The sequence below is a fragment of the Aegilops tauschii genome, chromosome 4 (assembly GCF_002575655.3).
Source record: "Aegilops tauschii subsp. strangulata cultivar AL8/78 chromosome 4, Aet v6.0, whole genome shotgun sequence".
NCBI classification, from domain to species: Eukaryota; Viridiplantae; Streptophyta; class Magnoliopsida; order Poales; family Poaceae; genus Aegilops; species Aegilops tauschii.
In genome coordinates this window covers 521979856-522051944 of record NC_053038.3, presented here as the reverse complement: position 1 = coordinate 522051944, position 72089 = coordinate 521979856, and the positions used below count along the sequence as shown (strand labels likewise).

Genomic DNA, 72089 nt, shown 5'->3' with positions numbered 1-72089 from the left:
CGCTAGAGGTTGTCTTCGGATCTCCGGGCAACTTCCAAAGCAAAGAGTTAATCTTTGATATCGTCCCTTTTCGCAGCGGCTATCACGCACTGCTCGGACGAACCGCATTTGCTCGATTCAATGCGGTGCCTCATTATGCTTACCTCAAGCCCAAGATGCCCGGGCCACGCGGCGTCATAACAGTCAATGAAAACACGGAACATTCCCTCCGTACCGAAGAGCACACCGCTGCCTTAGCAGCAGAAGTACAGAACGGCCTTTTCAAGCAGAACCTTAATTCGGCTGTCGAGCTCCCGGACACTGTTAAGAGAGTCCGGATTATTCTGCAAAAGGATAGCTCGGCTCATAAAGAGCTCGAGTAGCAATTTGGCCTCCGTCTCAGTCCCGATCAGGTGGCGGCATTCGTACCGCGCATACATAACTATGCACTCAAAATTCCCTGGGCATTGACGGAGGCACAGCTAGCTTGTGATCCACAGTACGGCTCGACCGACCCCGGATACACACATACTTTCACTATTTCCTTTTCCTACTTTTTCAGGTTTCTCTTCCACAGGCCATCCCTGACGGCCTGATCACTTGTCCTGTCAAAGGATAAATATACCAAGACAGCAAGAAGCACAGACGTACATGGGAATTTTCAGAGGTTTCTTTAATGATCACTCTACATGTTGTCAGGACCTCCACACAGCTCTCCCTTGGTTGTGGCATGTTAAATAGCCGGTTGCTTATCGCACTATCTGTATCAATATGCTTTGACGCATTAATCAAATTACAATGGAAACAGTTTGTGGCTCAAGTTTCAGGGCCCCAGATATTACCTTTGCTCCTTTTCTGTTTTCCTTTTTTCTGTTGATAACCTTATCAGTTAGCACCCGTACACTTTGGTACGTCTCACATTTGCCAGGGGTTTAATAACGCCCCACAATACGGCAACAAAGCCCGAACACCTATTTACAGTATAGTTCGGCACCCCGAATTTAGCACTATATGCATTGGTTCCGAATCATGTCTTTGGTCAATAGTTGGGTTGCCCGGCTCCTGTGCTTGCTACCTTACGTTCCGCTATATCGGCTAAGGTAGTAAAGGGAGAACTACTGCAATTGTGCCCTGGTTTATCCGGATGAGCACCTCAGTAGAGAAAGCCGAAAAGTGACTGTCATGATGCGGCGAGAACGGGTCAGCTCTTCGGAGGTTCCAAATCGTTAGAGATTTTTTCCGCATCATGCGAAGGATCGGTACTTACCCGATCAAGCGCTTACAGCATCCTAGTTCGGATAAACTAGGGGCTACGCCTACCATTTCTATCGTCAAACTCCTATGGCTAAGTGAGGGTGCTAAAGCCGCATAGTCCGATTGCCTGGTTCGTTGCGCTAAACACCTCCTTCAAGGACCAAATAATTGGATCAAGAGTGTTTAGATTACATCCCAAACACCCCCGTACTACCTACATGGGGGCAGAAGCCGACGATTGGCCAACTCTTAGATTTTATGACATACAGCCACACGGGAGGTGAAACTTTTAATACCAAAAATTATATTACATAACAAACTTTGTTTCATCATACAAGGCAGAGACAACATGAATATATTCAATCCAAGATAATGTCTTGCGCACATTGCGTCGCCACAATGCGAGACCCCTCCAGGACGTCTCCAAAATATCGCTCGGGTGTGCGGTGCTCCTTGCCCTCAGGCGGCACCTCGGTCGCTAGCTTGACGGCGTCCATCTTCGCCCACCACACCTTGACATAGGCGAAGGCCAGGCGCGCGCCCTCGATGCAGACCGACCACTTGACGACGTCCAGCCGAGGATAGGCATTCACCAGCCGCTGCACGAGGCCGAAGTAGCTGCTGGGTATAGCTTCGGCAGGCCACAACCGGATTGTCAAGTCCTTCATGGCCAATTCGGCCACCCTATGCAGCTCGACCAACTGTTTGAGTTGATCGGTGAAGGGCACTGGATGTTCTCGCGCAAGGTACTGCGACCAGAACAGCTTCTCCATCGGGCTCCCTTCTTCGGCTCGGAAGAGCTCCCCAGCGTCTGACACGCTGCGCGGCAGGTCCGCAAACGCCCCTGGGGAACTCCGAATTCGGGTTAGTAAGAAATACTTCTTCTTCTTCACATACTTGCTTTGCATACTAAACGCCTTACCCGCCGCAATCTTCTTGGCCTCCTGGATCTCCTGGAGGGTGCCCTGGGCTTCCACCCGGGCCTCTTCCGCACTTTGGCGAGCCTTGGCAAGTTCGGTCTCTTGAGCCGATACATCGCCCTCCAAGGCATCGCACTTTTTCACCGCGTCCTGGAGCTCTTGCTGGACCTCGTTGAGCCTGGCCTTGAGCTTTTTGCGGGCGGATTGCTCCTTAGCAGCTTTCTCCTTGGCTTCGGCTAGGGCCTTTTTAAGGGCCTCGACCTCGGTCGTCGCTCCTACACAAATCGTGACATTATAGTCAATACACATCACTTATCCTTTCCGAATATATAGCGAGTCATTGCATACCTTGCTGCTCTTCCAGCTGCTTCCTCGCTTGGCCGAGCTCTCCCTCGGCCCGCTCCAGCCTCTGCTTTAGTCCGGAGACTTCGGCAGCGGAGGTCGCGGCCAGCAACAATGCCTGCTTATTCATATAAGACACATTTAGTTAGTTCCCTGCGAAAATTAATTGATCCCCTGTCCGGCTTTTCTTTCCAAACACCGGACAGTGTCTCAGGGGCTACTGTCTATATTGGGACTTTTCTCTTTTTGCGTCGCTTACCTCAAAACCTGTCAGCAGGCCGCTACAGGCTTCAGTCAGTCCGCTTTTGACGGACTGAACCTTCTCAATCACCGCACCCATAAGGATACGTTGTTCATCAACAATGGAAGCGCCTCGTAGCGCCTCCAGCAGATTGTCCGGTGCCGCTGGCTGGACAGAGGTCACCGGCGGGATGGGCACGCCTCCTTCTTTCGAGGGAGGCTGCTTGCCGGATTCCGGAGCCATGTGGGTCTCCGGAACCATATTCGGTTGGGGGCCGAATTGAACCTGGCCCCCATCATCAGTCCCCATGGGGATCTATTCCCCCATGTGTCCGGCGGCCGAGGTCTCACCCTCTGGCGCCGCCCTGGCGACCTCCTGAACCTCTCCCTGGCCAGGGAGGGTCCTTCGGGACGACACCTCGGTGTCGCCCTTGGCCGGGGGAGAGTGAGCAGCCGGCGGTGACTTGCTGGCCATCGCCTTTGAATCCAGCGAACCTCCCGATGAGGTTCGCAGGGAGCTGTCGTGGGCCGGACTACAATAGCATAACTAACCATGTTAATACAATGAAGAGGAGAGGCTGGATATACGAACATGAATTTATCAATACTTACAATGCGGCCAGGGGCTTGTCCCGCAGGCGTCGCTCCGGACTGCTGTCGACGTCCCACACGGTGTTACCCACAAGGGAGCCTTTTCCCTTCTTGGGTGCCTCTGCCTCCAGATTTGTGGAGGCCGCTCTCTTCTTCCTCCCCCCATCAGGGGGAGGGTTGCTTTCCTCCTCCTCCTCGTCATCTTCGGCGGCGGAGGAGTGAGTCTTGTGTTCGGACATCACGTCTGAAGCGCCCTTGCGGTGGGGGCCCCCCTTGGCCTTCTTCTCCGGCGGCTGATAGGGCGCCGGGACCAGCATCTTCGCCAGGAGCGGGATGACTGGTTCTTCGGGCAGCGGAGCCAAACTTCGAATCTGCTCCGCCCTCTCTGTCCATACCTGAAAGAACGAATCAGTAAAGTTTAGTTACCCTCCTTGAACAAGCATGTAGAGGGTACACTTTGAGACGTGGAGGACTTACCGCATTCGCGGGATGGGCAAGATCGTGCCCACGGTCCGAGTCTACTACCGACGGCTTCTCGTCAACCTTGAGGAGCAACTTCCAGGCATCTTCGTGAGTGGTTCCGAAGAGCCCCGCTAGGGTTGGGTGCTTCTCCGGATCGAATTCCCATAAAGGGGAAGTTCGGCTTTGGCATGGGAGGATCCGGCGAACTAACATCACCTGGATCACATCAACAAGCTTGATGTTTTTGACCACCATGCTTTGGATGCGCGTTTGCAGCGCAATCAGCTCGTCCGACGAAGACCAATTTGGGCCCTTCTCCATCCAGGAGGTCAGCCGCATTGGAGCTCCGGACTTGAATTCGGAAGCCGCGGCCCAGGTGGCGTCGCGGGGTTCTGTGATATAAAACCAGAGCTTCTGCCACTCCTTGACAGTCTCCACAAACATGCCCTTGGGCCATATGACGTTGGGCATCTTGCTCACCATGGCTCCTCCACACTTCGCGTGGTAGCCGTCCACCACCTTCGGCTTCACGTTGAAGATCTTGAGCCACAAGCCGAAGTGGGGCTGGATACGGAGGAAAGCCTCACACACGACAATGAACGCCGAGATGTTGAGGAAAGAGTTCGGGGCTAGATCATGGAAATCTAGCCCATATAGAACATAAGTCCGCGGACGAAAGGGCGGAGTGGAAACCCTAGCCCACGGATGAAATGAGGGAGGAACACCACCCTCTCGTTGGGTTTTGGTGTGGGGACGACTTGTCCATTGGCCGGAAGCCGGTGAGCGATCTCCTTCGCCAGATACCCGGCCTCCCGAAGCTCGGCGATGTCCTTCTCCTTGACAGAGGAGGCCATACACTTGCCTTGCCCTCCAGAGTTGGACATGGTTGAGAACTTGCTCGGGGTGAAGGAAACGAGAACTAGGGCGCTGGAGCTCAAGAATGGAAGGGCAGAGAGAGAGAAGGCGTGGGTGAAGAAAGGGAATCCTTATCTCTTTATAAAGGCATTGAATATCGAACGCCTCCCCACTTGCCTTAAAACTTGCCTGTTCCCAAGGGCTGTGTAATTGGCACGGTTGGGTTACCCACGTCCGTATTGATGAGGATCCCGCAATAAGGGGACACGATCTCTGCTTCGACAAGACGTGCCAATGGCAACCACGTCTCGAAACGTGGAGCGGCAGACGAAAAACGGTTCGAAATAATGACCGGGTGGACGTGATGTCATGTTGCAAAAAGTTGTCAGCGGATTGGACTCGTCGAATATTATACTCTCTGCGGTTGCGTGTGGTATGTGTGTTACAGGTCCGGACACGATCATTGCGTCCGAAGACTATTTTGGAGTTCGGAAGGAGGAACCCGCCTTGCAATGCCGAAGACAGATCTGTGCGCCGGATACCTTGTCATTGAAGCCAGGTTCAGGGTCTACTGAGGGAGTCCTGGGCTAAGGGGTCCTCGGGCGTCCGACCTGTTAGCCATGGGCCGGACTGACGGCCGTGAAGATACAAAGACCGAGGACTCTACCCGTGTCCGGATGGGACTCTACTTGGCGTGGAAGGCAAGCTTGGTGCTCAAATATGTAGATTCCTTTCTCTGTAACCGACCTTGTGTAACCCTAGATCCTCCCGGTGTCTATATAAACCGGAGGGCTTAGTCCGAAGAAAAGCACATATACTCATTACCGTAGTCATACAGGCTAGACTTTTAGGGTTTAGCCATTACGATCTCGTGGTAGATCAACTCTTGTAATACTCATATTCATCAAGATCAATCAAGCAGGAAGTAGGGAATTACCTCCATAGAGAGGGCCCGAACCTGGGTAAACATTGTGTCCCCCGTCTCATGTTACCATCGACCTCAGAGGCACAGTTCGGGACCCCCTACCCGAGATCCGCCGGTTTTGACGCCGACACCTACCACCCCTGAACCTAGGGCGAACGTGGCCACAGTACGGGTGTATTAAGCGGACAACCCTCGCCCGGTGCGGCATTGTTGAGACGCCGCCCATGACGCAACCTATGTCAGCAGGAGCCATGCTCCCACGATGAGCGATCGGTACGGCCCACAGGCGGCGGGCCCTACCTGCCCGCGAACCACCAGAAGACGGCGAACCCCGAGCAGGCGGCCTCGAGGGCGGGCCGAATTCTAGCAGGCGGCCCTCCCTCCCCTCGGAGTCTACGCAGCATTATTCTGATGAGGTGGAGCGTGGCTACAGTGAGCGCCCGCCAGGCGGCGGGACTATAGCCATGCGCCTCCCGACAAAGCCTCTGTCATCGAGGGCAGGGCTACAATAGAAAGCAGTCAGCCTGGCCTGCAAGCGGCGGGCCCTACCTGGTGGCCGACTTCACGGCAGACGGTAGGACCCACCAAGCGACGGGCCCCAGCTGCCGGCGGAGAAGCCGGCGCCCAGAGATACTGACGGTCGGGTCCTACACCGGCCGGATTACCATTGTACCCCTGGGGGGTAGGCCTATATAAACCCCCAGGCTCACCCATGCAAAGGGTTCAGAACCCCAGCCAACTTACTCCCACATAGAGAGAGGATATAGAGCTAGCCTTGCTCTTCTTCCTCCTCTAGCAAAAACAGCTCAAGGAGCACACTTGTAGCTACTCTATAGAAGATAGTCATCATGCGGAGACCCCGCAGAGCAGGACTAGGGGTGTTATCTCCTCGGAGAGCCCCGAACCTGGGTAAGACTAGTAGGCGTTCGAGATCTCGCTCACTCCCGCTTCTAGGACCCGACGACGTACTCCTGTCCCCATCCATTATAAGTCATCCCCTGGCATATGTTGCTAGATATCCCCATGACAGGCGGACAAACCCTAGGTCAATTTGTCTAGAGGCTGTCTTGATGATCAAGGAAGGTATTGGCAACAAGTCAAAGCATTCATTCATCATTAGAAAGATCATTGATCATATGCAGGAGAGGAATTTCTGTGTTACTCATACTCGCCGGAATTGTAATAGTGCTAGCCACTTCATGGCTACTTTTGGTAGGTTGCAATGTTGAACCATGGTTTGGCTAGGCTCTGGCCTAGGAGGGGAAATTGTTAAGTGAGATTGTATGACTGAACTTTGAGTAATACAAGCATTATTTTCGCAAAAACAAAACTAGCAATATATATAGCTGGACTAGGCGGCATGCATAGGATCAGAGTTAGACTTCATCGTTACATGATTTATGTTACTTTGTGATCACACTAAGATTTAAATCATTGTTAATTAAAATTAGCTTCAATATTCTTTGGGATCCTGATGTGTAATTAAGTGAGCACTTTTCAGCCTAGATATATGGCTTTAAAGAAGGACGACAATAACTGCCACACGTGTGGGCGTTAAGGGGTCTGCCCACACGTTTTGTATGGTGTCTAAAAGGATCAGCCCACACGCCTACATGTGGGCAAAACAACTAGCGCCCACACGCCTCTTTTTTCCCTTGCGGTCCCTCTCACATGCCTACGTGTGGGCAAAATGCATAACGCCCACACGACCTCTCTCAGCCACCTACCTCACAGTCCCGCACGCCCAGCGTGACAGTCACCACACGTCCCCGCAGTTGCCATGGTCCGGACCTTCTTCAATGTCCGTTTACCTGCAGTTGCCATGTCGCTGAATTACAGTTGCCATGTCGGACAACTACAGTTGCCATGGTTGCTCAACTACAGTTGCCATCTCAGGTCAAGTGCCAGATGTCATTTTGGACAACTGCAACTATTGCCATGTATGGTCTGGTTTACTATAGTTGTCATGATTTGAAAACTTTAGAGGTTGTCACCTATTAACACTTAGCAGTTGCCATGTATGGTCTGGTTTACTACAGTTGCCATGATTGAAAACCATAGGAGTTGCCACCTACTAACACTAGGCAGTTGCCGTGTAGCGCTACAAAGAGACATGGCAAAACAACATGTTCGGGTAAAAAGAGAGTTGTCATCTACTTACAAGCACACTAGGGCAGTTGCCGTGTACCCTGCAAAACATATGGCAACTGACATCTTCAGGTAAAAAAAGAGAGAGTTGCCATCTGCTTACAAGCACACTAGGGCAATTGCCATGTACAGTGCAAAAACGCATGGCAACTGGCAGCTTGGGTGTGGAGAGGAGACGAGCGTGTGGGCGAGATGGCAAATGCCCACACACCAGCCCTTGTGCATGAGTGAAAAGTGGCGTGTGGGCGAACTGCTAAACGCCCACACACCGGCCCCTCCGTGTGATAAAACAGACGTGTGGGCGACCGGGTGAATGCCCACACACCAGCCCAGTCCTACGTGACACCACAAACATGCCAAGATCCGTGCACCCACAAACGGACGCGGATCCACGCGTGTGGACGAGATGCAAACGCCCACACGTGTGGGCGTTAGTGTTTCCGTTAAAGAAAGCGCTGCTCGGCAGGAAACCCCAAAGTTTTTAGAGAACTTTTTCTTCTTTTGTGTTCTATAATAAATTTGTCAACAACAATAAAATAAAAGAAAGTGAAATCTTAAAACTTTTTCGAAAATAAAGGTGAACGTGAGCACTAGAAGGGAGGTGTCCTTGAAATTTGGTTCATGCCCATGAATAGAATTTGTGGAAGCTTTTCAACAAGAATCACGAGGACCAGGAGGTAGTGGAAGTCAACGGCGAATAAGCTATAGCCCACGGGGACCATGGAAACGAGGACGGCCGTGGGAACACTCTATCGCAAGAGAAGCTAATCAGGATGGGTCGGCACAGCAAACGCAAGAGAAGCCAATCAGCGGGATGAAACTAATCGTTTTCAGGCTGATAAGGGGGAATATATGAACATTAGAAGGGGGGTGCCATGGAACCAGAGCTCCACCACAACTACCCGGAGGAATATATGAGACAAAGCCTTTTGCCAGCAACTCAATCTCAAAAAGTACAAACTTGTAGCAACGTGCCATAATTAATGTGTTCACAAGTCAGGAAAGAAATAGTACAGATGGGGAAAAATAACAGTCAAAGTACACTGCACGACACATTTGGAAGTAAAAACGACCACAAGTACCGCGATCATAACGGGTTTTAGAAAATAGTAAAAGGTAGTAGATTGATGATAGAAGCAATTCCGGGATAACGCGTGCACCATGCACAACTTAGCTAGCAGATTAGTAGCTCGGGAGGTTCTCGCACGCGGTCTTGCAGATGCTCACGCAGGCGCTGAACAACCTACCGGCACAGGTTTGATCCACCACCGGAAACGGCGAGGCCGTACAGACAACCTTGCAGATGTTCTGCGACATGCTCTCACAGCGTACTAAGCAATTCGCCCCGCACGTGGTCTGGGTATCAGGGCATGCCAAGCCACCGCCGGCAGGGGCCTGCGCCGTTAGGTACCCCACCCCCAAGGTGGTCTGGACCAGCAACATGGCGATGCAGATGGCAACGACGGCGGCCGTCTTGAGTGCGGAGGCGGCAGCCATTGAGGATGTGTGCCTTGACGAGGATGAGGCTAGCTACAAGGGTTAATAATGGAGACGTCTGATATGTAGTAGTGATGTCCGTATGAATGAACGAGATGAACTTTTATAGGCAGAAAATTCATCGCAAAGAACAATAACATTGCAACCGCTAGTTCGCCAGCTTGGCCAAGTACTAGCTGTCATCTAATCACCTATAATTATGGGGTGTCTAATTCGTGGTGATCATGCGCACCATGTATGTGATGGGTTGACTTCCAGAGATTGTACGAACTAACTGCTGATCTGCCATCTGATGATGATGATCATCATCATCATCATGATTATTATTGTTATTATTATTATTTTGCGAACATAAATTCTGATCTATTCGTCAACTGCCAAGGCAGTACAAAGAACGCAAGAAGTAAAAAAAACTAGGTCCGTAGACAAATTAACAACGACTAATAGCACTTGAGCAAGCCGAAGACGCGCCGCCGTCTTCCCCCCTCCCTCATCGGAACCGGGTAAACCTTGTTGTACTAGATAGTCGAGAAGTCGTCTTGCTAAGGCGACATAGGACTAGCACACCAGAACAGCAACCACTACCGATGAAGAGAAGCGTGGATCGAAAAGATCCAACCTGTAGACACACAAACACAGAAGAACGAAGATATGATCCACATGGATCCATCAAAGACAAACGCCGACCGAATCCCATGAGATCTGCCTGAGACATACCTCCACACGACTCCAACGATACTAGAAACACCACTGGGACGGGGACTAGGCAGGGAGAACCTTATTCCATCTTCAGAGAGGCACCGCCGCCTCATCTCTCTGAGCAGGACACAAACTCCAACAAAACTCAAAAGAGCATGAGAAAACGGAGCCCTCCCGCTGGCAAGGACCAGGATCCATCATGTCTCCATGGCCCTAAGACCACAGGAGGCCAGGTAGACTGGCGGTGGCACCGGTGGGAGGCACGAGAAACCCTAGCCAAAGAGTCATCTTTCTTCTACGGGAAGAAAATAATAATAATAATGATAATAATAATAATAATAATAATAATATATTATTATTATTATTATTATTACTCCTCCCTATGATCCGTACGTATTAATTGGCAATATTTTAGTACAACTTTAGAATTGTTATTCTTGTTGTTGCTACTGCTGCGTACTCCCTCCGTCCGGGTTTATTAGGCCCGCTCTTATTTTGGGCTAAAGTTTGATCTGCAAATTTAACTAATAAAATGTGAATTGTAAGCCACAAAAATTACACTGTTCGAAAGCTCTTTCAAATACAAATCCAGTGGTGTACTTTTTTATCATATATTCTATTTTTTTAGTAATATAGATGGTCAAAATCTGACACAAAATACAAACGGGCCTAATAAACCCGAATGGAGGTAGTACATACACACACATTTTCACTAGTAGAATTCAGGATTTCGCCAAGTTCAACACATCGGGAGCTCGGCAGAGTAATGTCTCCGCCGAGTTTGATAAAATGTGACGCCCCTGATTCGACCGTACACTAATCATACACGCAAATGTGTACGATCAAGATCAGTGACTCATAGGAAGATATCACAACACAACTATAGACACAAATAGAAATAATATAAGCTTCATATTACAAGCCAGGGGTCTCGAGGGCTCGAATACAGAAGCTCGAAAGCACAAGAGTCAGCGAAAGCAACAATATCTGAGTACAGACATAAGTTAGACAAGACTGCCTTAAGAAGGCAAACACAATACAACAACGATCGAAGAGGCAAGGCCTCCTGCCTGGGACCTCCTAACTACTCCTGGTCTTCGGCAGCATCCAAGTAGTAGTATCCGTCGGCGGTGGTATCTGGCTCCAGGGATCCACCATCTGGTTGCAACAACCGGAAAGAAGGAAGAAGGGGGAAAAGGGGGTAGCAAAGCAACCATGAGTACTCATTCAAAGTACTCGCAAGCATCAGATCTATACTAAGTATGCATTGGTATCAAATGGAAGGGATGTATCTGTGGACTGAACTGCACAATGCCAGAATCGAGGGGAAAGGCCTAGCCTATCGAAGACTAGCATCTTCAAGCAGCTCCAAGCATCTTGCAGCATGTAGAAGAGTAAAGAATAGCAGTTTATATTTAAAAAACATGTTGTAGCATTAACGCCCAGAGATCCTTCCTCGACTCCCTACGAGAAAGCAATCCCGGAGCCACATATCCATCACATATCTCAAATATCCATTTCTAGTTATATAAGATCTGGATACAAGTCTGAACGTCCATTACCGTGGACATGGTATTCGAATATATATCTTCCCTGCAGGGGTGCACCACGTTACCCAACATGCTCGATCACTCTAGCCGGACACACCTTTCTGGGGTCAATGCCCGGCCTTGGAAGATCAACACTTCGCAGCCCTACCTAGGCTCAGCAGAGAGGTCCCCGCCGGTCTACATCCTAAGCACTCCGGGGTCTGGGCCCATCGCCCGTTGCACTCCGGGTCGTTGTGTGCAGGGTGGATACCAGCACAACCCGTGTAGTGGATGGCACGATCCGACCGTGCCACAATGCTGAACTGGACATCTGACAAAGCTTGGGCTGATACCACGACGTCGAGGCCCATATCTATTCTCGCGTGGTGGTTAGTGTGTAAAGGCCAAAGGCCAACTCAGAACAAATACCCAAACCTGTTAGTGCATTGGGGGCTCACGGAGACGAGCAGAGACTCACGATAATGTGACCCCGTCGCCCCATGTCATGGACTTATGGCAAGGGCCCAGACTGCCCGGTCGTGCCATGTAGAAAACTCGCGGGTGCTCAACGGGCCCGCCCGACTTTCACATCAACTCGCGGGTACCCCTCAGGGCCGACGCGACTTCAACAAAGGTCTCAAGTAAAGTCAAGGTAACCGTGTGTCCAAACATCAAGGAAGAAAACCCGAGGAATCACCCCCGATGGATTCCACTCAATGTAATCATCAAGGTGAACGTAAGAGGGACCACCCTCGAGGTTCACACTTGAGGTGTTGCACGTCAGAGCCGTATCGGGAATGGTGAACGAGGAACCACCCTTGTTGACCACGACCGAATAGCTACACTACAGAATTATCATCAGGAGTGCGTTATGAGGGATCACCCTCGGCACTCGATAGTAGCTCACCATTGAGCGTGATATGATGTGAAGTGTCGGGATCTGGTCGTCGATCACATTGATCGAGGCGTCGATGATGAAGCAGGGGCAACAAGGACAAGTGGGGGTCACTGATGGATCACTAACCAACCTATACTAAGCAGTTTAGGATAAGCAGGTAGGTAACAATAGCAGGTACAAAAGCAGGCTATGCATCAGAATAGGAGCAATCAATAACAGTAGCAAAATCTAATGCAAGCATGAGAGAATGGAATGGTCGATATCGGGATGATCAAAGGGGGGGCTTGCCTGGAAGCTCCGCTGAAAGGGAAGAAGGGGTCGTCGTCGACGTAGTCGATCACAGCGGCATCGGCAGCGGTCTCGGGGTCTACCGGAGAGAAGAAGAGGGGGGAGAAATAGTAAATATAAGGCACACATATGCATGACAAGACAATAAGCAGCACTAGGCGTGTTCTAACGCGGCACTACACGCAACCGGCGAAGGGGGGAAAATCCAAGAATGTTTTATACATGAAAGTTGCTCAGAACGACGAGACAGTGGCCTCGGGCGTGGCCAGCGGGAAGGCGCAGCGAGGCCGGCGCCCACGACGCACGGCCAGCCGGCCAGAGCAGCGCACAGGAGGGGCGGTAGCGGCGCGGGTGGCGGAGCAGCGGCGGCGAGAGGGAGGTCACAGGGCGAGGCAGGGCGCGACGGGGCGTAGTGGGGAGGTTTCGCGGGCGGAGCAACAGGCGAGGGCGGGCGGCCGGAGTTGCACCGGCGAGGGGAAGCGGCAGCCAGGGGCACGACCCACACGCAGAGGCACAACCAGGCAGAGGGCATGGCCGGGCACGCACACACACACGGGGAAGCGCCGGCGGCAGGCGCGTGCGGGGGCGGATGGCGACGCGGGCGGCGGGGTTAGGCTGCGTCGGGCGAAGCCCGGGCGAGGCCGGAGCGAGCGGGCGAAGGGGTGGCGCGGGGCAGGGCGCAGTGGCGGCAGCAGCAGCTGGGCTAGCGGGGGGGCAGCATCGGCAGGTGGGTGCGCACATGGGCGAGGCGCGGCCCAGGCGCGTGCGTGTGCTGCGAGGCGCAGGGGCGTGACCAGGCTAGGCACGAGCGCTAGGAGGAGGAGGCGGGCAAGCGCGGGGGCATGGGTGGCTGCAGGTGAGTGCGTGCGTGGACGGTCGCAGCAGGCATTGAGGAACGGCAACGGGCGGGACGGGGTACGACGTGGACGCAGGTGGACGCAGGCGAGCACACGCGGAGCAAGGCTCCGGCCATGGCAGACTACGGAGTCGAAGCACGCGAGTAACGGTGCTATGGCACGAATCCGACGAGGAAACAGAGGGGAAAGCCGAGGGGTGCTCACCTAGTAGGCACAAGTTGGCCCTGTTGGAAATATGCCCTAGAGGCAATAATAAAAGGTTATTATTATATTTCTTTGTTCATAATAATCGTCTATTATTCATGCTATAATTGTATTGTCCGGAAATCGTAAATACATGTGTGAATACATAGACCACAACGTGTCCCTAGTAAGCCTCTAGTTGACTAGCTCGTTGATCAACAGATAGTCATGGTTTCCTGACTATGGACATTGGATGTCATTGATAGGGATCACATCATTAGGAGAATGATGTGATGGACAAGACCCAATCCTAAGCATAGCATAAAAGATCGTGTAGTTTCGTTTGCTAGAGCTTTTCCAATGTCAAGTATCTTTTCCTTAGACCATGAGATCGTGCAACTCCCGGATACCGTAGGAGTGCTTTGGGTGTGCCAAACGTCACAACGTAACTGGGTAACTATAAAGGTGCATTACGGGTATCTCCGAAAGTGTCTGTTGGGTTGGCACGGATCGAGACTGGGATTTGTCACTCCGTGTGACGGAGAGGTATCTCTGGGCCCACTCGGTAATGCATCATCATAATGAGCTCAATGTGACTAAGGCGTTAGTCACGGGATCATGCATTGCGGTACGAGTAAAGAGACTTGCCGGTAACGAGATTGAACAAGGTACTGGGATACCGACGATCGAATCTCGGGCAAGTAACATACCGATTGACAAAGGGAATTGCATACGGGATTGATTGAATCCTCGACACCGTGGTTCATCCGATGAGATCATCGTGGAGCATGTGGGAGCCAACATGGGTATCCAGATCCCGCTGTTGGTTATTCACCGGAGAGGCGTCTCGGTCATGTCTGCATGTCTCCCGAACCCGTAGGGTCTACACACTTAAGGTCCGGTGACGCTAGGGTTGTAGAGATATATGTATGCGGAAACCCGAAATTTGTTCGGAGTCCCGGATGAGATCCCGGACGTCACGAGAGGTTCCGTAATGGTCCGGAGGTGAAGAATTATATATAGGAAGTCCAGTTTCGGCCACCGGGAAAGTTTCGGGGGTTACCGGTATTGTACCGGGACCACTGGAAGGGTCCCGGGGGTCCACCGGGTGGGGCCACCTATCCCGGAGGGCCCCGTGGGCTGAAAGTGGAAGGGAACCAGCCCTTAGTGGGCTGGGGCGCCCCCCTTGGGCCTCCCCCCATGCGCCTAGGGTTGGGAACCCTAGGGGGGAGCTTCCCCCTTGCCTTGGGGGGCAAGGCACCCCTTCCCCCCCCCCCCCACTTGGCCGCCGCCCCCCCTTGGAGATCTGATCTCCCAAGGGCTGGCGCCCCCCCCCCCCCAGGGGTCCTATAAATAGTGGGGGGGAGGGAGGGCAGCAAACACAGCCTTGGGCGCCTCCCTCTCCCCCTGCAACACCTCTCTCTCTCGCAGAAGCTCGGCGAAGCCCTGCCGAAGACCCGCTACATCCACCACCACGCCGTCGTGCTGTTGGATCTGCATCAACCTCTCCTTCCCCCTTGCTGGATCAAGAAGGAGGAGACGTCGCTGCACCGTACGTGTGTTGAACGCGGAGGTGCCGTCCGTTCGGCACTCGGTCATCGGTGATTTGGATCACGGCGAGTACGACTCCGTCATCCACGTTCATTGGAACGCTTCCGCTCGCGATCTACAAGGGTATGTAGATGCACTCCTTTCCCCTCGTTGCTAGTACACTCCATAGATGCATCTTGGTGAGCGTAGGAAAATTTTAAATTATGCTACGATTCCCAACAGTGGCATCATGAGCCAGGCCTATGCGTAGTTACTATGCACGAGTAGAACACAAAGTTGTTGTGGGCGTTGAGTTTGCCAATTCTTCTTGCCGCTACTAGTCTTTTCTTGTTTCGGCGGCATTGTAGGATGAAGCGGCCCAGACCGACCTTACACGTACACTTACGTGAGACAGGTTCCACCGACTGACATGCACAAGTTGCATAAGGTGGCTAGCGGGTGTCTGTCTCTCCTACTTTAGTTGGAACGGATTCGATGAAAAGGGTCCTTATGAAGGGTAAATAGAAATTGGCAAATCACGTTGTGGTCATACGTAGGTAAGAAACGTTCTTGCTAGAAACCTACAAACCACGTAAAAACTTGCAACAACAATTAGAGGACGTCTAACTTGTTTTTGCAGCAAGTGCTATGTGATGTGATATGGCCAGAAGATGTGATGAATGATATATCTGATGTATGAGATTGATCATATTCTTGTAATAGGAATCACGACTTGCATGTCGATGAGTATGACAACCGGCAGGAGCCATAGGAGTTGTCTTTATTATTTTGTATGACCTGCGTGTCATTGAATAACGCCATGTAAATTACTTTACTTTATTGCTAAACGCGTTAGCCATAGAAGTAGAAGTAATCGTTGGCGTGACGACTTCATGAAGACACAATGATGGAGATCATGGTGTCATGCCGGTGACGAAGATGATCATGGTGCCCCGAAGATGGAGATCAAAGGAGCATAATGATATTGGCCATATCATGTCACTATTTGATTGCATGTGATGTTTATCATGTTTTTGCATCTTATTTGCTTAGAACGACGGTAGTAAGTAAGATGATCCCTTATAATAATTTCAAGAAAGTGTTCACCCTAACTGTGCACCGTTGCGAAGGTTCGTTGTTTCGAAGCACCATGTGATGATCGGGTGTGATAGATTCTAACGTTCGAATACAACGGGTGTTGACGAGCCTAGCATGTACAGACATGGCCTCGGAACACACGCAATACACTTAGGTTGACTTGACGAGCCTAGCATGTACAGACATGGCCTCGGAACACACGCAATACACTTAGGTTGACTTGACGAGCCTAGCATGTACAGACATGGCCTCGGAACACGGAGGACCGAAAGGTCGAGCATGAGTCGTATAGAAGATACGATCAACATAGAGATGTTCACCGATCTTGACTAGTCCGTCTCACGTGATGATCGGACACGGCCTAGTTAAACTCGGATCATGTTTCACTTAGATGACGAGAGGGATGTCTATCTAAGTGGGAGTTCATTAAATAATTTGATTAGATGAACTCAATTATCATGAACTTAGTCTAAAATCTTTACACTATGTCTTGTAGATCAAATGGCCAACGTTGTCCTCAATTTCAACGCGTTCCTAGAGAAAACCAAGCTGAAAGATGATGGCAGCAATTATACGGACTGGGTCCGGAACCTGAGGCTCATCCTCATAGTAGCCAAGAAAGATTATGTCTTAGAAGCACCGCTAGGTGAAGCAACAATCCCTGAGAACCAAGACGTTATGAACGCTTGGCAAACACGTGCTGATGATTACTCCCTCGTTCAGTGCGGCATGCTTTACAGCTTAGAACCGGGTCTCCAAAAGCGTTTTGAGAAACATGGAGCATATGAGATGTTCGAGGAGCTGAAAATGGTTTTCCAAGCTCATGCCCGGGTCGAGAGATATGATGTCTCCGACAAGTTCTTCAGCTGTAAAATGGAGGAGAACAGTTCTGTTAGTGAGCACATACTCAGAATGTCTGGGTTGCACAACCGCTTGACTCAGCTGGGAGTTAATCTCCCGGATGACGCGGTCATTGACAGAATCCTCCAGTCGCTTCCACCAAGCTACAAGAGCTTTGTGATGAACTTTAATATGCAGGGGATGGAAAAGACCATTCCTGAGGTATATTCAATGCTGAAATCAGCCGAGGTAGAGATCAGAAAAGAACATCAAGTGTTGATGGTGAATAAAACCACTAAGTTCAAGAAGGGCAAGGGTAAGAAGAACTTCAAGAAGGACGGCAAGGGAGTTGCCGCGCCTGGTAAGCCAGTTGCCAGGAAGAAGTCAAAGAATGGACCCAAGCCCGGGACTGAGTGCTTTTATTGCAAGGGAAGTGGTCACTGGAAGCGGAACTGCCCCAAATATTTAGCGGACAAGAAGAAGGCCGGCAACACCCAAGGTATATGTGATATACAAGTAATTGATGTGTACCTTACCAGTACTCGTAGTAGCTCCTGGGTATTTGATACCGGTGCGGTTGCTCATATTTGTAACTCAAAGCAGGAACTACGGAATAAACGGAGACTGGCAAAGGACGAGGTGACGATGCGCGTCGGGAATGGTTCCAAGGTCGATGTGATCGCCGTCGGCACGCTACCTCTGCATCTACCCACGGGATTAGTTTTAAACCTCAATAATTGTTATTTAGTGCCAGCTTTGAGCATGAACATTGTGTCTGGATCTCGTTTAATTCGAGATGGCTACTCATTTAAATCCAAGAATAATGGTTGTTCTATTTATTTGAGAGATATGTTTTATGGTCATGCCCCGCTGGTCAATGGTTTATTTTTGATGAATCTCGAACGTGATGTTACACATGTTCATAGTGTGAATACCAAAAGATGTAAAGTTGATAACGATAGTCCCACATACTTGTGGCACTGCCGCCTTGGTCACATTGGTGTCAAGCGCATGAAGAAGCTCCATGCAGATGGACTTTTGGAGTCTCTTGATTACGAATCATTTGACACGTGCGAACCATGCCTCATGGGTAAGATGACCAAGACTCCGTTCTCCGGAACAATGGAGCGAGCAACCAACTTATTGGAAATCATACATACCGATGTGTGTGGTCCAATGAGTGTTGAGGCTCGCGGAGGATATCGTTATGTTCTCACTCTCACTGATGATTTAAGTAGATATGGATATGTCTACCTGATGAAACACAAGTCTGAAACCTTTGAAAAGTTCAAAGAATTTCAGAGTGAGGTTGAGAATCAACGTGACAGGAGAATAAAATTCCTACGATCAGATCGTGGTGGAGAATATTTAAGTCACGAGTTTGGTGCACACTTAAGGAAATGTGGAATAGTTTCACAACTCACGCCGCCTGGAACGCCTCAGAGAAATGGTGTGTCCGAACGTCGTAATCGCACTCTATTGGATATCGTGCGATCTATGATGTCTCTTACCGATTTACCGCTCTCATTTTGGGGTTATGCTTTAGAGACTGCCTCATTCACTTTAAATAGGGCTCCGTCGAAATCCGTTGAGACGACACCGTATGAATTATGGTTTGGGAAGAAACCTAAGCTGTCGTTTCTAAAAGTTTGGGGATGCGATGCTTATGTCAAGAAACTTCAACCTGAAAAGCTCGAACCCAAATCGGAAAAATGCGTCTTCATAGGATACCCTAAGGAAACTATTGGGTATACCTTCTACCTCAGATCCGAAGGCAAGATCTTCGTTGCTAAGAACGGGTCCTTTCTAGAGAAGGAGTTTCTCTCGAAAGAATTGAGTGGGAGGAAAGTGGAACTTGATGAGGTGATAGTCACCCCTTCCGAACCGGAAAGTAGCGCAGCGTGGGAAAGTGTTCCTGTGGTGCCTACACCGACTGGGGAGGAAGTTAATGATGATGATCATGAAGCTTCGGATCAAGTTACTGAACTTCATAGGTCCACAAGGACACGTTCCGCACCAGAGTGGTACGGCAACCCTGTCCTGGAAATCATGTTGTTAGACAACGGTGAACCTTCGAACTATGAAGAAGCGATGGCGGGCCCGGATTCCGACAAATGGCTAGAAGCCATGAAATCCGAGATAGGATCCATGTATGAAAACAAAGTATGGACTTTGACTGACTTGCCCAATGATCGGTGAGCCATAGAAAATAAAGGGATCTTTAAGAAGAAGACGGACGCGGATGGTAATGTGACCATCTACAAAGCTCGACTTGTCGCTAAGGGTTATCGACAAGTTCAAGGGGTTGACTACGATGAGACTTTCTCACCCGTAGCGAAGCTGAAGTCCGTCCGAATCATGTTAGCAATTGCCGCATACTATGATTATGAGATATGGCAGATGGACGTCAAAACGGCATTCCTTAATGGCTTCCTTAAGGAAGAGTTGTATATGATGCAGCCGGAAGGTTTTGTCAATCCTAAGAATGCTAACAAAGTGTGCAAGCTCCAGCGCTCAATCTATGGGCTGGTGCAAGCATCTCGGAGTTGGAACATTCGCTTTGATGAGATGATCAAAGCGTTTGGGTTTACACAGACTTATGGAGAAGCATGTGTTTACAAGAAAGTGAGTGGGAGCTCTGTAGCATTTCTCATATTATATGTGGATGACATACTATTGATGGGAAATGATATAGAATTCTTGGAAAGTATAAAGGCCTATTTGAATAAGTGTTTTTCAATGAAGGACCTTGGAGAAGCTGCTTATATATTAGGCATCAAGATCTATAGAGATAGATCAAGACGCCTCATTGGTCTTTCACAGAGTACATACCTTGACAAGATATTGAAGAAGTTCAGTATGGATCAGTCCAAGAAGGGGTTCTTGCCTGTATTGCAAGGTGTGCAATTGAGCACGGCTCAATGCCCGACCACGGCAGAAGATATAGAAGAGATGAGTGTCATCCCCTATGCCTCAGCCATAGGGTCTATTATGTATGCCATGCTGTGTACCAGACCTGATGTAAACCTTGCCGTAAGTTTGGTAGGAAGGTACCAAAGTAATCCCGGCAAGGAACACTGGACAGCGGTCAAGAATATCCTGAAGTACCTGAAGAGGACTAAGGATATGTTTCTCGTTTATGGAGGTGACGAAGAGCTCGTCGTAAAGGGTTACGTCAACGCTAGCTTCGACACAGATCTGGATGACTCAAAGTCACAGACCGGATACGTGTATATTTTGAATGGAGGAGCAGTAAGCTGGTGCAGTTGCAAGCAAAGCGTCGTGGCGGGATCTACATGTGAAGCGGAGTACATGGCAGCCTCGGAGGCAGCACAGGAAGCAGTCCGGATGAAGGAGTTCATTACTGACCTAGGGGTGATTCCCAATGCGTCGGGCCCAATGACTCTATTCTGTGACAACACTGGAGCTATTGCCCTTGCGAAGGAGCCCAGTTTTCACAGGAAGACCAGGCATATCAAGCGTCGCTTCAACTCCATTCGTGAAAGTGTTCAAAATGGAGACATAGATATTTGTAAAGTACACACGGACCTGAATGTAGCAGATCCGTTGACTAAACCTCTCCCTAGCGCAAAACATGATCAACACCAGGACGCAATGGGTGTTCGATTCATCACAATGTAACTAGATTATTGACTCTAGTGCAAGTGGGAGACTGTTGGAAATATGCCCTAGAGGCAATAATAAAAGGTTATTATTATATTTCTTTGTTCATAATAATCGTCTACTATTCATGCTATAATTGTATTGTCCGGAAATCATAAATACATGTGTGAATACATAGACTAGCAGATCCGTTGACTAAACCTCTCCCTAGGGCAAAACATGATCAACACCAGGACGCAATGGGTGTTCGATTCATCACAATGTAACTAGATTATTGACTCTAGTGCAAGTGGGAGACTGTTGGAAATATGCCCTAGAGGCAATAATAAAAGGTTATTATTATATTTCTTTGTTCATAATAATCATCTACTATTCATGCTATAATTGTATTGTCCGGAAATCGTAAATACATGTGTGAATACATAGACCACAACGTGTCCCTAGTAAGCCTCTAGTTGACTAGCTCGTTGATCAACAGATAGTCATGGTTTCCTGACTATGGACATTGGATGTCATTGATAACAGGATCACATCATTAGGAGAATGATGTGATGGACAAGACCCAATCCTAAGCATAGCATAAAAGATCGTGTAGTTTCGTTTGCTAGAGCTTTTCCAATGTCAAGTATCTTTTCCTTAGACCATGAGATCGTGCAACTCCCGGATACCGTAGGAGTGCTTTGGGTGTGCCAAACGTCACAACGTAACTGGGTGACTATAAAGGTGCATTACGGGTATCTCCGAAAGTGTCTGTTGGGTTGGCACGGATCGAGACTGGGATTTGTCACTCCGTGTGACGGAGAGGTATCTCTAGGCCCACTCGGTAATGCATCATCATAATGAGCTCAATGTGACTAAGACGTTAGTCACGGGATCATGCATTGCGGTACGAGTAAAGAGACTTGCCGGTAACGAGATTGAACAAGGTATTGGGATACCGACGATCGAATCTCGGGCAAGTAACATACCGATTGACAAAGGGAATTGCATACGGGATTGATTGAATCCTCGACACCGTGGTTCATCCGATGAGATCATCATGGAGCATGTGGGAGCCAACATGGGTATCCAGATCCCGCTGTTGGTTATTGACCGGAGAGGTGTCTCGGTCATGTCTGCATGTCTCCCGAACCCGTAGGGTCTACACACTTAAGGTCCGGTGACGCTAGGGTTGTAGAGATATATGTATGCGGAAACCCTAAAGTTGTTCGGAGTCCCGGATGAGATCCCGGACGTCACGAGAGGTTCCGGAATGGTCCGGAGGTGAAGAATTATATATAGGAAGTCCAGTTTCGGCCACCGGGAAAGTTTCGGGGGTTACCGGTACCGGGACTACCGGAAGGGTCCCGGGGGTCCACCGGGTGGGGCCACCTATCCCGGAGGGCCCCGTGGGCTGAAAGTGGAAGGGAACCAGCCCTTAGTGGGCTGGGGCGCCCCCCTTGGGCCTCGCCCATGCGCCTAGGGTTGGGAACCCTAGGGGGGAGCTTCCCCCTTGCCTTGGGGGGCAAGGCACCCCTTCCCCCCCCCCCCCCACTTGGCCGCCGCCCCCCTTGGAGATCTGACCTCCCAAGGGCTGGCGCCCCCCCCCCCCCCGGGGGTCCTATAAATAGTGGGGGGAGGGAGGGCAGCAAACACAGCCTTGGGCGCCTCCCTCTCCCCCTGCAACACCTCTCTCTCTCTCTCGCAGAAGCTCGGCGAAGCCCTGCCGGAGACCCACTACATCCACCACCACGCCGTCGTGCTGTTGGATCTCCATCAACCTCTCCTTCCCCCTTGCTGGATCAAGAAGGAGGAGACGTCGCTGCACCATACGTGCGTTGAACGCGGAGGTGCCGTCCGTTCGGCACTCGGTCATCGGTGATTTGGATCACGGCGAGTACGACTCCGTCATCCACGTTCATTGGAACGCTTCCGCTCGCGATCTACAAGGGTATGTAGATGCACTCCTTTCCCCTCGTTGCTAGTACACTCCATAGATGCATCTTGGTGAGCGTAGGAAAATTTTAAATTATGCTACGATTCCCAACAGGCCCGGTGAAAGATTAGGAGCTGCAGCGGCGCCGGAATCGTCGCGGACGGCGGCGGGGATCCGAGGAAGAAGACGATGGCCTCGACATTGATGAACGGGCGGCGAGCTCGAACCGGTGGTCGGGGTCGACGAGGCCGACTACGGAGGGGCTCGTGGACACCTCCTCAGGGTGCGGGGTTGATGGCGTGCGCGAGGTCGAGAACGATCATGGCGAGGACGAACGGCGATGGGCCACCACGTCGGGCGCGAGGGGGATTCCCCGATCCAGAACGAGAAAAAGGGGGAAGTGATTTAGGGTAGCTAGGGTTCGGGGGCGCGAGGGAGAGGCGTCGGGCTCGCCTTATAGCCCCGGGGGACACGGCAGATGGCCGCCACGGCGATGGTCGGTGTCGTGGCGGGCATCGGTGCGGCCACGCCCTCCCGTGAACAGGGAAGCGAGGGAGCCAGGGCGAGGTGGGCCGGCCTAGCTCGGCCAGTGAGGCCAGCTGGGCCAAATGGCCCGGGGGGAGGGGGTTTCTTTTGCTTTTTTTCTATTTAAAAGGGTAGCTACTGTTTTGGATGAAATCAAGGCACCAAATGATTTTTTGTTGTATGTGAAACTTAGCAAATAATCAAGGTCAATTAATATGCTGCTGGACCACTAAATGCAATCCCAGGGGCACTTGGAAATCCAAAAGAGGTTGGTTCCAACTTGACAAATAACCAGAGATTATTTGCCACACTTTGAACGTTTTAGTTTTCATGTTTGGCCAATTTGAATTTTTGACTTTAATTGAATTTGAATTTGAATCATGATTTGGATCAACTAAGGATCAGCAACAGTAGGAGTGATGACCTGGCATCATTAGCAGGGGGTTACTGTAGCTTAATTATCCGGGCGTCACAATTCTCATCCACTACAAGAAATCTCGTCCCGAGATTTAGGAGGTAGACGGAAACAAAGAGGGGTATTCATCACGGAGACGATCCTCGAGTTCCCAAGTGGCTTCATCTTCAGAAGGATTTGACCACTGAATTTTAAGTAATTTGATAGCCCTCATACGGGTGCGATGTTCAGCTTGAACGAGAACGCGGGTCGGATGCTCTCGGTAAGTGAGATCATCTTGCAGAGGGTGAGCTTTATAAGCCGTGTGGTTGTTGCGATAAGACTTGCAACTCAGGGCATCGGCTATGTCACTAGCCTTGCCGGGGTATAAAAAATACCATAGTCATAGTCTGTGATTGTTTCCATGCATCGCTGCTAACGGAGATCCAGATCTAGCCGAGTAACTGATACTTCAAACTTTGATGATCGGTGAAGATCTCGCGATGATTATCAGGAAGATAATGCCGTCATAACTTTAGTGCAAATTTAATTGCAGCAAGATCAAAGGGCATGCACTGGGTAGTTCTTCTAGAAAGACATCTTGGAATTCACAAACGATGAGTGTTTCCAATTCTCACAAAAGAAGAAGCGTTTCACACATTTAAGGAAGAAATTTGTGCTTCAACATTTCGATCAAGATGAGCATGGTAGCATACTATCACACTTGAAGGATGTAGTAGATGGACGGTTTTACTGGTGCAAATGATAGAGGCGGTATGTGTTTTCCACCATTCCATGCCCAGAATGAGGTCAATATTGGAAGACTTCAAAACAATGAGGGAAACATGAAATTCCAAACCTTCAAGTTTAACGGGGACGTTGTGAGTAACCAGGGTGGTTCGACATTGGCCCGCGGAATGCAGCTTGGAATTTCGGCCAAGTGATGGCGGTTCCAACAGGTATGGAATGCATGTGGCTGTTCCACCATTGAGCAACGGGACCTTCAGGTAGTAAGCCGCGAAGGTGACATAGTTGGCAGGGGCTACATCAGTAGAGTTCAACTCGAAAGTGATGTCGCGGAGCCGGTCATCAGCATCAAGGGGCTGAGTTGGGCTGCAGTAGATGACAGGGTTGAGACGTGCAAAGTCTTGCAGGGTTACTGGGGCTGGTTGTTATTGGGCCGCGAAAACTGAGTCATGACTCCTACCATGAACTGGCGATTCAACATCAAACTATTGTATCATTTCGTCCATGTATTCGGGCGGTCACGACTAGCGGGTCTAACCATCCTGCCTAAAGCAACATGGGGTAGTTTAGCAAGGGGTGGAGCAAGTGCATGGAGTCATTCGAGATGTAACTTGAACAATGCGCCAAGGGGCAATATGTACAAAGCAGTAGTCATTGAAGACATACCGATACATATACATCGCCAGTTACACACCGTTAGTATGAGTTCGGACAAGAGAAGCATCCCAGATATACTAGGCGGCAGACATACTAGGCGGCACGCATGCACGCGATAGAGGGATATCACAACGGGACATAGCAAAGGCTACATTAACGTCGGAGAAAACCATTGGAGCGAGGGATTTGCAAGTGACGACGCAGGGTGCCCTTGATAAAAGGATCCTATGGTTAGTGAACATTGTGAAGCAGATCTTGGCTCCCAATTCAAGAAAGGCGTAATACAAATCTCCGGATGGATGTGATCACGAGAACCTAGGATAGATTTAGCAAAATCATTTAACCCAAATAGAAGAGAGATCAGAGTCCCAGAGTATGGACGAGGAATAAAAGATCCTAATACCACCCAATTGGCGACGTGGGCCCGTAAGCCTCACAGCCATGTTAGTAATCACTTTTTCAAATACTAGACTCAACTTCGGCCAAGGAGTTGGAAAGGGGGATTCCCACAGGCAGTCGGCTCTGATACCAACTTGTGACGCCCCCTATTCGACCGTACACTAATCATACACGCAAATGTGTACGATCAAGATCAGGGACTCACGGGAAGATATCACAACACAACTCTAGACACAAATAGAAATAATATAAGCTTCATATTACAAGCCAGGGGCCTCGAGGGCTCGAATACAGAAGCTCGAAAGCACAAGAGTCAGCGGAAGCAACAATATCTGAGTACAGACATAAGTTAGACAAGACTGCCTTAAGAAGGGAAACACAAAACAACAACGATCAAAGAGGCAAGGCCTCCTGCCTGGGACCTCCTAACTACTCCTGGTCTTCGGCAGCATCCAAGTAGTAGTATCCGTCAGCGGTGGTATCTGGCTCCAGGGATCCACCATCTGGTTGCAACAACCGGAAAGAAGGAAGAAGGGGGAACAGGGGGTAGCAAAGTACTCGCAAGCATCAGATCTATACTAAGTATGCATTGGTATCAAATGGAAGGGATGTATCTGTGGACTGAACTGCAGAATGCCAGAATAGAGGGGAAAGGCCTAGCCTATCAAAGACTAGCATCTTCAAGCAGCTCCAAGCATCTTGCAGCATGTAGAAGAGTAAAGAATAGCAGTTTATATTTAAAAAACATGTTGTAGCATTAACGCCCAGAGATCCTTCCTCGACTCCCTACGAGAAAGCAATCCCGGAGCCACATATCCATCACATATCTCAAATATCCATTTCTAGTTATATAAGATCTGGATACAAGTCTGAACGTCCATTACCGTGGACACGGTATTCGAATATATATCTTCCCTGCAGGGGTGCACCACGTTACCCAACATGCTCGATCCCTCTGGCCGGACACACCTTTCTGGGGTCAATGCCCGGCCTTGGAAGATCAACACTTCGCAGCCCTACCTAGTCTCAGCAGAGAGGTCCCCGCCGGTCTACATCCTAAGCACTCCGGGGTCTGGGCCCATCGCCCGTTGCACTCCGGGTCGTTGTGTGTAGGGTGGATACCAGCACAACCTGTGTAGTGGATGGCACGATCCGACCGTGCCACAATGCTGAACTGGACATCTGACAAAGCTTGGGCTGATACCACGACGTCGAGGCCCATATCTATTCTCGCATGGTGGTTAGTGCGTAAAGGCCAAAGGCCAACTCAGAACAAATACCCAAACCTGTTAGTGCATTGGGGGCTCACGGAGACGAGCAGAGACTCACGATAATGTGACCCCGTCGCCCCATCTCATGGACTTATGGCAAGGGCCCAGACTGCCCGGTCGTGCCATGTAGAAAACTCGCGGGTGCTCAACGGGCCCGCCCGACTTTCACATCAACTCGCGGGTACCCCTCAGGGCCGACGCGACTTCAACAAAGGTCTCAAGTAAAGTCAAGGTAACCGTGTGTCCAAACATCAAGGAAGAAAACCCGAGGAATCACCCCCGGTGGATTCCACTCAATGTAATCATCAAGGTGAACGTAAGAGGGACCACCCTCGAGGTTCACACTTGAGGTGTTGCACGTCAGAGCCGTATCGGGAATGGTGAACGAGGAACCACCCTTGTTGACCACGACCGAATAGCTACACTACAGAATTATCATCAGGAGTGCGTTATGAGGGATCACCCTCGGCACTCGATAGTAGCTCTGCAGAGTCGAGCAACTAAAGGGGCGTGATGTGATGTGAGGTGTCGGGCTCTGGTCGTCGATCACGTTGATCGAGGCATTGATGATGAAGCAGGGGCAACAAGGACAAGTGGGGTCACTGATGGATCACTAACCAACCTATACTAAGCAGTTTAGGATTAGCAGGTAGGTAACAATAGCAGGTACAAAAGCAGGCTATGCATCAGAATAGGAGCAATCAATAACAGTAGCAAAATCTAATGCAAGCATGAGAGAACGGAATGGGCGATATCGGGATGATCAAAGGGGGGCTTGCCTGGAAGCTCCGCTGAAAGGGAAGAAGGGGTCGTCATCGACGTAGTCGATCACAGCGGCATCGGCAGCGGTCTCAGGGTCTACCGGAGAGAAGAAGAGGGGGAAGAAACAGTAAATATAAGGCACACAGATGCATGACAAGACAATAAGCAGCACTAGGCGTGTTCTAACGCGGCACTACACGCAACCGGCGAAGGGGGGAAACATCCGGGAATGTTTTCCTGAAGTTTGGCGTTTTTGGACAGACGAAACGGAGGGGGGAGGTTGCATGTTTGCTATGTTAGAGGCATGTCACAGACGAACGGGCTGCGTATTCGGATTCGTCTCGTCGTTCTGAGCAACTTTCATGTATAAAACTTTTCATCCGAGTTACAGATTAATTTATATGAGTTTCAAAGATTTAAACAATATTCTAAAATTACGTTTAATTCGAAAGTACAGGTTAAACGCTAGCTGCACCCAGCTCTGCGTACATAGAAGTGTACAAGAGGCTGACAGGTGGGCCAGGGGGGTCCCATTTGACCAGTCAAAGTTTGACTAGTCAACAGGGCGTGGGGCCCCTATGTCATTGACTGTTTCATTAACTAACTAGTTAATTTAGTCTAATTAGGATATTAGGCTAATTAACTTTAATTATTTTAATTAAACCTAATTAACTAATTAATTAATTATATCTATTATTATTATTTTAAATCCTATTTTTAGTAAATGGGGCGTGGGACTCTTCGCCAGTGGCCCAGGCCAAACGCGCGGCTACCGGGCGCTGGGCGCTGCGGGCGCCCGACGGTGGCCTCGGGCGCGGCCAGCGGGAAGGCACAGCGAGGCCGGCACCCACGGCGCACGGCCGGCCGGCCGGAGCAGCGCACATGAGGGGCGGTAGCAGCGCGGGTGGCGGAGCAGCGGCGGCGAGAGGGAGGTCATAGGGCGAGGCAGGGTGCGACGGGGCGTAGTGGGGAGGTTTCGCGGGCGGAGCAGCGGGCGAGGTCGGGCGGCCGGAGTTGCGCCGGCAAGGGGAAGCGGAGGCCAGGGGCACAACCCACACGCAGAGGCACAACCAGGCAGAGGGGATGGCCGGGCACGAGCACACACACACGGGGAAGCGCCGGCGGCAGGCGTGTGCGGGGGCGGACGGTGACGCGGGCGGCGGGGTTAGGCTGCGTCGGGCGAAGCCCGGGCGAGGCCAGAGCGAGCGGGCGAAGGGGTGGCGCGGGGCAGGGCGCAGTGGCGGCACCAGCAGCTGGGCTAGCGGGGGGCAGCATCGGCAGGTGGGCATGCACACGGGCGAGGCGCAGGGGCGTGACCAGGCTGGGCGCGAGCGCTAGGAGGAGGAGGCGGGCAAGTGCGGGGGCATGGGTGGCTGCAGGTGAGTGCGTGCGTGGACGGTCGCAGCGGGCAGTGAGGAACGGCAGCGGGCGGGACGGGGTACGACGTGGACGCAGGTGGACGCAGGCGAGCACACGCGGAGCAAGGCTCCGGCCATGGCGGACTACGGAGTCGAAGCTCGCGGGTAACGGTGCTATGGCACGAATCCGACGAGGAAACAGAGGGGAAAGCCGAGGGGTGCTCACCTAGTAGGCACAAGGTGGCCCGGTGAAAGATTAGGAGCTGCAGCGGCGCCGGAATCGTCGTGGACGGCGGCGGGGATCTGAGGAAGAAGACGATGGCCTCGACGTTGATGAACGGGCAGCGAGCTCGAACCGGTGGACGGGGTCGACGAGCCGACTACGGAGGGGCTCGTGGACACCTCCTCAGGGCGCGGGGTTGATGGCGTGCGCGAGGTCGACGACGATCATGGCGAGGACGAACGGCGACGGGCCACGGCGTCGGGCGCGAGGTGGATTCCCCGATCCAGATCGAGAAAAGGGGGAAGTGATTTGGGGTAGCTAGGGTTCGGGGGCGCGAGGTAGAGGCGTCGGGGTTGTCTTATAGCCCTGGGGGAGACGGCAGATGGCCGCCACGGCGATGGTCGGTGCCGTGGCGGGCATCGGTGCGGCCACGCCCTCCCGTGAACAGGGAAGCGAGGGAGCCAGGGCGAGGTCGGCCGGCCTAGCTCGGCCAGTGAGGCCAGCTGAACCAAATGGCCCGGGGGGGAGGGGGTTTTCTTTTTTTTTTCTTTTTTTTTCTATTTAAAAGGATAGCTACTGTTTTGGATGAAATCAAAGCACCAAATGATTTTTTGTTGAATGTGAAACTTAGCAAATAATTCAGGCACAACATTGTGGGGTTGCCTAAAAAGTTTGAGGGCCAAAGGAATTGTTCAAGCATTTTTTTTAAATTGAAAAGGTCAATTAATATGCTGCTGGACCACTAAATACAATCTCAGGGGCACTTGGAAATCCAAAAGAGGTTGGTTCCAACTTGACAAATAACCAGAGATTATTTGCCACACTTTAAACATTTTAGTTTTCATGTTTGGCCAATTTGAATTTTTGACTTTAATAGAGTTTGAATTTGAATCATGATTTGGATCAAGTGAGGATCAGCAACAGTAGGAGTGATGACCTGGCATCATTAGCAGGGGATTACTATAGCTTAATTATTCGGGCGTCAAATAAAAAATGGAATTGCTAGTGACACACAACTCGGCAAGCTTCACCGTTTGTCTAGTACTCCGTCCATCCGGAATCACTTGTCATCAATGAATGAAAATGGATGTATCTATAACTAAAATACATCTAGATACATCTATTTCAATGACAAGTATTTCCGGACAGAGGGAATACAAGGGAAACGGGACTCGGTAAAAGAAAAAAAAAACTCGGCACTGTCTCACGTTCGCCGAGTTCTACGTTTATAAACTCCGCAATGCCTCATAGGTGGGCCCCATCGAAGATTAGGCGACGGAGCCATGACAGTGGTCTATATTTTTCGGGTTACGGAAACTCATCGATCTTTTTGCTCCATTATTTTTTTATTATGAAATTTCATGGGTAAAGTCTGTGCCGAGCACTCGTGAAATTTCCATCTCTCTCGTAAAGCAAGAAAATGGCTGGGACTAGTCAAAAAAAATGGGCCTTGTTGTCAACGTTTCAAACTCTAGGGGGTATGCGGTAAATAAATTTCCCTTTCTTAGTAAAAATTTATATACTATGGGGCTTCTTGTAAATCAATACCGTAACTGCTGCTGGGCTCTAAGGGCAACTCTAACCGATCTGTTATAAGTTAATGGAGTATATACTTGTGGAGTATATATACTCCACTAAAATTTGGTCGCACCTAGCCGATCCCCAAAAGTTAGCGGAGTATAACTAAATTTGCACAAATTCAATTAAATTTGAACTGAAAGATGATGCATTTAAACGTAAGTTCAACACATAAAGTTCTCGCAAATGAACATTAAACGTAAATTTAAACTGAAACTAAACTTAAACTACTTGCAGCCCAAGTGGAGTCCGAGCCAACCCTTCCGGGTGAGGCCGCCGTCGATGAGAGCTGGGTCTGGGCCGGTGCCGTCGTCGTCGTCGCCGGGGAAGACGCTTTCCTCGATGTCGATCTCGTCGTTGCTGCCCACCTCGCCCCTCGCGTTTCCACCCCGTCATCGGAAATGACGGTAACTTCGCTGTCATTGACGGCAAAGATCACACGCTCCGCCTCCACTAGCTCCGGGTACTACCGGTGGAGGTCATTCATGTAGGCCTCGTCGGTGGCCTCGGCCACGTGGCGCTCCATCGCCTCCCGGTCCTCCCACGCCATCCGAGAGGACACCACCCCTGCCTCCAGCGGGGCAAGGTGGAACGGATGCTTGTCGATGGGAAAGTTCAACCTCGCGTCGTTGTTGTGGAACCGAACCAGCCACCGGTCGTATACCATGGCTGCGAGCTCGGCGGTGTGGAAGGAGCCGATCCACTTCCGCTTGTGGGTCTCGCGGTCGGTGATTTCGGCCACCCACGGCCCCCACTACCGTTGTCGGACGCCCAGGTAGGTCCTCGTCGGTGACCGCGGTGGAGGGAGGTCGAGGATGTCCGCAAAACGCGTTGGGGGCGCGGCGGCGAGCGGATCGACCGAGCGGCGGCGGCTCGAGGAAGCGCTTGTGGACGACGACCCGCGGGCATGGCGGCGCGGATCCGCACTGCGGATCAGCAGAGGGGACAGGCGGCCACCACGTCCGGCCATCGGGAGGAGGGAGGGCGGTGGATCGGGGTGGGGGTCACGCCGGCGGCGGGGCAAGGTGGAGAAGAGGAGGCGGGGGAGAGGAAGAGAGAGCGGGATTTTTACTCAGCCGCCAAGCGCCGGAGTAAATATAAGGAGAGGATTGAGGATGGAGTAAAAAAATTACTCCACTAACGGTTATAAGGAATCAGTTAGGTTGGTTGCTGTTTAGAGGAGAAAAACCAAATATAATCCCTTACGGCGGGATAAGGAATCGGTTAGAGTTGCCCTAAGGACCCACTCATCCCTGTCGTCGCGTTGATGTGGACGCCGCGAATACAACCAGCCTCGAGCGACCGTAGCGGAGTCAATGGGGATCACATAGCTCGTCGGCCGTCATCTAGTCACGGTAGATGGTTTCGACTCGACGTCGAGGAGCTCGTTGCAGAGCAAGCACATGCCGTTTACGTTGCCGTCAAGGTCCATCGGGGGCATTGGCTTTCTTCCTGGGCCGCCGCCCGTCGCACCCGACAGTGGTTTTAGACTAGAAGTACACATAATGTATGGGCACATCTGAAAAAACAATAGTATATGGATAGTGTAGAGATAGTTTTAAACTTATAATGACTTGTCTTACTAAAAGCCTCTCCTTCAACGTCCGTACAACCTCCCTAGGAATCCATGAAATACAAATTAATCGATTATACAAATAAAACAATTTCCAGGGTTCCAATATCGTTGTACAAGGCCAACGATTGTTAGTGCAAATCAATCACGTCTCGTACTCTCCGGGTCAGTGGGTCCAGCACCATGTCCGGCGGGAGGATGAAGGACGGCCCATCGTCCCAGCATCGGACATGACGATCCTTGAAGACGCCTGGGAAGTAGGTGTAGAAGGGTGTGTAGGAGGTGGTGGTCATCGACGATGGCGCGCCACGCGCGGCAGGTCGCCTGGCACCGGACGAGGGTCCGGGGCGACAGGCGGCGGAGGACGTCGACGAGTAGGTTGTAGGGGAGGCACATGCCGTTTCCGCTGCCTTTGGGGTCCATCGTGGGCGCTGGCTTCCTTCCTTCGCCGCCGGCCGTCGCACCGGAGACACACGAACCGGGCCGATCTGAAGAGACTTGTCGTTAATTAGCAATCTGGAGTCGATCGATCGACGTAAGCGCTGGAAGATCAAGCTATATATACGAACTAGCGATGTATATACCCGTCAAAAGAAAACTAGCAGCCAACCTATATAGTATAATAGGACGGCATGGTTTGTGTCCGTATCCAGATCGACAAATCGATCGAGGCGTAGTTGGACCCAGACTAGTAGTAGGCATGCAGGATTTCTACTTGTGAAATAGGCGACGATTTTTTTCCTTTTTTGATGAGTCATATGTACTTGTAAAATAGGCGAGGTTTTTTTTTTTGGACACATTGTTGAGTTATTACTTGTAAAAAGATCGTACTTCTGATGGAAATTTCAATATGTAACACCCCTGGAGTTCAGCAGTGCCCTACGATCAGAACGACACCAGAACCAGATGCGCCTACAGAGTTGTTACCTTAAGCTGACAAGGTTTGGCAGTGTATATGTGTGTGGGTTGGGGCACCGAAGTGATTGATAGCATGGCTAAAAAACTCATGAGGGCTGTCGTCCACTAGCCGATGAGTCGTAACTGCAAGTCGGTCAAACACCTCGACTAGTCCAGCGGCACAACACGACTCGTCAAGAGTCGCTACCCAGAATGACTCGTTGACTCGAAAACCTTGGCGGAGACAACATAAATGAAAGTCCCATGGTAGTAAACAAGATGCAGCAGGTGGCCGCCGTAGGAGGCCCAGGGATCCATGCAGATGCAGCAGGTGGCCGCCGCCCGGGGACTCCCCTCCGCCTTCGGGCCGCCGCCGCCCACGCCGACCGACGCAGCCTCCTCCTCCGCGCTCCCGGAGGCCCTGTCCCCGCCGGCACCCTCCTCCTCCTCCTCCTCATCCTCATGGTCTTCGTAGTACGAACCGCTCTCATCGGATTCGTCGTCGTCGTCGTCGTACGAGTTGTAATCGGAGCTCTCGTCGTCGTAAATCTCCTCGTCCTCTTCGCCGGCCGAGCCCGGCGCGGCGCGGTTCGCCACTCCCCTGACTAAGTCCTCCGCGGCCTGGCGAGGCGGTACCTCTCCGTCGGACATCTCAGCGTCGGAGACCTCCTCCGCCGCCGGCGGCCGCGACGGCGAGGACGGCGGGAGTGGATTGCGACTCTGAAGATTAAGAAGCTTCACGCGAGTGAGGGGATCGGTTTATTCTGGGCCTTTTGGGCAACGAAAGTCGACTGGGCTATATGCATCTCCGGGACTGCAGCCCAACAACCCAGTACTAAGGCCCAAGAGCTCTCAATCCGAATTATAATGATTTTTCATGTTAAAATAGTATCTGGGTTTAAGTTTAAAAAGAAAGTATATATCTATACACATATTTTGGCTACGTAGGGCAATATTCAGAAGTGTCAAAATATTCTTTAAAAAAATCCACATGTATATATGGACATATTTCTACATAGGCCTAAAACCTCGTTACGAGATATTTGATCATGAGATCTCCTACTGAATTTTCACATACATAGAATTTTTATGCGTCCACATTGTTGCATGGCACAGTTCTACACACTGCTGAATTTGAAACACAAGCGGTACAAAACTAGATGGCCATTTGCTCCCACTGAGTGAGGTTCTTAAAAGCCGAACCGAAAATCCATTCACTGATGATACACTCAAAGTTTTACATATGATTTCTAAGTTTTCGACGAAAGATAGAATCGTGGCACGCAAAGTTTCCTCCTCAAATAGCAGATACAGGGCTCAGATGAGCAGAACAATACAATTTTCACCATAGTACATAGTGGGAACAGAGAATCAGCAACAGAAGCTTCAGAGGTCACCCTGAGGCAAATATTTAGTCATGCCGTAGCCAATGTTCTGCATCCGCAACATATGATTACCGATTGCCATCCCTTACATACATACACTTGAGCATCAGTGCAAAACAGACCCTTCAGCTACTTGCATCTTCATTTCATCCTCACCCTGCATTACAACAGTAAGAACCATTTTGATATGTCAATGGTGTTTCTTGCATATGTTCAGAGTTGGAACCAGAGGCCCGCTACAAACAGAACTACATTATCCTACAACTGAAATTGTTCAGAGAGAAGTTTTCTTTTTGGAAGCAAAAAGTGTACAGCTGAAGTTCTTGTCCCACATATATGCATTCCACAGGTTCATGCTAAAAACACAAATGTACGACTTATTTTCGTAACATCAAGAATGTATCATGACAGAACTGCTAAAACAGAACATGGACACTTGCCAACCTGAATGTATCATGATAAAAAATAAGAATGTATGCAGAGTTGTGCATGCATAGTAAGTACTAGTACATTGGCTGACACTACTTACAGGAGCATAAATTACCTCACTATTTGGCAGACATTAGCATGATTCCAAAATTGCTTAGCTGTGACTTGTGTTTTCATGACCAAACTGCCTACAATGTTTTTTCAGTTACATGTAAGGAGAAAATTGCCAAAGGTGTTGTCTAATCTGAAGATGAGAGTATTATCTGGACAAAAGGATCATTTTATTACTGATTAAAATGATCCTTGTCTCTCCCAGATGGCCAATTGCATGCCACATTCAGCAGAGCATGGCCACAAGATCTGGATGTGGCAGTAGTGGGGTTTGCACATTTGATCGAGCACGCCATGCTCATTGTCAGTTCTGGAGCACTTACCTAAGCTGATCTAGACCAAGAGCACAGCAAAACACAAGGGGGAATTTGTGCTCACCAGATGCGAACGCCGCAAGCTCCATTTCCATCCCGTCCTACTCGTCGTCGTCGTCGTCCTCGTCCTCGTCTTCATCGTCCTCGTCTTCGTCCTCCTCCTCATCAGAGTCCTCGTCTTCGTCGTCGTCATCGGAATCTTGGCCTTCGTCGTCCCCCTCCTCGTCGGAGTCTTCGTCCTCGTCCTCGTCCCCTTCATCCTCCGAATCCTCGTCCTCTTCGTCGTCGGAGTCGTCTTCTTCGTCCTCATCCTCGTCCTCCTCCTCCTCGTCGGCCCCTTCTCCGCCCGCCGCCTCCCCCGACCCCGACGCGGCACGGCTCGCCTCGGCACCTCCGCCGGCCGGCGGGGCAGGAGCCGGAGCCGGGGCCGGGGCAAGTGGCGGCGCCTCTCCCTCCACCGTCTCGTCGTCCGAGACGTCCTCCACCTCGACCTCCTCCGTGGCCGGCGGCGGCGGCTGCGACGGCGAGGGAGGCATGGGGCGGCGGAGTCGGCCGAGATTTGGATTCAGATTTCGGGGGGGAGGGAATGGAAAACGGTAGGTGGCGCGCCCTGCCCAAGGACATTTCATTCCTGGGCTTCACGGGCAAACAGAGAAAAAAAAACACTACGTGGGCCCAGCTACTCAGATTGTATGTTTTTTTTAAGATGACAACTCAGAATATGTAAATGTTGTGGCTTTCTACATTTTCTCAATGCAAGTACACAAGTATATGAGGTCAAAACAAATCTCGAGCATAGGCTTAGCAAGGGCATGCACTTTTCATTGCAGGGGGCACATCGATGTAACATGTGTGGTAAGGAAACGTGTGCATGATGCCATTGATTTTTTTGCTGAGCAGTTGCAACCAGTATGCCACCTAAATATTCGAATCGGGAGGTGGCGTGTCATCACCGAGAGGAGCGAGGGGGGCGCACGGTGGTCGGTGGCATCCGTGGCGGCGATGGCATGGTCGTGGAAGCGCGTGACGGCTACCATCGGGGAATGAATGAGTGGCCGGAGGTTGCTTCAGAGGGGAGGGGGTCACTTTTGCCAATGCTTGGATTTCATAGGGGAAGAGCCTAGTTGACTCTAAATACTAGGACATGTGTTTTAGATTTGACCATACATGGGTAGATTGTGGTTTGTGGAACCTGAGAGAGTGGAGCTTTACCTCGTGTTGATAGTTCGGGATAATGTGGCTTTTAGGGAATCTTCTAGAGTTGATCTAAGAAGCAAAACCTAACCTTAAATTTTCTTTACTTTGTGCAATTTATTTCCATATTTAACCCATAAACCATGAGGCCTTCCCCAGGATTGGTTTGGACAAGTTCATGAAAGGCAATGAAAGTGATGAATACGGTGATGTCGGTACATGAGAATTTTCACCAGATGTCATCGACGCAACATGCAAGTCATGGTTGTGGATAATCATCATGAAGAATAATATTGTGCACAACATAGAGACAGGCTACGAGAAGCTTGAGGAGCTCAGCAAGTTGGCACATGATATGGCGGAATGTGCAGACGATTTGCTCATCCTATACAAGATCAGCTCTGAGTTGATTGGCCGAAGAGATAATAAGGGCACACAGGCAAAATCATGACAATAACTAGAATGAACTCTGGTCTAATCGTTACCTAAAAATTGTTGTGAAATACAAAATTGATACTGAAATATGGTTGCCGGCACTATATGTTGCCGAGGTAATCCCAAGTTCCCAACCCATGTTCCAAAATATATTATTTCTACACAAGCTTTCACTTTGGTTGCATCAAAGCAGCAGTCCATGAATCACATCACAGGAGAAATACATGGTAGGAGCAAGGGGCAAGAAGAAGATGTGATAAAAAGTAAAGCAATCGATCCATGCATAGATGCTGAGAATCACAGAGAAAACTGTGCACTACAATGCATAAACACACCGCTGTAACACACAAAGTAAAAAGGGGCAAAAAAGTGGAACATGGTATGAAATCATAGTTAATTCAACTTAAGTAACAATTTGGCCATTGCAATCTTGGAAACCAATGAGTGTCATTAGTTTCCAAATTCATTGACATGTGAGCATTCTTTCTAAATTCCAAAACTCCAAACATGTATGCATTTTTTCTATGTTCCTCGCAAAAGTTGATCAAACTAGGGGGTACATAGAGATAATATGAATGGTGTGATAGAGAAACAGTTAGATAGGTAATTAGCTATACCCCTCTTGTCCTGGGCCTCCAACACCGCTTTGAGCACATACTGTCATGTTGTATCACGGGTTAGGCCTTGGAGTGCGTCGTCGCTTTATAATCACAACATCAGTTGGATGAGGTGGTTTTGGACAGAGTGAAAGTTCATCAGATGCACAGCGCATAGCCCAACATTCCTCCTGCAAGACGAATTCTTCCGCGTTCTCCTCCTGTAGGTTCAATCTTCCTAATATATCTTCTACCCGCTCCTCCTTCCACATCATGCCACTAGATGATCCACTGCCATCGGCCATTACCTACAGCCAAAACTTCAGGAAAGCTCTACCCTCGCCGTCGCTACAACCCTAGGATCCACCAAATGCACCAAGGATAGGAAGGTGTACTGGACACCCCATTTGGTCAACCTGAGTGGCAGGGGAGTCCGGGAAGGAAGACGATCGTAAATCGGGGGCGAAGAAACTATCAGCTGGCATGACCGCTGGAGGACTAGGAAACCCTAGCCTTTTGAAAGATCAGGGGAAGACACGTTGATCAACGTTGATCAACCCTAGAATTGCTCATGTATTACTTATAATCTCTTCGACGTTGGTACTTGCATCTATACTTGCTTAGGTGTGCGGCATGAAGCATCTAAGGGGCTGTTTGGTTAGCGTCCTGACCGATGTGCCTGAGAAAAAGTGGCGCCAGATAGGAACGTACTAGTATCAAGCTGTTCGGCAAGCTGGATTTTTCTGCCTGTCAGGCAAGACGAGAAGATATGTGTTTGGTTGCTTCCTGACCTGGTGTACTAGTATCAACCAATAGAAAATATCTAAAGCACTAAAGAAAGGCTGCTATTGGCTAGCACAAGCCCCGATACTAGTATTAAAAGTCAGGCAGCTGTTAGCCTGAGCCCAGGCGCTGGAAATTGGAAGCCTGGCAGGCTAATTGAGGTAGCCAATAGCAGCCATCAGGTAGCGAACTAAACAAGACCCGGTGATTCACAGACAAGTTTCGGGTCAGGCTAAAAGCCATCAGGTAGCGAACCAAACAACCCCTAAATGCCCTGTAAAAGCTGTTCTCAGCTCTCTAAATGTGCAATCTTGCACATGGATGTTAGTGGACTGTCTTTGAAGTTGAAATAAAGGTTTATTTTGCAAAAAAAAAAAAAACTCGTTTGTTTTGTGAAACCACTAATAAAGTAAGTAAACATTGTGAGTGTACCTTTGGAAACCGAAAAGGAGCAGGCCTTATTGGGCCGGGCCCTTTTTGCCATCTGTTGTGTAGTTCTGCCGAGATCTCAGCAGCTGTGTCCAATTACCCCTAAAAAAACAGCTGTGTCCACTATTTCTTTCCCATCAGAAACAAACAATTCCGCATTTTCCCATTTGTACCAAAACCCTACCAAAATCAGCACCACGCCGAAATTCCCCGGACAAGCGGCGGGCAGCGGCGGTGGGGGCGCAGGCGACCTTGGCGGTTCCGGCGGCGGCGGGGGCTCGCCGGGGGGCAGGCGGCAGCGGCAGCAGCAGCGACGTGTCACCCGCCGCAATGGGGGCGCAGGCGACCTCGGTGATGGCGGTGGGCGGGGGCTCGCCGGCGGGCAGGCGGCGCCGCCGCTGCGGCGCTTGGCGTCAACCTGGAGGCGGCCGGAGGCATGGCGGCTGGCCTCAACGCGGCGTCGGGCGCGCTGCAACAGCTAATCGACACCTACAAAAAGCGCGGCCCGGTTGTGGGCATGCGGTACCCCGACGAAGTGAACAGGGCGTTGACGAGCAACGGCCCCTTGTCCCAACATGTCGAGCGCAAGATGGAGAGCTTTACAAGGGAGTGCGCTGCTCTGGATTCCTTGCAGAAATCTGTCAAAGACCTTGTGTGGACGTTGCTCTGCGAGCGCGAGATGCCGTTGGATGTTGGCAGCGTCAGTGCGGCGGGCAGGGCATGGCTGCAGCTGACTGCTGCGGGGAACGAGATCCTGGACAACCTGCTGGATGGGCGCGTGAAGCTCCAGGGGCTCATCAACTCCGCCAACGAGATGGCACAAGCCGCTGACCACTTGCTCAACCCGGACATCACCTCGGAGCCCGATATCCGGCCAGCGTGGGAGACTGTCAGCACTTGCATCAGAGAAATCCCACGCATGTTCATCCCCTTCTTTGCTCCAGTTGAGAGGGCGAGGGCTGCTGTTACCGAGCTCATTTCAGGTGGACAGGATGCTCTGCAGCTGCTTGCCTTGACAGATATGAAATCCGAGGCATACGCTGTCATGTTGTCTGCAAGCAATCAGTTCCCAGAGGTCCTGGACATGCTTCAACGAGCAGGAACAGGCATGTTCATGCTGCAGAGACTTTTCAGAAAGTACAAGGAAGACGACGATGGTTTCGTCCACAATGTCAAGCAAGACAATGAAGTAAGGCAGTTTCTGATGAATAGGGTCATGACCATGATCGATCAAGCCCTTACGGAGATAGGCTCTCTGCTGGATCTGATCGAGCGTCAGCCGGAGGCCGTGCGCCAGTTCTTTGCGCTTGTGATTGAATAGCATTTCGTGCAACTTTAGGTCTTTCACAGATAGAGTAGTACCTCTAATCAGGGCCGCAAGTTTGCTTTTCTATCAGCAGTTTGCATTGGTAACTGCCTGCTAGCACGTGTCTCCTTTTTTCCGTGCTAAGGTTCTGAAGCAAGGAAGTTGTTCGTGTAGAATAGTTGCTGAGAAAGTGTCATGTGTAGGCTGTAGCCATCTAAGCTGCCTATTGCGTTTGCCCAAAGTGAAGAATGTTTGTCAGCCATGTTGTGCATCATGTTCTCAAGTTCTCATGGATTGCTTGCCCAAACGGAAGAATGTTTGTCACCCATGTAATGAACCATGTTCTGAAGTAGTAACTCGCATCAGGGCCCTATGTTGGTTGTGTGAGTCATCTATTCATACTGAATTACGGCATTCTTACCCTTTCTTAACCATGCTTTGGATAATGAGTTATTTATGAATGTGGCTCATGTCATGGGCTAACTACGTCATGTACCCTTATGTCAGTTGCGGGGCATATGTGAAAGATGGTTGGGTTGGTTTCTTCACTTTGTTCGGATATTGTTGCTTCATTTCTACATCAAGTATCCTTGTTGCAGGCATAAATATCGAATCTCTTGAGGAATAAGTAATTCCTTTGTGTCATCTGTGAGCTTGTTTATTTTTCTTACCAAGTTATACCATGCATGCCTTTTCAGTTACTAGTGTAACATAAAATGCTTTTCTCTCTGTAGTTTGTGTTGCTAAACTACTTTTCCCGTGCTAAGGTTCTGAAACAAGGGAAGTTGCTTGTGTGGGATAATTGCTGAGAAAGTGTGATGTATAGGCTGTAGCCATCTAAGCTGTCTGTTGCATTTCCCCAAACTGAAGAGTCTTTGTCAACCATGTTCTGAAACTCTCATGGGTCATTTCTTTGCAATTGGATTCTGGATGCACTTTCTTCTTTCCAAATTTGAAATGTGTCGTCTGGGAGTGCTTCCTGCAGCAAGTAGTGCTGTTGCAGGAAAAAGGTCGAATCTCTTTGGGTCATTTGGGGGGCTCCTTTATTTTGTAACCAAGTTATACCATGCATGCCTTTTCAGTTACTAGCTAGTGTAAAAAATAAAATGATTTTCTCTCTCTGTAGTTTATGTTTCTAGCACGTGTCTCCTTTTTCTGTGGTAAGGTCTTGAAACAAGGGATGTTGCTAGTGTATGATAATTGCTGAGAAAGTGTGATGTGTGGGCTGTAGCCATCTAAGCTGCCTATTGCATTTGCCCAAAGTGAAGAATGTTTGTCAACCATGTGTGTGCACCATGTTCTGAAGTAGTACATCACATCAAGGCCCTATGTTGGATGTGTGAATCATCTATCCACACTGAATTATTGCATTCTTGTCCTCTTAACCATGCTTTGGATAATGAATTATTTATGGATGTGGCTCAAGTAATGGGCTAAATTCATCTACCCTATGTCAGTTGTGGGGCATATGTGAAAGATGGTTGGGTTTGTTTCTTCACTTTGACCGGATATTGTTGCTTCATTTTTGCATCGAGCATACTTTTTGCAGGCATAAATGTCGAATCTCTTGAGGAATAAGTAATTCCTTTGTATCATCTGTGAGCTTGTTTATTTTGTTACCAAGTTATACTATGCATGCCTTTTCAGTTACAAGTTTAAAATAAAATGATTTTCTCTCTGTAGTTTGTGTTGGTAAACTTTCTGCTAGCATGTGTCTACTTTTCCTGTGCTAAGGTTCTGAAACAAGGGAAGTTGGTCGTGTAGGATGATCGCTGAGAAAGTGTGATGTATAGGCTTCTTGTTGCATTTGCCCAAACTGAAGAATGTTTGCCAACCATGTTCTGCAACTCTCATGGATCATTTCATTGTAATTGGATTCTGGATGCAGTTTCTTCTTTCCAAATTTGAAATGTGTCATCTGTGAGTGCTCTCTGCATCAAAGTACTGCTCTTGCAGGAAAAAATGTTGAATCTCTGTGTCATTTGGGAACTCTTTTCAGTTACTCCCTCCGTTCCGATTTACTTGTCGTGGTTTTAGTTCGAACTAAAACCACGACAAGTAAATCGGAACGGAGGGAGTACTAGTTAGTGTGAATAATATTTTTTTCTTTCTCCTTCTATGGTAAGGTCCTGAAACAAGGGATGTTGCTAGTGTAGGATAATTGCTGAGAAAGTGTGATGTGTAGTCTGTAGCCATCTCAACTGCCTATTGCATTTGCCCAAACTGAAGAATGTTTGTCAAACATGTGAACCATGTGCTGAAATTCTCATGGATTATTTCCCAAACTGAAGAATGTTTGTCAACCATGTTCTGAAGTTCTCGTCGATTATTAGCCCAAACTGAAGAATTGTAATTGGATTGTGGATGCATTCCCTTCTTTCCAAGTCTCAAATGTATGATTCTTGCCATTTGTCGACCCTGTTTTGCAGACTGATTTTGTTGTTGTTGGATTGACCTCCAGTCATGGACATAGATGCTTCTAAGCAAATAAATAATTGTTGCGTCCAGAAAGGCACCTGATGTAGGTCGGGAAGGCGTGTTTTTCTTGCTCAGCTATGAAGTTCAAAATATCTGCATGGCAGACAAAGTCTGGATGCCAGCTGCGGTGTCGAACTGTTGGTGACGAACTCCTCCGGGTCTTTTATTTTTGAGTGCAGAGCATGGACAGGGGTGGCGCATCACCTGATTTGAGGGCGACGTGGAGCTTGTCGATGAAAACTGGGATGAAACTGCAGGGGTAGAGGTGGTCGTTCTGTAAGATGATGCCTCTGTGTAATTTGTCATTTCACAACGCATCAGACAAATGCACTAAGCATACTGTGACACATTTAACTCCTCGAACTGAAATACGCCTTATGTTTTTAAATGTAAGACGTTTTTGCAGTTGGAAACACAGGTAATACTATATAGGAACCCTACTTGGGGTTGGGGATACAAAAGAAATGTTGCACGCACTAATTAAACATGCTAATTGAGATCCATGTTGCCCCGGCCCCAGCAACTAACATGTAGACCATCAATAAAAATAACAGAAACCTGCAACAACAATATGGAACCTAACACTCTTGTTATAAATTATATCATGAAATTATTTTCAAAAGAAGGTGCATCTTGAATGAGAACTCCACAATCCTTCAACTACCCCCGTTCAACCTAGGGCTAAGGGGTGGTAAGTGGTAACTAGTCGAACATGATGAATACAGGGATGAAAATAAACCAACATCGTAATGAAAATTCTTACGGTGGGCAATGGCATGCAACCAGTCCTCTAATCCATCAAAGGGATGATCTGGTGAAGAAGGGGCGTCAGATCCTGAATTTCTTTTATAGAAGCGAGGGTTTCTGTAATTGCATCGTTGTGGCGGCGGGTGTGTTTACGCCTTGAAAACCCACCTTGGAATTATGGTGTCCAGGTCTGACTTTTTTAGGGTATATATCCAGGTCGATTTATTTATATACTCACGGAAAGCATTCTTGGGCTGCGATTGGCTAGGCCGTGCCTCCCTACCATGCCTGGCCCATGAATACTTTTCGAAATTTACTAATATTTAGTTGAATTGGCGGACATTTTTTGAATCAGTCATCATTTTCTGAATAGACGAACATTTTTTGAAATTTGATAACAATTTTTGAAATTCATGAATATTTTTCTAAAATTTATGAATATTTTTGAATTCATTAACATTTTATGAAATCCAAAACATTTCTCAAATTCATAATCATTTTTTGAAATTTGCAATAATTTTAAAATTCGAAAGAAGATTTTGAAATTAAGAACCTTTTGTCAATTCCCAAACATATCATTTGAATTTAAGATTCGTGAACAATTTTGAAGTAATAATAAAAAAGGAAACAAAGAAGGAAAATGAAAAAAGAGAGCGCCCAGCCCGCACTTGGGCCGGCCCAAAATGCGCGCGGAGGCGCTGGGGGTGTGCGGTTAGTGGCTATCTGCTGACCTACGCGGCAAGTAGGAGCTCTACCATATTCACACGTAAGAATCCAGGAGATATAAAATGATGAAAAAAAATACTACGTAAGAATTCAAGATAGGCTAAAAAAAGGTAACAATCCAAGATTCCCCTTAAAAAAGCGTAAGTATCCAAGATAAGCCCCTAAACATTATGGATCATTAATAAAAGCGACTGGATTGATCTTCAAAACACCCGTGAGCATCCAAGAAGAGATCCATTCTTAGTATAAAGTTTTCTACACATACTCCTTCCACTACTATAGTTCTGAACACTACTACCCCCTCATCACTAACCGGCCAAAGGCCATCTGGCCACGCGTCACTGATGTGCATTTGCACTGACCGACCTCGAAAGTGGCATCGGTAATTTCAAATTTTGGGCTAGGCAAGATGGTTATCACAGTCTAAAACTAGGCGGTCAGTGTTAGCTTGTACCAATGTTCAAATAAATCCAAAGATAATCACTGTCGGCCGCTAACGTTGACCCGTCTATGTAGCTCATACAAATTTTTTTGTTGACCCGTCTATGTAGCTCATACAAATTAGAACCTTTATTTTCCCCGCTGGTTAGTATCGTGTTGTCCCTCTCCTATTATACTCAACTCTTTACCGCCTTTGTACAACGGAAGCCCACATTGCTAGGCCCCGGGACCACTCTCTCGTCACCATTTCCAACACCACTCTCTGCTGGCCATCGCCATTCCCATCATCGGCCGTGTTCTTTCTGCTTTACTTCCCCTCTAACCCGGCTCTGTCTGGCGGAGAGACTCTGACGCTACTGGGCATCATGCGGCACAAAGACGTAGATCCACCATCGTCTGTCGTCGTCACTATCTTCGTGGCGTTGTCCTTCCAATCCAGCAAATGCATTCAGCCCCGATTGTCAGACATTGAGCTCCTTGCCCAGGCACCTCATCTCAAACTCCACTATCTCCTGCGCCGCCATGACGACCCGGTCGTGGGGGATAGAGGAACCCATGGAGAGGGCAATGGCGGTGGGAGAGAAAGAGCTGCGACAAGGTGGAGAGATGTAAGATAAGACCGACCGGGGAAGGAGGAACTGCGCCTCGCCTTTTGTAGGCCAAGGGTGGAAGCACGCCAATCCTCCGCGCCCAGCCGGTCAACGGAGCTCTTTTTGTCTTCCCCATGCTATGACATTTCACATCAACGGGCAGTGGGTTTTTATGACCAAGATCATTATGACAACCTCTGCCGCGCCCAAGGACCGAAGCAACGCTGGGGGGATTTGATAGCACAAGGAGTCACGAGCGTTTCAAATCCAGGGCATGATGCGCGAGGGATTTGGTCCCCATGCCTTCTGGAATTCAAACGCCATGCAGATAGGCTCGAGGCAACCAAAGCTTGTTCACACACCCAAGCCACCGTATCGACGCCTGCACGCGGAAGACTTTCCGCCACGCGTCCGGCCCGCACGCTAATTCGGGCCTGGTAATAGCTCGGAGGAGAACATACGCTAGGCCCAGGGTGGGGGCTACTATTGATGTGTAAGTAGGGGGTACCTGCTGAACCCTCCTGCGCGTGGGCCGTGCCGGCTCGTTGCCGGGAAGCGCACCAAGACAGTTACATAGCCTGAAGCTCTACCAAAGCTCTATTCCAGGAATTCAAGCAAGGCAAGGCTCTAGGAGCCTCACAACTCTGCACTGAGAGACATTACCCTTATGTACACTAGTACCACATGAACAAGAAGGTATCAAGACGTCTGCACTTCCCCATGAGCGCCCGAGGCACGGGCTCCCGCGAAGGGGTTATTCCCTAGGAATGAGCATCCGATCCACCGCGAAGGGGGTTTTCACTGCACGTGCGACACCTATTTTGGTACTTGTCGCGGTTATAAAAGACAGTCACCCTTAGCAGCGGTGACATGACTGGCGTCCGTTCCCGGAGCCAGGAGAAGAGGACACATGCCCACACATTTAATGTGATAGGGTATATGACAGTGTTGGAAATATACCTTAGAGGCAATTATTTTTTGTATTATTATATTTTTCATATTCATAATTATGGAGTTTATATTTCATGCTATAACTGCTATGATTCTGGAATATGCGATTCAGTGGAAAACTCATATGCACGCGTGGAATGATAAACAGTTAAATAAAAGGTTCCTAGTCTTGTCTCTGGAATAGCTCAAGTGTTGTCGATTATCACGTTTTTTGGCTCTTAAAATATCGTTAAGTGAGAGTATTCATGGTCACTTCTTACTGTACGATGGACTTGGGGTTGCTCCTGTAACACGGTGATCATAACGACAACTTACGGGTTCATCAAAAAGTTTGACAAGTGGCCAAATAGCTCAAAAGTGGGGTTTGAGATATTCTTAGGGCCCAATCGGTGTGATGCATGGCATCAATAATCGTTTGGCCAGACCCAGGTGACTTCGTCACGAAGATGCCGAAACACAATAACGAGATAGAAGACAAAACCGATAAAGAGGATTTCAGTATAGTGAGCATGGTGATGACCCATGAGGATACCGATGCATCCCGGATTTTATGAAGTATCGCTGTCCTTGTCGCCGGTCGGCGCTTGTTTTTCTCGCCACCTCCATGCATGCAACAACGTGCATTGCGTTTGCAGCTCCTGGTGTGACAGTTTCGGCTCTGGTGGCAACGGCTGCAACCTCGGTGGCGGTGGTCGCCAGCCGCAGCACCCGGTCAACGAGATACATCATAGCAAAAAAGATTGCCGGCTGAAGCTTTTGCAGTCGCCGGTTGCAACAAATTCAGGACTCCATCCTGTCACCATGAAAACCAATCCAGTCGATGCAGCAAAAAAATATTCTAGTTCCAGCTCACGATCGTTGGTTGCAGAAAAAAACGGATTGCTATTTCACATCTTGATGTGAGATAGTTATCTCACATCTAAGTCCGAAATCATTGGATCTTGTTTGTCTTTAAGATTAACGCAGCTTCGTGAAAATCTGAATTGTTTTTTTTTCAAGGAGGAAAGTGTGTCTAGTCACTCTGTGTCCTTGTAATATTTCTTTGCTGCCTGCCAATTGTTTGGTTTTTTGTCTTCCCAGAGCGTACATGGATCAAGAGCTCTTTCTACCGGTCTTGGGAGAAGCTTTGAACAGTTTTTTTGTCTTTTTGTTCATTTTTTCTATTTTTATTTTTTGTTCTATTTGTCTTTTTAAAAATTCATCATTCGTGTTGGTGTCACTTGCATGTCTACCATCAAACATGCAATTGCAATGTCGTCTTCGTCCCGCAATTGCATGCCTCCAACGCAACTGCATTTTGAGGCAAAAATGTTTGTTGGGTCAGCTAGTCATGTGTTTTGTTTTCATTCCAGTTACAGTTTCACACTCAACTTGCAACTGGGATCGTAGTTTGCTATTGTCCTGGTTGCATCAAAGCTTCGACTTGCAAATGGTATTGTAGCTTTGTGTGGTTGTCTCAGTTGCAAGTCAGTCCTCACAACTAGGCCTGTAGTTTGTTTCATCCAATTGCATGTCCACCCTTAACTCACAATTAGGCTCGTAGTTTCGTAATTGTCCCAGTTGCAAGTCCACCATTGGCTCGCAACTGGGTTCATAGTTTTGTTGTTGTCCTAGTTGCAAGACAACGCTCGACTCGCAACCACTACAAGAAATATGTCAACTTGCGACCATCACTATTGGTCACTGAAAGGTCATTTTTTTTCATTTGCAACCTTTTTTGACCAAAAACAGATGGTCAAAAGCTGACGGTCGTAAACTGAAATTAACGACCTTCTCTGTGCGAAAGTCGTGGAAGGCAACGATCAAAACAAAAGGTCATTAAACACATGAACTTTTGTTTTGGTCACTGGCTGTCTGCCCAGGCACGTCGGATCCGACGTGGCAATCTGACGTGGCAAAATTGCGACCAATTGAAAAGGTCATTGATAAGATTTAGCCCAGTCCAATTCGACGCTTTACATGGGCTGAGCCAAAAAATATAGCCTTTGTACTGTATATTTTTCTGTTAATTTTCTCTAGCTACATGGGCCTCGCCCAACAATTTGGCCTTTTTATTTTCTAGGGCATGGCCTTTTGAGCCTATTTTCTGGTTTTCAGAAATGCACAATATTCGGATCCGCTATAGTTTGGGCCGCAGCCTTTTAGAGCCCAAATGTTATTTTGTCAAGTAGAACATTTGGTCTATTTCATTCACAGATTTAAATTTACACATTTGAACAACAAAAAATCAATAAATATCGCATTTAACTGATTAAATTCAGAAATCATCCAGCCAAATACTCACAAGAGAACATACACGTCTACACGTCCAACAAATGCACATATAATCAAAAACAGAGATACACAAGCACTACTGATGTTGTTCATCTTCAAGCAACTTAAACAAGTGCACATACAATTAAACAGGTACATCGGTAGAGATACGTCAACTAAAACTGTGGCGCACTGATACGTCTCCAACGTATCTATAATTCTTTATTGTTCCATGCTATTATATTATCCATCTAGGATGTTTTATATGCATTTATATGCTATTTTATATGATTTTTGGGACTAACCTATTAACCTAGAGCCCAGTGCCAGTTTCTGTTTTTTCCTTGTTTTTGAGTATCGCGGAAAAGGAATACCAAACGGAGTCCAATTGATGTGCCAATTTTTGATGATTTTTTATGGACCAAAAGAACCCCCCGGAGTAAAAAAATTGGGCCAGAAGAGTCCCGGGCTGTCCACGAGGGTGGGGGGCGCGCCCTACCCCCTGGGCGTGGGCCCCTATCTTATGGATGACTCGGAGACCCCCCTGACGTGAGACCTACGCCAAAAATTCCTATAAATACAGAAACCTCCAGAAAATAACCTAGATCGGGAGTTCCACCGCCGCAAGCCTCTGTAGCCACCAAAAACCAATCGGGACCCTGTTCCGGCACCCTGCTGGAGGGGGGATCCCTCACCGGTGGCCATCTTCATCATCCCGGCGCTCTCCATGACGAGGAGGGAGTAGTTCACCCTCGGGGCTGAGGGTATGTACCAGTAGCTATGTGTTTGATCTGTCTCTCGTGTTCTTGATTTGGCACGATCTTGATGTATCGCGAGCTTTGCTATTATAGTTGGATCTTATGATGTTTCTCCCCCTCTACTCTCTTGTAATGGATTGAGTTTTCCCTTTGAAGTTATCTCATCAGATTGAGTCTTTAAGGATTTGAGAACACTTGATGTATGTCTTGCGTGGGATACCCGTGGTGACAATGGGGTATTCTATTGATTCACTTGATGTATGTTTTGGTGATCAACTTGCGGGTTCCGTGACCTTGGGAATCTATGCATAGGGGTTGGCACACGTTTTCGTCTTGACTCTCCGGTAGAAACTTTGGGGCACTCTTTGATGTACTTTGTGTTGGTTTGAATAGATGAATCTGAGATTGTGTGATGCATATCGTATACTCATACCCACGGATACTTGAGGTGACATTGGAGTATCTAGGTGACATTAGGGTTTTGGTTGATTTGTGTCTTAAGGTGTTATTCTAGTACGAACTCTAAGATAGATCGAACGGAAAGAATAGCTTTATGCTATTTTACTATGGACTCTTGAATAGATCGATCAGAAAGGATAACTTTGAGGTGGTTTCGTACCCTACAATAGTCTCTTCGTTTGTTCTCCGCTATTAGTGACTTTGGAGTGACTCTTTGTTGCATGTTGAGGGATAGTTATATGATCCAATTATGTTATTATTGTTGAGAGAACTTGCACTAGTGAAAGTATGAACCCTAGGCCTTGTTTCAACGCATTGCAATACCGTTTGTGCTCACTTTTATCATTAGTTACCTTGCTGTTTTTATATTTTCACATTACAAAAACCTATATCTATCATCCATATTGCACTTGTATCACCATCTCTTCGCCGAACTAGTGCACCTATACAATTTACCATTGTATTGGGTGTGTTGGGGACACTAGACACTCTTTGCTATTTGGTTGTAGGGTTGTTTGAGAGAGACCATCTTCATCCTACGCCTCCCACAGATTGATAAACTTTAGGTCATCCACTTGAGGGAAATTTGCTACTGTCCTACAAACCTCTGCACTTGGAGGCCCAACAACGTCTACAAGAATAAGGTTGTGTAGTAGACATCAAGCAATTTTTGGCTCCGTTGCCGGGGAGGTTAGTGCTTGAAGGTATATCTTTAGATCTTGCAATCGAATATTTTTGTTTCTTGTTTTATCACTAGTTTATTCTATAAAAGAAAACTAAAAAAAATGGAATTAAGGTTTCCTCATATGCTTCATCTTTTTAATGTCTTTCGTGAAAATGATGGGAAGGAAAATTGTGCTCAAGTACTAGAAGAAGAATTACATAGAATGCTTGGCATAAAATATGTGAATGATGAGCATGATTGCAATGTTGTTAGTATGAATTCTTTGAATTCCGATGATGCTAATGATATGCAAAGCCACAAGCTTGGGGATGCTATGTTTGATGAAGATGATATGTTTAGTACCCCAAGTTTTGATGAGAATATTTATTATGATGAAAGCATGCCTCCTATTTATGATGATTATATTGATGAAAGTGGGTTTGGAAATGTGTCAACTTTAGGAAGTAATGATCCCACTATTTTGGAGGATGTTGAATATTATTTTGATAATTATGAAAGTGGATTTGGAGAGGTCATGACTTTATTTAGTGATGAATCCACTATTTCGGAAGAGGTTCCAATTGATTATGAGAACAAAGTTGCTATCTATGATGATTATTCTGATGACTTGTATGCTATTAAGAATAATGATAACCATGAAACTTGTCATCATGATTTTAGTTTTCAATTGGATTATGCCTCACATGATAATTATTTTGTTGAGTTTTCTCCCACTATTATTCATGAGAAGAAATTTGCTTATGTGGAGAGTAATAAAAAATCTATGCTTGTAGATCATGAAAAGAATGCTTTATGTGATGGTTATATTGTTGAATTCATTCATGATGCTACTGAAAATTATTATGAGGGAGGAATATATGCTTGTAGGAATTGCAATAATATCAAGTTTCCTCTCTATGTGCTTAAAATCTTGAAGTTATGCTTGTTTTGCTTTCCTATGCTAGTTGATTCTTGTTCCCATAAATTGTTTGCTCACAAAATCCCTATGCATAGGAAGTGGGTTAGACTTAAATGTGCTAGTCATATTCTTCATGATGCTCTCTTTATGTTTCAATTCTTATCTTTTATGTGAGCTTCACTGAAATCATCATGCCTAGCTAGGGGCGTTAAACGTTAGCGCTTGTTGGGAGGCAACCCAATTTTATTTTTGTTCTTTACTTTTTGCTCCTGTTTAGTAATAAATAATTCATATAGCCTCTGGTTAGATGTGGTTTTATGTTTTAATTAGTGTTTGTGCCAAGTAGAACCTTTGGGAAGACTTGGGCGAAGTCTTTGCGATCTCGCTGTAAAAAACAGAAACTTTTGCACTCACGAGATTAGCTGCCAGTTTTTACTGGAGAGTGATTTTAGGTTGATTCTTTTTGAAGATGATTAATAGACAAATTCCTCAGGTCCACCAATTTATTTCAGAATTCTTTGAGTCACAGAAGTATTCGAATGATTCAGATTACTACATACTGTTCTGTTTTTGACAGATTCTGTTTTCATTGTGTTGTTTGCTTATTTTGATGAATCTATGAGTAGTATCGGAGGGTATGAACCATAGAGAAGTTGAAATACAGTAGCTATTGCACCAATATGAATTTAGAATGAGTTCACAACAGTACCTAAGTGGTGGTTTTATTTTCTTATACTAACGGAGCTTACGAGTATTCTGTTGAGTTTTGTGTTGTGAAGATTTCAAGTTTTGGGTAAAGATTTGATGGACTATGGAATAAGGAGTGGCAAGAGCCTAAGCTTGGGGATGCCCAAGGAACCCCAAGGTAAAATTAAAGGACAACAAAGAGCCTAAGATTGGGGATGCCCCGGAAGGCATCCCCTCTTTCGTCTTCGTTCATCGGTAACTTTACTTGAGGCTATATTTTTATTCACCACATGATATGTGTTTTGCTTGGAGCGTCATTTTATTTTATTTTGTTTTGCTTTCTGTTTGAATAAAATACCAAGATCTGAAATTCTTAAATGTTAGAGAGTCTTCACATAGTTGCATAATTATTCGACTACTCATTGATCTTCACTTATATCTTTCGGAGTAGTTTGTCGTTTGCTCTAGTGCTTCACTTATATCCTTTTAGAGCACGGCGGCGGTTTTATTTTGAAGAAATAGACGAACTCTCATGTTTTACTTATATTATTTTGAGAGTCTTTGGAACAGCATGGTAATTTGCTTTGGTTATTAATTTAGTCCTAATATGATAGGCATCCAAGACGGGTATAATAAAAACTTTCATATAGAGTGAATTGAATACTATGAGAAGTTTGATACTTGATAATTGTTTTGAGATATAAAGATGGTGATATTAGAGTCGTGTAGTTGGGTAATTGTGAAATTGAGAAATACTTGTGTTTAGGTTTGCAAGTCCCGTAGCATGCACGTATGGTAACCGTTGTGTGACAAAGTTGAAGCATGAGGTGTTTCTTTGATTGCCTTCCTTATGAGTGGCGGTCGGGGACGAGCGATGGTCTTTTCCTACAAATCTATCCCCCTAGGAGCATGTGCGTAGTGCTTCGTTTTTATGACTTGTAGATTTTTGCAATAAATATGTGAGTTCTTTATGACTAATGTTGAGTCCATGATTATACGCACTCTCACCCTTCCATCATTGCTAGCCTCTTCGGTACCCTGCATTGCCCTTTCTCACCTCGAGAGTTGGTGCAAACTTCACCGGTGCATCCAAACCCCGTGATATGATACGCTCTATTGCACATAAGCCTCCTTATATCTTCCTCAAAACAGCCACCATACCTACCTATTATGGCATTTCCATAGCCATTCCGAGATATATTGCCATGTAACTTTCCACCGTTTCGTTTATTATGACACGCTTCATCATTGTCATATTGCCTTGCATGATCATGTAGTTGACATCGTATTTGTGGCAAGGCCACCATTCATAATTTTCCATACATGTCACTCTTGTTTCATTGCACATCTCGGTACACCGCCGGAGGCTTTCATATAGAGTCATACTTTGTTCTAGTATCAAGTTGTAATCTTTGAGTTGTAAATAAATAGAAGTGTGATGATCATCATTAATAGAGCATTTTCCTGAAAAAAAGGAAAAAAAGGAAAGGCCAAAAAAAGAGAAAGGCCCCAAAAAAACAAAAAAAAACAAAATAACAAAAAAAGAAATAAAAGGGACAATGCTACTATCCCTTTTCCACACTTGTGCTTTAAAGTAGCACCATGATCTTCATGATAGAGAGTCTCTTATATTGTCACTTTCATATACTAGTGGGAATTTTTCATTATAGAACTTGGCTTGTATATTCCAACAACGGGCTTCCTCAAATGCCCTAGGTCTTCGTGAGCAAGCAAGTTGGATGCACACCCACTTAGTTTCTTTTGTTGAGCTTTCATACATTTATAGCTCTAGTGCATCCGTTGCATGTGAGGGAGTCTTGGACTAAGGGGTCCTCGGGCGTCCGGCCTGTTGGACATGGACCGGACTAGTGGGCTGTGAAGATACAAGACCGAAGACTCTCTCCCGTGTCCCGATGGGAGTCTCCTTGGCGTCCAAATATGAAGATTCCTTTCTCTATAACCGACTTTGTACAACCCTAGTCCCCTCCGGTGTCTATATAAACCGGAGGGCTTAGTCCGAAGGACAGATATAGTCATACATGCTAGACTTCTAGGGTCTTAGCCATTACGATCTCGTGGTAGATCAACTCTTGTAATACTCATATTCATCAAGATCAATCAAGCAGGAAGTAGGGTATTACCTCCATAGAGAGGGCCCGAACCTGGGTAAACATTGTGTCCCCTGTCTCCTATTACCATCAACCTTAGACGCACAGTTCGGGACCCCCTACCCGAGATCCGCCGGTTTTGACACCGACATTGGTGATTTCATTGAGAGTTCCTTTGTGCCGTCCTCAAGAGGTTTGATGGCCCCTTCAATCATCTACAACAATTCTGCCCAAGGAGAAGTCTTCCTTCCCGAACAGATCTTCGTGTTCGGTGACTTTGCACTGCGGGCCAACTCGCTTGGCCATCTTGAGCAGATCGAAAGCTACGCCCCTGGCCGTCAGGTTAGATTCGGGAGCATGAACTACGTCGCGCATATCCGCGGAGACTTGATCTTCGACGGATTCGAGACCATGGCAGCCGCTCCCCGTCACCACGATGAACATGACTTAAATCTGTCATCGGACCATACCCAGGAAATAGCACCTGTAACTACTCTGGCCTTAGATCCGGAGCAGATCGCGCCATCCGAAGACGGGAAGCTCAACCCCACAACGGATGCCGCAGTCCCAGTGGCGTTAGAGCCGCACATAGACCCAACCTCGAGTGGAATCTGTGTCACCGGAGCATCGGACTCGTTTCCGGCTACAGGTTCCGAACCATGTGCGTCCACGTGCGTCGAGCTCGATCAGTCTTCGATCGTCGAATTCAGCTCCGCAGACATTTTTCGGCACTCGCCTTTGGGCGACGTGTTAAACTTGTTAAAAGCACTACCCTTAGCAGGGGGCTCACAACCGAATTATATCCGGTTCAAACTGGAGGCTGATGATGGAGAACTTCGTTTCCCACCCACTGCCCACTTAATAGCCACTGTCGAGATTTAACCGACATGCTCGAATACGTGTAACATCCCAAAATTCTAAATTTTGGAATGTTATATTAAATAAATATTTATGATTGTTTGTTTGTTTGTTGTGTGATTGATTGACTGAAAGTGAGTGAAATTTGAAACTTTTTGAAAGTTGAACGAGAGGGAATAAAAGGACTTTCCCAAAACTTTCATCTTTGCATTATGATCTTCATGAATTCAAATTCATTTCATCACAAAACCCTAGAGTGAGGATAATATGAAAAATGAAAAGGGTTTTGAAAAGACTTGAATTCCATTTGGACATATTTCAAATTCCGAAGCTTTATGCAACTCAATGATTTTCATGAGAGAAGATAAAATGACTTCTTCAAATTATATGAAATAGAGATGGAAGTGGTTTGAAATTCAAATTCAAAACCATTTAGGAGTTATTTGGGTTTTATTCAAATTATTTTTCTCCAAAAATAAATCATTTGGAAATTTGGGTAAAATGATTCCCTACAATATAAAATTGGAGGAAAGTAAATTTGAAATCATTCTGGTGTTTTAAAAAATGATTTTTATTGGGTTTTCTTTCAACAACAGCATTGTTTGACTTTTGTGAATTTTTGTGTACTTTATTTGTACATGAAAATATGTTCAAGTTTTAGGATTTATTTATAGGAAAATTTTGGTATATAATATGTCTATATAAAAGTCTTATTGTTTTCCCTTTATTTTCTTGTCTGTGCTTATTAAAAAAAACGGCCGAAGCCAGCAGTGCCCAGCCCGAGGCCCATCTCTCTCTCCCTCCGCCGCGGCCCATAGCAGTCCAGCCCACGCCCGCGCCCTTCTTCCTCCTCCCGCAAACCACGCAGGGCATCGCAGCCGCCGGAATCCCGAACTTCTCGGGATCGCGATCTTCCGATCCGCCCCCTGCTCCAAGTCTCTTCCCCCTATATATACTCCTCCCCTCGACCCGTTCCCATCCTTTCCCCTCGCCGAAACCCTTGCCTCGCCCGTAATCTCTCGCCGGAGCCGAGCACCGCCGCCGCACCATTGATGCCCTAGAGCCCGCCTCCGACCTCCCCGAGACCCGCCGCCACCACCATCGTGATCCCCTCCCTCGACTACACCTTCCCAACAACTCGCCTGAGCCTCAAAACCACCGGATCGCCATCGTCGTTGATCACCGACGCCATCCGCCGCCTCGAGCTCGCCGTCGACCACCTCCGACCATCTCCTCCGACTCCACGACCACCGTTGACTCGTCGTCGCCCGCTACATCGCCCCGACCCGTCCATCTTCATCGCCGACGACCGGAGCGCCACCGCCACCGACGTCCGAGCCGCCACCGCCGACGACGACCTCGCCGGAGACGCCACCACCGCTGTAAGCAACCTCCACCGTCCGATCTGTTATTGACGGCATAGATTAGATCTAACGAACGGGTACGTTTTTTTAATTAGATCGGTTTAGTTCCGGTTTGTTACGGTTTTTATTCGGCTTAGATCGGTTCAGGTCTAGCCGGTTTAGCCGATCGGTCTTTCTGTTTTAGCCCGTACACGTTTGTGTTATTTTACGACCGAGCGCTAGATAGTTCAGATCACCCACCTCCCTGGCCCGATAGCAGTAGGCCACGTAGCTAGTGCCCGATTTTTTTTGTTTTGATTTTCGTTTCTGTTTTAAAAACAGAATAGTTCTGATTTTATATTGCTTATAACTTTTATGTTTTAGATCCAAATTTAGTGTTTCTTTTTGCATTAGTTTTATAATTTCTTGAAGTTTCTGCTAGTGCAATTGGATTTCATATTTGAGTTGTTTAAAATTGAATTTGATGAAATTTGTTCAAATCACCAATTTGGTCGTATCTTGAGTTTTATAAAATATTTTTGATTGATTCTTTTTGCTACTGTTTTGTTATAGTTTTGTCTATCCAGTAGCATATAGTGATTTATTTTTAGTTTATTTTAAATTAAGTTTTTAGCAAAACAGTACTGTTTTAGTTATAGTTTTGTTTTAGTATTTTCTTTATTGTTTTTATTAGTTTTAAATTATTATTTTTTGGTCACTTTTGACAAATTTGGTTTTGTTTCTGTAGTTATAGACGGTGAGCTTTTATTTACAGAAAAATTAAATGTTTTATTTATTTTTCTTACTAGTTTTGTTTTAAGCATAGTTAGAGTTTTAATTTAGCTTTTTATGTGTTTCCTTTTGCTAGTAAAAGTTTATGAAAAATACCTTCTGTTATTTTAATAAACACTATATTTCTTTTCTGATAATTAGTTTAGTGTTTTAATTGTTGTTAAGTTTTTACTTAGGACAAAACTATTTTGTGTTATGTCTTCGTCGTGTAGTTTTCCTTGGTTTTTATTTGGTATCCCTTGTTGGTTTGCATTCTATTTGTTGATGAGTGTTAGAATTGCTTGCTAGTATGTTTGCTTATATGAATGCTATGTTGGACTATATAGATTTTCAACGGAGTGACGAATAGTTCTACCAAGCTATTTTCGAGAGCGTTATTATCTTCATCAACTTACCAGGCAAGTTCACTTTGACCATGTTTTTCATACCTATGTTTTATTTGCATGTAGTAGCACCCTTTTAATAATTCCTCCAGTAGTGATATTGATTTCTTGTAGTTTAGTAGAATGCATGAGGTAGGAATCCATCTCCCTGTTATCAAGCCCGGGACGTTATATAGTTTTAATGCTACGCTATAGTAGACGGGGTTTGGTATGAGTGCACGAGAGTGGGGTGAAGAAGGAGGACTCTACGTCAATGGCGACAACTTCATGATGGCATCAACAAGTACTGCATCTTCAGGACTTTCAAGACTTCAAGATTTCAAGACTCGAGACAAGAATTCAATACACACTACTGGGTGAAGGACGGTTGACGGGCACCCTAGAGCAACCAGTGGATGGCCGGGATGCATGGAGAAGCGCCATGACATCTTGCGGAAAGCTTCACCCAGACTCAAAGAGACGGAAGAATACTTCATGCCCGGAAGCTTACCTGTGCAACCACAAGTCACTATGGGCTCTGGCTTGGTTGACCTTAGTGGTGACTCTGGCTGGGACGGTGCTAGCAGATGTAGAACTACGGTAGGATTGGATGAGCACCAGACAGTGGTCAGAGGAACTCTTTGGAAGACCATGTTTCGGTCATCTTGTTCTCAAACACCCTGAAGTGCGAGAACGTAAAAAGAGGGATCGAATCTTGCGGGTAAAGTGTACAAACCTCTGCAGAGAGTTAAAACCTAATCGATTAGCCGTGTCCCTGGTTACGGACAACTTGAGCCTCTGGACTTGGATCTATCTCGGAACTCTCAACACCGGACTGATAACATAATTGTGGGAAAGTTATGATGTTTTTGGGCTATGAGACATCGGTTGGCGGAACCATGTCATGATAGAAAACTCCATAGTACAGACTCCTGATGTTCCTTTGTTATAGGAAAATAAAACCAGCTTTTACGCAAACAAAACTCAGATACAGAGCCACAAAGCCATATTGCATATAGTATAGTTTATCATCTATTTTTATTACAGTGATCTTGCCGGTACATTCAATGTACTGACCTACACGGCTGCAACGTATCATGTTGCAGGATTTTCTTCGACGAGTAAGAGTTACGATACAGGGTTACGGTCTACACTCAACTTGCCGATGGCGTTGATGGGACTCCACCCCCGTTTAATTGTTTCCGCTGAGTATTATGAGGTATATATCAGTTTTACGTTATTTATACATGTGATTGCACTTTGATATATACATTGATGTACTGTGTGTGCCAACATACTGATCCAGGGATGGCACAGATACACAGAGACTTGACCGTCTGAGGTCGGGTCGCTACAATATGGCTCCGAAGACATCGACGGTATGGACGACGATGGCGATGAGGAGCAGGGCCAAAACCCGCCGTTTACCGGACGCTGGACGACCACCTCCTCTTATGACGTGTACGTGGTGGATACACCTAAAAGAACTAACGTCAATGACAAAGAAGATCCAGTCGAGGATAAACCTCCTGAGATACAGCCAAAGCGCCAGCGTTAGCAGCGCCGCTCTAAGTCACGTCGTGGAAAAGACAGCAATACCGGCACGGGAGAAAACAATACTCCGGACGATGCCGAAGATAATGAAGACCCCGCGGAGATAACTTCCGAACAGGAGGAACCGGAAAACGGGCAAGTTAGCTCTGATGAACAGGCCATACACGATGACTCGGAGGACATCAATTATCTTCCACTCTCCGAGGATGAGGTGAGCCTTGGCAACGAGGATTTTATCGTGCCTGAGGAACCTCTCGAGCAGGAGCGCTTTAAGCGCCGGCTAATAGCCACTGCAAGGAGCCTGAAAAAGAAGCAGCAGCAGCTTCAAGCTGACCAAGATCCGCTCAACGATAGATGGACTGATGTCCGAGCAGCCGAGGAATACAACCTCAAGTGCCCAGCCAAAAGTTACCCGAAGCGCAAATTGTTACCTCAGTTCGATGATGAGGCGCCGGAGCCCATACCATCATCGAACAATGCGGCTAACCGACCACCACACGGTCGGGACAAAGCGGCAACTCAAGCCGAACACCAGCCCGCCCCACCTCACCGTAAAGGCAGAGATAAAACAGCTCGGGGTTATACATATGACCTTCGGCAGGACCTGGACAGTAGAGCAGGACATACCAGATCGATCTATGGATCGCGAGGACGTGCCCCGACACGCGGCAACGACTATCTACTCGGACATGACAAACCTAGTCACGCCCGGGCCGAAAACCGCAGACGGACTCCATCGGAGCTACGTCGCAATGTGGCCCGATATAGAGGCGCCGCACACCCTCTTTGCTTCATAGACGAAGTAATGGAGCACGAATTCCCAGAAGGGTTTAAACCCATGAATATAGAATCATATGATGGAACAGCTGATCCCGTGGTATGGATCGAGGATTTCCTTCTCCATATCCATATGGCCCGCGGAGATGACCTTTATGCCATCAAATACCTCCCACTAAAACTCAAAGGGCCAGCTTGGCACTGGTTAAACAGTCTGCCTGAAAACTCCATTGGCAGCTGGGAGGATCTGGAAGACGCCTTCCGTGACAAATTCCAAGGTACATATGTCCGGCCACCAGATGCCGATGACTTAAGTCACATCGTCCAGCAGCCCGGAGAGTCAGCCAGGAAGCTCTGTACTAGGTTCTTAGTTAAAAAGAACCAAATCGTCGACTGTCCGGACGCGGAAGCCCTAGCGGCCTTCAAACACAGCGTCCGAGACGAGTGGCTCGCCCGCCACCTCAGTCAAGAAAAACCAAAATCCATGTCAGCCCTTACTGCTCTGATGACCCGCTTTTGCGCGAGAGAAGACAGCTGGCTCGCTCATAGAAGCAACAGCGCCAGCGGTCCGGGCACTTCCGAAGTCCGAGACGACAACGAAAAGCCACGACGCAGTAAACACAGACGTCGCAACGACAATGAGGGAACGCACGACACAGCGGTCAACGCCGGATTCAGCGGCCCCAAATCCGGTCAATAGAAAAACCCATTCAAGGCAAACAGAGACGGACCATCCAATTTAGACAAGATATTGGATCGGCCCTGCCAGATTCATGGCAGCCCCGATAAACCAGCTGATAACCCACAAGTATAGGGGATCAATTGTAGCCTCTTTCGATAAGTAAGAGTGTCGAACCCAACGAGGAGCTAAAGGTAGAACAAATATTCCCTCAAGTTCTATCGACCATCGATACAACTCTACACACGCTTGACGTTCACTTTACCTAGAACAAGTATGAAACTAGAAGTACTTTGTAGGTGTTGTTGGATAGGTTCGCAAGATAATAAAGAGCGCATAAATAAAAAGTAGGGGCTGTTTAGATAAAGAAATAATAAAGTTAGTATAGCGAGTGTTGAAAAGTGGTGGTAGGAGTTGCGAAATTGTCCCTAAGGAATTGACTACTTTACTAGACCGATAGCAAGTTTTATGTGGGAGAGGCCACTGCTAGCATGTCATCCCTGACTTGGAATTCTATGCACTTATGATTGGAACTATTAGCAAGCATCTGCAACTACTAACGTTCATTAAGGTAAAACCCAACCATAGCATTAAGATATATTGGTCCCCCTTCAATCCCGTATGGATCAATTTCTATGCTAGGTTGAAGCTTCTGTCACTCTTGCCCTCCAATACATAGTCCTATCAACATACAACCAACCCTATGGTGTGATCCACTCGCGCGCTCATATGATGGGCACCAAAGGACAGCAACATACCCACAAGCAAATTAAACCAATCATAGCAATTCACCAATCACCGATAGGACAACAAAAATCTACTCAGACATCATAGGATGGCAACACATCATTGGACAATAATATGAAGCATAAAGCACCATGTTCAAGTAGAGGGTACAGCGGATTGCGGGAGAGTGGACCGCTGTAGATAGATGGGGGAAGGTGATGGAGATGTTGGTGAAGATGGCGGAGGTGTTGGTGTAGATTGCGGTGATGATGATGGCCCCGTCGGCGTTCCGGCGCCACCGGAAGCAAGGGGAAGAGAGCCCCCCTCCTTCTTCTTATTCCTTGACCTTCTCCCTAGATGGGAGAAGGGTTTCCCCTCTGGTCCATGGTCTCCATGGCGTGGGAGGGGCGAGAGCCGCTCCGAGATTGGATCTGTCTCTCTGTCTCTCTCTGTTTCTACGTTCTCAGATTTGGCCTTTCACCGTTTCTTTTATAACCGGAGATCCGTAACTCCGATTGGGCTGAATTTTGGACACGAGCTCTATCTGGAAATTAGCTTTCTTGCAGCAAAAGAAGGGCTCCAACCGCCTACGGGGTGGCCACGAGGGTCCAGGGCGTGCCTGACCCCCTGGGGCGCGCCCCCTGCCTCGTGGCCCCCCTCGGGCATCGTATCACGTTGATTCCACTTCCCAAAATTCATAAATATTCCAAAAAAAATCTCCGTCAGTTTTTTCCCGTTTGGACTCCGTTTGATATGGATTTTCTGCGAAACAAAAAACATGCAACAAACAGGAACTGGCACTAGGCACTGGATCAATATGTTAGTCTCAAAAATAGTATAAAAAGTTGCCAAAAGTATATGAAAGTTGTATAATATTGGCATGGAACAATCAAAAATTATAGATACGATGGAGATGTATCAGCATCCCCAAGCTTAATTCCTGCTCGTCCTCGAGTAGGTAAATGATAAAAAAAAGATAATTTTTGATGTGGAATGCTACCTAGCATAATCTTGATCATGTAATCTAATCATGGCATGAATATTAAGACACGAGTGATTCAAAGCAATAGTCTATTATTTGACATTAAGACAATAATACTTCAAGCATACTAATAAAGCAATCATGTCTTTTCAAAATAACATGGCCAAAGCTGGTTATCCCTACAAAATCATATAGTCTGGCCATGCTCCATCTTCACCACACAAAATATTCACATCATGCACAACCCCGATGACAAGCCGAGAAATTGGTTCATACTTTTTAACGCGCTTTAGCTTTTCAACCCTCGCGCAATACATGAGCGCAAGCCATGGACATAGCACTATGGGTGGAATAGAATATGATGATAGAGGTTGTGTGGAGAACACAAAAAAAGAGAAAGTCTCACATCGACCCTGCTAATCAACGGGCTATGGAGATGCCGATCAATTGATGTCAATGTGAGGAGTAGGGATTGCCATGCAATGGATGCACTAAGAGCTATAAGTGTATGAAAGCTCAAACTGGAAACTAAGTGGGTGTGCATCCAACTTGCTTGCTCATGAAGATCTCGGGCATTTGAGGAAGCCCGTCATCGGAATATACAAGCCAAGTTCTATAATGAAAATTCCCACTAGTATATAAAAGCGATAACTCAAGAGACTCTCTATATGAAGAACATGGTGCTACTTTGAAGCACAAGTGTGGTAAAAGGATAGTAACATTACCCCTTTTTCCTTTTTTTTCTTTTTTTTCTTTTTTTTTCTTTTTTTGCGGGCTTCTTTGGCCCCCTTTTTTATTTAGGCTTCTTTGGCCTCTCTTTTTTTCTTGGGACAATGCTCTAATAATGATGATCATCACACTTTTATTTACTTACAACTCAATATTACAACTCGATACTAGAACAAAGATATGACTCTATATGAATGCCTCCGGTGGTGTACCGGGATGTGCAATGATCTAGCTTAGCAATGACATCAAAAAACAGACAAGCCATGAAAACATCATGCTAGCTATCTTACAATCATGCAAAGCAATATGACAATAAATTCTTAAGTCATGTATAGGATGATGATGGAAGTTGCATGGCAATATATCTCGGAGTGGCTATGGAAATGCCATGATAGGTAGGTATGGTGGCTGTTTTGAGGAAGATATAATGAGGCTTATGTGTGATAGAGCGTATCGTATCACGAGGTTTGGATGTATCGGCGAAGTTTGCACCAACTCTCGGGGTGAGAAAGGGCAATGCACGGTACCGAAGAGGCTAGCAATGATGGAAGGGTGAGAGTGCGTATAATCCATGGACTCACATTAGTCATAAAGAACTCATATACTTATTGCAAAAGTTTATTAGACCTCGAAGCAAAGTACTACTACGCATGCCCCTAGGGGGATAGATTGGTAGGAAAAGACCATCGCTCGTCCCCGACCGCCACTCATAAGGAAGACAATCAATAAATACCTCATGCTCCAACTTCGTTACATAACGGTTCACCATACGTGAATGCTCCAGGAATCACAAACCTCAACACTAGTATTTCTACAATCCACAACTACCCACTAGCATGACTCTAATATCATCATCTTTATATCGCAAAACTATTGCAAGGAATCAAACATATCATATTCAGTGATCTACAAGTTTTATGTAGGATTTTATGACTAACCATGTGAATGACCAGTTCCTGTCATCTCTCTAAATAGATATAAGTGAAGCAAGAGAGTTTAATTATTTCTACAAAATATATGCCCACGCTCTAACAAATATAAGTGAAGCAAAAGAGCATTCTACAAATGGCGGTTTTCTATGTGAAGAGAAACAGGCAATCCAAACTTCAAATGATATAAGTGAAGCACATGAAGCATTCTATAAAGCCATACTCAAAAGATATAAGTGAAGTGCGAAGAGCATTCTATAAATCAACCATGGACTATCTCATACCAGCATGGTGCATAAAAGAAAAGGGAAAACTAAATGCAAAAGACGCTCCAAGATTTGCACATATCGCATGAACGAAACGAATCCGAAAACATACCGATACTTGTTGAAGAAAGATGGGATGCCTTCCGGGGCATCCCCAAGCTTAGACGCTTGAGTCTCCTTGAATATTTACTTGGGGTGCCTTGGGAATCCCCAAGCTTGAGCTCTTGCCTCTCCTCCTTATCCTCATATCGAAACATCCTCGATCTTCGAACACTTCATCCACACAAAACTTCAACAGAAAACTCGGTAAGATCCGTTAGTATAATAAAGCAAATCACTACTCTAAGTACTGTTGCAAACCAATTCATATTTTGTTTCTGCATTGTAGCTACTGTAATATATCTTTTCCATGGCTTAATCCACTGATATAAATTGATAGTTTCATCAAAACAAGCAAACTATGCATCAAAAACAGAATCTGTCTAAAACAGAACAGTCTGTAATAATATGAACATTCACCATACCTATGTACTCCAAAAATTCTACCAAAATTAGGAAAAATAAAACGTTTGTATTGAAAGACAGTGCAAAAAGTTTCAGAACCATTTGACGTTCCAGTAAAAAAATGTAAAATCGCGCACTACAGCCAAAGTTTCTGTCCTGCACCGGACAAACCAACAAGCATCGTAAACATCCTAAAGGCAAACCTTGGCACATTATTTGTATAATATAATGTAATTGTACAAGGGGATAATTATTTTTGTTGAAAAATTTCTGTAATCAAGATTCACAAAGTTTCCGTGAGCATGAACAAAGTTCAAGGAGCTCCCCCACTTCAACAATGATTGTCTCTCTCACTTTCACTTTCCTTTTTGAAAAGTTTTGGGTTCCCCTCTTTATTTTATTTTGTTTTTAAACTATATGAAAGCACTCAACAGAAATAAATGACTCTCTAAAACTTCCGGGTTGTCTCCCTGGCAGCGCTTTCTTTAACGCCATTAAGCTAGGCATATAGTGCTCAAGTAATAGATCCACCCGGATCCCAAGGTATATCAAAGCCAATTTTAATTAACAATGATTTGTGATTTAGTGGTGAGCACAAAGTAACATATAGCATGCAACAACGAAGTCTAACTCTCTTCCTATGCATCGGCATGTCATAAAAGAACAATTCATGCACACATAGTAAAGGCCAACGCATAGTATAAACAGTTTCTTGCAATTTTATCATATTGGAAACATGGAGAGGCGGAGATATAGTTCCTCTCTCATAATAATTTCAAGTAGGAGCAGCAAGCACATGCATATTATATTCATCAAAATCATCATGTGCAACAGTAAAAGACAACCCATCAAATATAATCCTTAATAAGGGCAAACTTCTCCGATATAGTGTAGTCGGGAGAATTCAAAAACATAATAGGACTATCATGCGTGGGTGCAATAGCAACAATTTCATGTTTAACATAAGGAACTATAGAAAGTTCATCTCCATAAGCATAATTCATATTGGCATCTTGGCCACAAGCATAGCAAGCATCATCAAAAAGGGATATTTCAAAAAATCAACGGGATCCTAATAGTTATCATAGCAATCATCCTTCGGTAAGCACGAAGGGAAATTAAACAATGTATGAGTTGAAGAGTTACTCTCATTAGAAGGTGGGCACGGGTAGCTAATCCGCTCTTCCTCCTTTTGTTCTTCGCTCTCCTCATCATCTTTTTCATCCGATGAGCTCACGGTTTCATCAATTTCTTCTTCCATAGACTCCTACAAAATATTAGTCTCTTCTTGGACAGCGGAGGAGTCCTCAATATATGGTTTAACATAGGCATTAGAAGCATAATTATCGTAACAATATTTAAGTATGGCAAAATTTTCAGATTTGTAAAGAGTAGCATCATACTTTTCAATCAAAGAAGCAATTTCATAAGCACCCTTAAAAGCAACAAATTCTTCAATTTGTTGAACATTATAGTAATTATAAACACCCTTAGCGTACGAAGATACAATTCCATTATCACTAAACTCACATTGGTAGGGAAGGTGTTTCTTAGGGTTCTCAGAACAACAAGTAACATCATATATTTCACATAAATTCCAAGCATAGCATTGCAAGCGATGAATTTGATCTAGTAAAAGTTCCCTTTTTTTGAGATAAGCGGTGTCGCACATAACAAGCATGGTCATCTAAAGATTTGCCCTCAACTAAGCTAGTTGGGGTTTCAGCACGAGCACAAAAGGATCGAAGATGATCCAAGTAAAAAGCTTTAGGAGTGTGATAGATTTTGAGTGGTTCTTCAACCATTGGTTCAGTAGGTACAACTAAATTTTTTGGTATTTTGCGTTTCCTACCCATAACTAAAGATAGAAAACAACTAAGAATAGCAAATAAAATTTACTTAGTGATAAAGCAAACAAGCACACACGAGAATATTCACCCCACGCTATGACTCCCCGGCAACGGTGCCAGAAAAAGGTCTTGATAACCCACAATTATAGGGGATCAATTGTAGCCTCTTTCGATAAGTAAGAGTGTCGAACCCAACGAGGAGCTAAAGGTAGAACAAATATTCCCTCAAGTTCTATCGACCACCGATACAACTCTACGCACGCTTGACGTTCGCTTTACCTAGAACAAGTATGAAACTAGAAGTACTTTGTAGGTGTTGTTGGATAGGTTTGCAAGATAATAAAGAGCACGTAAATAAAAAGTAGGGGCTATTTAGATAAAGAAATAATAAAGTTAGTATAGCGAGTGTGGAAAAGTGGTGGTAGGAGTTGCGAAATTGTCCCTAAGCAATTGACTACTTTACTAGACCGATAGCAAGTTTTATGTGGGAGAGGCCACTGCTAGCATGTCATCCCTGACTTGGAATTCTATGCACTTATGATTGGAACTATTAGCAAGCATCCGCAACAACTAACATTCATTAAGGTAAAACCCAATCATAGCATTAAGATATATTGGTCCCCCTTCAATCCCGTATGCATCAATTTCTATGCTAGGTTGAAGCTTCTGTCACTCTTGCCCTCCAGTACATAGTCCTATCAACATACAACTAACCCTATGGTGTGATCCACATGCGCGCTCATATGATGGGCACCAAAGGACAGCAACATAACCACAAGCAAATTAAACCAATCATAGCAATTCACCAATCACCGATAGGACAACGAAAATCTACTCAGACATCATAGGATGGCAACACATCATTGGACAATGATATGAAGCATAAAGCACCATGTTCAAGTAGAGGGTACAGCGGGTTGCGGGAGAGTGGACCGCTGTAGATAGATGGGGGAAGGTGATGGAGATGTTGGTGAAGATGGCGGAGGTGTTGGTGTAGATTGCGGTGATGATGATGGCGGGAAGCAAGGGGGAGAGAGCCCCCCTCCTTCTTCTTCTTCTTCCTTGACCTTCTCCCTAGATGGGAGAAGGGTTTCCCCTCTGGTCCATGGTCTCCATGGAGTGGGAGGGGCGAGAGCCCCTCCGAGATTGGATCTGTCTCTCTGTCTCTCTCTGTTTCTGCGTTCTCAGATCTGGCCTTTCACCGTTTCTTTTATAACCGGAGATCCGTAACTCCGATTGGGCTGATTTTTGGACACGATCTCTATCCGGAAATTAGCTTTCTTGCAGCGAAAGAAGGGCTCCAACCGCCTTACGGGGTGGCCACGAGGGTCCAGTGCGCGCCTGAGCCCCTGGGGCGCCCCCCTGCCTCGTATCGCATTGATTCCACTTCCAAAAATTCATAAATATTCCAAAAAATATCTCCGTCAGTTTTTATCCCGTTTGGACTCTGTTTGATATGGATTTTCTGCGAAACAAAAAACATGCAACAAACAGGAACTGTCACTGGGCACTGGATCAATATGTTAGTCCCAAAAATAGTATAAAAAGTTGCCAAAAGTATATGAAAGTTGTATAATATTGGCATGGGACAACAAAAATTATAGATACGACGGAGACGTATCACCAGCTAATCACACCAACAGAAGCTGTTGGGTCTGCAAACAGGTCGACAAACTCAACACCAAACACAAGGGGAAGAGGCCGCCCGGTGATAGCGACGACGAAGAGACTCACCAACCAAATACCGGGGGTCAGAAGCAATTTCCCCCCGAAGTAAAAACAGTGAACATGGTATACGTGACACACACCTCTATAGGGGAACATAAGAAGCGCTCCCTCCGGACAGAGGATCATACTACGGTGACTTCAGTCGAAGTCCAAAGCGGTCTTATTAAACCGCATACCTTGTCGGCCATTAAGCCGCAGGTCTCCATTCAACAGGACCGACCAATTTCGGAGCTAGACTAGCAGTTCGGCTTCCGCCGTCCGCCTCATATACCTGCGAAATCTGTACCGCGCATACATAACTATGCACTTAAAATACCCTGGGCATCGGCGGAAGCACAATACGGACGGGCCTACAAGTGCTCCCATAACCTCCTTGTTTTTCTTTTCTAACTACTCTTTCTTTTTCATTTACCACAGGTGGCTCAAAGGCTGGTCATCTCACCGACTCTATCGGAGTTCGGGTTCGTACATTCACCCAAAGGCTACTCCTGTTATGGATCCCCTTCACCGAGGAAAGGCGGCGCAGACGTGCGACAGGAGGTCCAAAACAACCTTTAGTAGACCGCACTCTCTATTCTGCGAGCCTGTAAAGTGCCTTTTTCCTCAGCCGTCGACCCCTGGCATGTCAAATAGCCAGGGTTGTGGCGTTATTATCTATAAAATAACGATTGACATACCACTCAGGTCCCATTGAACATAATCCGTATCCAGTATTCACTTTTCTTCAAAGAACTGAATTCTGCTCCTTTGTTTCACACATGCACCCCGACATAACTTGCCAGGGGCTCGGTATGGGAACAAAATGAGTTGCCAACAAGTCCGAACAGCTTTATAGCATACTTCGGCGTCGCGAGTTTGGCCTTATATGCATCAGCTCCGAATCATGTCTTGGGTCAATAGTTGGGTTGCCCGGCTCCTGTGCTTACTACCTTATGTTCCGCTCTATCGGCTAGGGTAGTAAAGGGAGAATTACTGTGATTGTGTTTCCGGTTCATCTGGTCAAACACCTCAATAGAGAAAGCCGAAAACTGACTGTCATGATGCGGCGAGAGCTGGTCAACCACTCGATGACTTATCGGAATCTTTCGCGATTCTCTCTGTATTACACGAAGGACCTTTTTTCAGGTCATACATGTAGCGCAACGTATTGGGACAACCGCGTACATACCAGGGTCTATATCGTAGACCCACCGTAAAACTCCTATGGCTAAGTGAAAGTGTTAACGCCCTATAGTCCGATTGCCTAGTTCACCGCATTGACACCTCCTTCATGGACCAAGACGTTGGGTTAAGAGTGATTAATTGCTTTTCCGAACACCCCCGTATTTTCTACGAGGGGGCTGAAGCCGACGACTGGAAAACTTTCAGATTATACAAAAACGGCCGCACAGGAGGAACCAAAGCTTTTAGGCGACACTAAAATGAGAAATAGCTTTATTATATCATAATATTGTCTTTTACAATTTCAATACATTTCACTCGAATATCATGTCTTTCGAGCACTGGCCCTCTATCAAGCGGGCACCATCCAAGACATCCTCGAAATAATGCTCTGGTGCGTGGTGGTCTTTGCCCTTGGGTGGACTCTTCGCTGCAACGTCGGTGGCCTTCATCTTCGCCCAGTATATCTTGACACGGGCAAAGGCCATCCCTGCACCTTCAATGCACGTTGACCGCTTAATGGCGTCGATACGCGGCACCGCATCAACAAGTCGCTGCACCAAACCGAAATAACTATCCGGAATTGGCTCGGTCGGCCACAGCCGGACAACGACATCCTTCATGGCAGATCCGGATATCCTGTGGAGCGCTGCCCACTGAGCCATCTGTTTGTTCAGCAACAGCGGACGCTTCGGCATGCTAAACTGCGACCAGAACAACTTTTCTGTTGCACGTTCTTCTTGTGCTTGGAAAAACCGCATCGCATCAGAGACACTCTTCGACAAGTCCAACAATGCGTCTGGAGAACTCCATACATGATTAAGCGGGGCATAATTCGAATTGCCGAACTTAGTTTGTAACAAAAAGGGCTTACCAGCCGCGATCTCCCCAGCTTGCCGGATCTTCTCCCAGGCCGCTCTAGACTCGGACCGCGCTTCTTTCGCCTCTCGTAAGGCCTTGTCAAGGTCAGCTGTTTTAGCTTTATTATCCTTCTTGAGAAATTCGCAGTGGCTAGCGGCATCCTTTAGCTCAAGCGCCATCGTGGATATTCTCTCCTCATATTGGCGCCGAGCAGCCTGTTCGGCCTTTAACTCGGCAGCCGCCTTTTCGGCAGCCGCATTACTAATTCGGGCCTGCTCCTTGGCCCGGGCTAGCTCAGCCCGAAGGATCTCAACTGCGGCGGCACCATCTGCAGTCATGCATATACAAATCTTAGCGTCATGCTTATATTATAATCACGTGCATATAATGACTGCAGCAAAAACATACCTTGCGCCTCATCAAGCCGCTGTTGATAAGCATGATGTCATCATCCGCCTCCTCAATCTTCCGCTGCAGATTGGCAACCTCTGTAGTTCGGGCGGTAGCCAGGGAGGTAATAGCCTGTGTTCCAATTAATCCGATTATTTCCTGGGCATATCTTTTTGACCCTCTAATCGCCTCCCTTGGGAAGCCAATCAGAGTCTCAGGGGCTACTATCTATACACAGGTGCATTTTTTGAATAAAACACAATCGAAAATATTACAGTACAAACCTCGAAGCCTCTTAGCAGGCTCGTGAAGGCTTCATTCAATCCGCTTTTCGTGGACAGAACCGTTTCAACCACCGTTCCCATCAAGGTACGATGTTCCTCTGAGACGGACGCCTGTCGTAGCATGTTCGTCAATATATCTGGCCTTCTGGATCTCCGGAAACTGCTATAGGAGTACGGCCTCCCTTTGAAGGGATCCGTTTATTCGTCCCTAGAGTCGTCTCCGGCTGTAAGCCGGACAGTCCGGGGCCTGTATCATTGACCCCCGGACCCTGGCCTACCGAAGTATCACCTTCGGGTAGTGTCTTCATCATCCCTCGCACCACTTGTTGATCAGGAGAGACCCTCCGGGACGACACCTCGAAGTCGTCCACCCTATTGGGCGAGGAGACCGGTGGAGGCGTCCCATTTTCCATCATCTCCGGGAGAAGATCCCCCGAGGAAGAGGATTGTTCAAGAAGACTATGTGCCGAGCTGCAAAAACATATATTCTAGATGTTACCTCGGTAACAAGAAAGGAACGGGATATGTTTAAAACACCCTTGTTCACTTATGATTTGGCTAAAGGCTTGTCCTCACTTTGGGATGGTGCGATGACGTCGTCCTCCAAGCCTGAGCCGCCCGACAAGGGCATCTTGCCTCGCTTAGGAGCCTTTCCCTCCTAACCTTCGGAGGTGGCCCTTTTCTTACCATGGGGAGAAGGGATGTTGGCTTCTCCTTCACATTCGTCTTCGGGCGATGGAATTTTGATCTCCCCGGACACGGTGTCTGATATACCATCGGGATGGAGGCCACCTTTGGTCCTCCCGCTCTCCGCCTTGTCTCCCTTCATAGGCATCCGGTACGATGCCGGAGCCAGCTCCTTGTTATTACGAGATCCGCTGAGTCTTCGGGAAGGCGGGCCGAACACCTAATTCGCTCCGCTTTCTTTATCCAGCGCTGGAAGGAGATAGTTTGCTTAGTATCATATTACGGCATACATAGCTAAAAAACTGTTCGGGAGTCGAGCGCTTACCGAGGTATCCGGATGGTTGCAGTCGAGGCCGATGTCCTTGGTGGTGTCCGGCCACTGTTTTCGTTTCCCAAAAAACAACTTCCACATTCCTTTGTGCATAGTGCCGAAGAAGTGTTGGAGGGTCCGCGGCCCTTCTGGATTAAACTCCCACATACGAAGAGGCCATCGCTGGCACGGCAGGGCCCGGCGGACCAGCATTACTTGAATCACGTTGATAAGATTGATGTCCTTCTCAAGGAGGCCCCGGATGCGGCTCTGTAGAGTCTGCACCTCGTCAATTGATCCCCAGTCCAGCCCCTTAGTAATCCATGATGCAAGCTGTAACGGAGGGCCAGATCGGAACGCAGGTATAGCTGCCCACTTGGTACCATGGGGTTCAGTGACGTAGAACCACTCCTGCTGCCATAGGTCGGGAGTTTCGATGAAGGAGCCTTTTGGCCACAGAGCATTGGTAAGCTTGCTCACTGTAGCACCGCTGCAC

The 72089-nt window shown here is 47.3% G+C and overlaps 2 protein-coding genes across 2 annotated transcripts; both read right to left on the bottom strand.

Moving 5' to 3' along the window:
* Window positions 1-32332: 32332 nt before the first annotated feature.
* Window positions 32333-33994, bottom strand: LOC109743373 (uncharacterized). Its single transcript, XM_045227278.1, has one exon. The coding sequence runs from the start codon at window positions 33707-33709 to the stop codon at window positions 33263-33265; it is 447 nt and encodes a 148-aa protein (XP_045083213.1). The 5' UTR covers window positions 33710-33994; the 3' UTR covers window positions 32333-33262.
* A 251-nt stretch (window positions 33995-34245) lies between these two features.
* On the bottom strand, window positions 34246-35914 carry LOC109743375 (uncharacterized). The gene is made up of 2 exons (XM_020302467.4): window positions 35362-35914; window positions 34246-34600 (listed from the first exon to the last, which is right to left on the bottom strand). The coding sequence occupies exon 1, from the start codon at window positions 35831-35833 to the stop codon at window positions 35399-35401; it is 435 nt and encodes a 144-aa protein (XP_020158056.1). The 5' UTR covers window positions 35834-35914; the 3' UTR covers window positions 34246-34600; window positions 35362-35398.
* Between the last annotated feature and the right edge of the window lie 36175 nt (window positions 35915-72089).

What these genes read in the sequence shown, in the direction of transcription:
- LOC109743375 (XM_020302467.4), bottom strand. Translation starts at nt 35,833, where the DNA reads ATGCCTCCCTCGCCGTCGCAGCCGCCGCCGCCGGCCACGGAGGAGGTC.
- LOC109743373 (XM_045227278.1), bottom strand. Translation starts at nt 33,709, where the DNA reads ATGTCCGACGGAGAGGTACCGCCTCGCCAGGCCGCGGAGGACTTAGTC.